General features: G+C 34.2%; 13 protein-coding genes across 13 annotated transcripts; all 13 read right to left on the bottom strand.

Moving 5' to 3' along the window:
• Positions 1–716: 716 nt before the first annotated feature.
• Positions 717–911, bottom strand: LOC101961903 (keratin-associated protein 20-2). Its single transcript, XM_005323606.3, has one exon. The coding sequence runs from the start codon at positions 909–911 to the stop codon at positions 717–719; it is 195 nt and encodes a 64-aa protein (XP_005323663.2).
• Positions 912–4,691: 3,780 nt separating this feature from the next.
• Positions 4,692–4,862, bottom strand: LOC144375760 (keratin-associated protein 20-2-like). The gene has a single exon (XM_078041198.1). The coding sequence runs from the start codon at positions 4,860–4,862 to the stop codon at positions 4,692–4,694; it is 171 nt and encodes a 56-aa protein (XP_077897324.1).
• A 3,544-nt stretch (positions 4,863–8,406) lies between these two features.
• Positions 8,407–10,735, bottom strand: LOC144375759 (keratin-associated protein 20-2-like). The gene is made up of 2 exons (XM_078041197.1): positions 10,593–10,735; positions 8,407–8,596 (listed from the first exon to the last, which is right to left on the bottom strand). The coding sequence occupies exons 1-2, from the start codon at positions 10,733–10,735 to the stop codon at positions 8,407–8,409; spliced, it is 333 nt and encodes a 110-aa protein (XP_077897323.1).
• A 15,594-nt stretch (positions 10,736–26,329) lies between these two features.
• LOC101962183 (keratin-associated protein 20-2) lies at positions 26,330–26,530 on the bottom strand. Its single transcript, XM_078041196.1, has one exon. The coding sequence runs from the start codon at positions 26,528–26,530 to the stop codon at positions 26,330–26,332; it is 201 nt and encodes a 66-aa protein (XP_077897322.1).
• Positions 26,531–30,070: 3,540 nt separating this feature from the next.
• LOC101962474 (uncharacterized) lies at positions 30,071–30,268 on the bottom strand. Its single transcript, XM_078041195.1, has one exon. The coding sequence runs from the start codon at positions 30,266–30,268 to the stop codon at positions 30,071–30,073; it is 198 nt and encodes a 65-aa protein (XP_077897321.1).
• A 3,430-nt stretch (positions 30,269–33,698) lies between these two features.
• Positions 33,699–33,875, bottom strand: LOC101962753 (keratin-associated protein 19-7). Its single transcript, XM_005323609.3, has one exon. The coding sequence runs from the start codon at positions 33,873–33,875 to the stop codon at positions 33,699–33,701; it is 177 nt and encodes a 58-aa protein (XP_005323666.1).
• Positions 33,876–37,292: 3,417 nt separating this feature from the next.
• Positions 37,293–37,526, bottom strand: LOC144375758 (keratin-associated protein 20-1-like). The gene is made up of 2 exons (XM_078041194.1): positions 37,412–37,526; positions 37,293–37,381 (listed from the first exon to the last, which is right to left on the bottom strand). Exons 1-2 carry the CDS (start codon positions 37,524–37,526, stop codon positions 37,293–37,295), a joined length of 204 nt encoding a protein of 67 aa, XP_077897320.1.
• Positions 37,527–40,894: 3,368 nt separating this feature from the next.
• Positions 40,895–41,089, bottom strand: LOC101963321 (keratin-associated protein 19-5). Its single transcript, XM_005323611.1, has one exon. It carries the CDS (start codon positions 41,087–41,089, stop codon positions 40,895–40,897), a length of 195 nt encoding a protein of 64 aa, XP_005323668.1.
• Positions 41,090–44,825: 3,736 nt separating this feature from the next.
• LOC101963609 (keratin-associated protein 20-2) lies at positions 44,826–45,032 on the bottom strand. Its single transcript, XM_005323612.3, has one exon. It carries the CDS (start codon positions 45,030–45,032, stop codon positions 44,826–44,828), a length of 207 nt encoding a protein of 68 aa, XP_005323669.1.
• Positions 45,033–48,706: 3,674 nt separating this feature from the next.
• LOC101963900 (uncharacterized) lies at positions 48,707–48,895 on the bottom strand. Its single transcript, XM_005323613.3, has one exon. The coding sequence runs from the start codon at positions 48,893–48,895 to the stop codon at positions 48,707–48,709; it is 189 nt and encodes a 62-aa protein (XP_005323670.1).
• A 3,324-nt stretch (positions 48,896–52,219) lies between these two features.
• Positions 52,220–52,402, bottom strand: LOC101964181 (keratin-associated protein 20-2). Its single transcript, XM_005323614.3, has one exon. The coding sequence runs from the start codon at positions 52,400–52,402 to the stop codon at positions 52,220–52,222; it is 183 nt and encodes a 60-aa protein (XP_005323671.2).
• Positions 52,403–56,226: 3,824 nt separating this feature from the next.
• Positions 56,227–56,391, bottom strand: LOC101964461 (keratin-associated protein 20-2). The gene has a single exon (XM_005323615.3). It carries the CDS (start codon positions 56,389–56,391, stop codon positions 56,227–56,229), a length of 165 nt encoding a protein of 54 aa, XP_005323672.1.
• A 7,723-nt stretch (positions 56,392–64,114) lies between these two features.
• On the bottom strand, positions 64,115–64,309 carry LOC101964749 (keratin-associated protein 19-7). Its single transcript, XM_005323616.3, has one exon. It carries the CDS (start codon positions 64,307–64,309, stop codon positions 64,115–64,117), a length of 195 nt encoding a protein of 64 aa, XP_005323673.2.
• Positions 64,310–71,665: the final 7,356 nt, after the last annotated feature.

The following is a 71,665-nucleotide window of genomic DNA, read 5'->3' as shown; positions in this document are numbered from 1 at the left end:
GAAGCAGATCTGCAGCTGATATCATCTGACTCCTCAGAATGTAAACAATACAAAGCATACAAATATAGAGAATTTTAAATAATCTGATAAAATACTAACTTATTTGTAGAAAATACCTATTTTAAAAACATATAAGCAAAAAGTGAGTATATAAAAGATGAAAAAAACATAGAAAAACAGATTTTGTATGATATGAGAAAGAATTTATGATTTTACCCTATTAATTTTAAGACCCTGTTGGCCATAGAAAACCTCTGATCTGCTTGCTTTGTCTTCCATGGGCACACACACTCTCTCTCCCCAACTTGGGTAAACAAAAACACACACATGACTAATCACATGCAAATACACAATTATACCTGCTATATTGATGGAGACAATTTAGAAGAAATGTAGCAAAGCCATGATTTCAGTGAATAACAATTTATTTAGTATATGTACCTTTTTATACAGTAGTTGTGAATCAAATTCAATCAGATTTTACATAGTGTTTTAAGGATAATTATCAAAGGAAAATATTTTCTCCAAACTATCACAATCCAAGAGGTAATAATGAACCAACACAGGCATGCTGATTTCATTTGCTTTTCTTAGATAGTTGAGTATATAGTTGATGTTGTTGAAGACATTCAAACATTTTCATTTGAAGAAAGTTGGAGATGTTTCCAGAGAGTCAGGAGGTTAGAGCCAGTAAGCTCAACAGCTAAGGATATTTCTCAGTAGAAGCCATAGGACCAGCATCTTCTGTAGCAGAGTGGGCGGCAGCATCCATAACCATAGCCACCATAGCCACCATAGCCACAGCCATAGCCACCATAGCCACAGCCACCATAGCCACAGCCATAGCCACAGCCTAGGCCACCATAGCCATAGCCCAGCCCACCATAGTAGTTTCCATAGTAGCAGCTCATGCTGTCAGGAGTGGAGTGTTCAGTTCAGGATCAGGATGAAGGTGTCTTGAGTCTGGATGTCACTGTCTGCCACCTGCCTTTTATATACCATGGGTGCTGGGTGGGGAAAACCACAGGCAGGCACAGTCAGATGATCTCACTCATGTGCATCAAACAACATCATGAACATCTTGAATTACAGTAAAAACAAGCCTCATAACTGAGATAATTTTGTTCTTTGTCAGTTTCCATGATCAATTTATGTGCCTTTAAAATGAAATTCAGGTTGTATATTAAATGCTGTGTCTCATTCTATATTAATCGAACAAATTATTCTACAGTTAATTGAACTAATATATCTGATGACATAATATAATGTAAATAATAAAACAGGCATTTCATTTGTATTTTTGTTTTGTGTTCTTTCCATTATTCCCTAGAAAGTTCCTTCCTTCCTTCCTTCCTTCCTTCCTTCCTTCCTTCCTTCCCTCCCTCCCTCTCTTCTTCCTTCCTTCCTTCCTTCCTTCCTTCCTTCCTTTCTTTCTTTCTTTCTTTTTTTCTTTCTTTCTTTCTTTCTTTCTTCCTTCCTTCCTTCCTTTCTTTCTTTCTTTCTTTCTTTCTTTCTTTCTTTCTTTCTTTCTTTCTTTCTTTCTTTCTTTCTTTCTCTCTCTCTCTTTCTCCTTCCTTCCTTCCTTCCTTCCTTCCTTCCTTCCTTCCTTCCTTCCTTCCTTCCTTCCTCTGCTTTCTTCTTTGATTCTTTCTCTTTTCTTCTTATGAAATAATCTTATCTATATTTCAGACTTTTCAGAAAATATATGAATCATTAACAGTTAGAAACTATATTTGCTCCATGGTTCCCTCACCATCCCAAATGAAGATTCTAGATGTGAATGTCAAACACTCTAAGGTAAGATTTTGTGCTTCATCTTGGGCTCATGGCTTTTTTAACAGGTGTCACATTTTATCTTACAAATGCCTTGCAGTTTCAGGGACGACATGTCTCTTAAACAGTGTGTGGAAGGTACAAACTATCCAGAGTAACCAACTATCCAGGAATCAGTTATTTGCTTCCACAGTGTTTAGCTCATCCATGAGGCAATGATGGGAACAAAGATACTCATACTCAGTCATGGAAAGATTTTATTTTTTTTGGTTAATATATTACTGATTATATTATATAATTATATATTATATTAATATATATAATATATTAACAGAATAATATATTCTGTTAAAACATAATTTACACAGTAAATTTGACCTATTCTAAGAGGATAGCTGAATGAGTTACAGTCAAGCAGAGAGGTAAATCTAAATTTTGTTCCACCACATCAACATAGGCATTGGAGGGATTGGTAAGGAAGAAAGGAGCTTCCACTCTTCATTTTACAATAGCTGAATCTAAATGTCCTCTGATTCACAAATCCTATCACTTGTGCTCCTCGCTGTCACTGAACACTGAAGGTAGTCATAAGTGCATAGATGTGAAAAAGTCCAAGTCATTGGAGAATTCCGAGAGAATTCACATATGTCGGCTAGCCTCTTTCAACTATCAATTGGCATTTATTTTTATAAACATGTGTCAATCATTTTTTATAAACACGTGTCAATCATGTTTAAAGCATTGTATTGCCTGAAATTTATGATTATCTCTGTGTTTCTTCCTATTACAATGTTTATTGCTCATATCATGACATTTTAGAAGTGACAGAAGGGTATTGGAGAAGATTCTAGTGTGACAAAAAAAAAATAAAACCTTTTCTTTCTTTTGAAATGGGACAAAAATCATGTTTCTTGAGCAGGTATGATATATTGAGTATTATGCATATTACATTGTTTTTCTGAAGCCAATTCTTAAATTTTTACCACATTATTCATTTGTATTTTTAGAAAATATCCACACTTTATGTTAGATTCTTTGATACATTTCTCTAAAGTTAACACAAACTTCAATATGTGACTGATGTTTGAGTTAGCTTTTGTTTTCTATTGTTTCCTTTACATATTTCTATAGGTTTTCGTAAGCTCAACATTTTCTATTAAAATTTTACAAGACCCAGAACAACATCATATTTAACAATAGAGAGCTGTGTTGCCTATTAGAAAAGTCCTCATTGTCCAAATTCAAACGAGAACTATCATGAAATTAGGCTCTTGAACTTTGGTTAGAGTACATTTACATATTTTAGTATAGCCTATAGGTCATGAATTTTTGTGTTACCTATTACGGATGACTCTTCATAATTTAAAGGATTATTTTCTCATTAACCTTATATGAACACAATTTTCAATATCATATTCAAATGATTCTGCTTTGTGTCTCAAGAAATCGACTCTTTAACTCCTAAATTTCTAAAATAGCTCAGGGAGAAGCCTGGCTCTGTTAAACTCAGTTATCTCTCCACACATTCTTAAAAGGATTCTGTATCTTTTCATGTCTCCACCTATGTTTTTTCAATCAAAAAAAAATCAAAAGGATTTAGAACTCTGCTGAGTACTCTTGTCATACCAACCTCTCTCCTGGCTCCTACACTTGAGGACTGTAGAATTTCACCCCTATTTTTATTTATTTATTTATTTATTTTTATCACTTTGCCATCTTAAGAAATCAGTTTCCTTATTCCTTACTTCTCTATCAGCATTTCATTGTATTGAATGCTGTCAGTTTGTTTCCCAAGTGAAACATAATGACTTTAAGGGTGGCAACAATTTGATTTTTGAGAAAATTATCATTTGTAGGCATATACATTTGATAAAGATGAGACTTCTGGGTAAAAGAGAGCACCCAAATGTTAATATAACATAAAGAAAATATCTCCTACTTTTGATAAATTTCATCTTGCTATGCATAATACATGTATTTTTTTTAAAGAGAAGAATAAATTGATAAATATTTGAAATTCTATTTGATCACCATGATGGTAATCTAGAAGATGATCATTAGTGCTGACATTTTCTATATGATGAATCATGCAGTCATTGTTTTGGCAGGAGATAAACATCTATACATATCTATCTCTGTGCGTGCTCCTGCCTGTGCGTGCACACACACATTCACATATTTCTTTTAATTTGAGAAACATTTCACAGAGGTAGGGCTGTAGCCAATATCATCTGATCCCTTGGAATGTAAACAACACAAACTATACAAATATAGAGAATTTAAAATAATCTGATAAAAATACAAACTTATTTGTAAAATATACCTCATTTAAAAAATATAATCAAAGAGTAATTGTAGGAAAGCCAAAAAGACATACACAAACAGATTTTGTATTATGTTAGAAAGAATTTCTGATTTTACCTCATTGATTTTAAGACTCTTCTGACCATAGAAGACCTCAGACCTGCTTGCTCTGTCTCTCGAGCATTGCACACATTCTGTCTTTCTCCCCTTGGGTAAACGAGCAGACACACACATGATTAATCACATGCAAACACACAAATATACATGCTACACTGATGGAGACAAGTAAAAATAATTGCAACACGAAAATATATCTCATGAAATAAAGTTTATTCAATAATATGAACTTTTAATCAGAAGTTGACAGTCAAATTCAATCACAATTTTCATAGTGTTATAATTATTTAAAAAAGACATTTCTTTAAAACTATCACACCATGGAAGAAATAAGGTGCATCAAAACTGGTAGCTAAATCTCATTCATTTTTCTTAGAGAATTTGGAATCAAGTTGTTATTGCTGAAGACATTCAAATATTTCTCATGTAACAAAGTTGGAGATGATTCCAGCAAGACAGGAGGTTAAACCTCTATGCTCAGCAGGTGAGGATACTCCTCAGTAGAATCCATAGGACCAGCATCTTCTATAGCAGAGTGGGCGGCAGCATCCATAACCATAGCCACCATAGCCACAGCCATAGCCACCATAGCCACAGCCATAGCCACAGCCTAGGCCACCATAGCCGTAGCCCAGCCCACCATAGTAGTTGCCATAGTAGCAGCTCATGCTGTCAGGAGTGGAGTGTTCAGTTCAGGATCAGGATGTAGGTGTCTTGAGTCTGGATGTCACTGTCTACCACCTCCCTTTTATATGCCATGGGTGCTGGGTGGGGAAAACCACAGACAGTGCATGGTCACATTATCTCACTCATGTGCCTCAGATAACGTCATGGGTATCTTGATTTATTGCAAAAAACAAGCCTCATAACTGAGATAATTTTGTTCCTATGTCAGGATTCCATGATATATTCACGGACTTTTTAAGATGAAATTCCTGTTCTATTTTGAATGCCAAGTATTGTTCTACATATAGTTAATTGAATACTTATGATATGATTATATAGGACAATGTAAGTTATGAAAACAGGTATTTCAATTGATTTTTATTTTGTTTTGTTTCCATTCTTAAATAAAAGATGAGATTTTCCTTCCTTCCTTCCTCCCTGCCTACCTTCCTTTCTTCCTTCCTTAGCTTCCTCTCTCTACTTTTCTCTTCTTCTTTGGAATTATCCTTAATTTATATTTCAAGCTTTCCAGAAAACAAACATGTTAATTTTCCAGTTATAAACCACATTTGCTCCATGGTTCTCTTTTTCGTCCCAAATGATGATAATAGATACAAGAGTAAAGCACTGAAAAGTAAAATTTGGTGCTCCACCCTCAACTCTTAGTGTTTTGTAATAAGTGTCACATTCATTCTTTGAAATACCATGGAGGTACAGGATTGGCATGTCTTTTAAAAAGTGCATGGATAGGGCTGGAGTTGTGGCTCAGTGGTAGAGAGCTTGCCTAGCATGTTTGATGCACTGGGTTTGATTCTCAGCACCACATATAAATAAATTAATAAAATGAAAGTCCATTGAGAATCTAAAAAATATCTTTAAAATAAAGTGCATGGACAAAACACAGGGAACCAATGAGCCATGCACTCCTTATTTGCTTCCTCAATTTTGAGCTTATGATGAAGTACTGGTGGAAACAGGATACCCAATTTTGTAAAGATGCTTTTGCTTGAATATCAATAGTTAATTATTCTATAAAGTTCGATTTACATAAAATAAATTAGACCTGTTATAAGAGAATAGATCAACATCTGAGACACAGAAAAATCTAAATTATGTTCCATCATTCTTACTGCAGACATTGGAAGGAAGGAAGGGCTTCCACTCTGATTTTATATTTGCTGAATTCAAAAGACCTTTGACTCACAAATTCTCCCAGTTCTGCTCCTTACTGTCACTGCACCCTGAAAATACTCACAGGTGCATAGATATATCAAAAACTTGCTTTCCATCACCCTTAGGTTCTCATTCAAATCATTTGTGACTTCTGAGAGAAATTCATAGGTCTGCTGGCTTCTTTCAGCTACCCATTGACGTTTATTTTTCATTGACAATGTGCCAATAATACTTTCAGTATTATTTTTTATTGTGTGTTACAAAAAACAAGACAAGACTGCAAGTTTTCTTCCTTTTAAAATTGGACTATAAATCATGTTTCTTCAGCAGGTTTAGTATATTTAGTATTAGTTACATTACATGGCATCTCTGAAGGTAAATTTGTGAAATAATTTACTGTTTCATTCATTTGCCTTTTTAAAAGCAAACTAGAATTTTAATTTAATTCTTGGTTCATTTCTACAAGTTTAGTACAAGCTTCAATATGTGGTTTTTGTTATCTGTTGTTTTTTTGTGCATATTTCCATGGGAGTCCATGAGTTCAAACTTGTCTATTAAAATCCTAGAAGATTCAGAACAATATTATACTTCACCTTAGAGAATTGTATTGTTGCCACTGTTCTTGAGCTGTTAGAAAATGTCTGAGTGACCCAATTAAAACAAGGATTAATGCAAAATTAAGCTCTGAATATTGGTTAGGGTCCATTTACCTCTTTTGGTCTAGACTGCAGTGGATGTTCTTTTGTCTCCTCTGATAAAGATGGTTCTTCTTAATTCTAGTGATGATTTTCTCATCACCTTGATAGGAACACCGTTTTTTAATTGTTTTTTAATCTCATTTGAAATGATTCTGCTTTGTGTCTTAGGAAATGGTCCCCTGTGACTTCCAATTTCTACAATATCGCAAGGACAAACCTGGCTCTGTTAAGTTCAGTATTCTCCAAGCACAACTTGTCAGACTGTGTCTTTGTATGTTTCCAACTATGGTTTGTCAGTCTTGAAAAATTAATGGACTCAAAATTGTGCTGGTCACTCTGTGTCACCACACCATCCTGCCTGGCTCCTAGAATGGCCAGTTTCACCCCTTCACTTATTTTCTCCATCTTCAGAATGTTCTCCCCTTATTCCTTATTTTCCCCACTAGTATTTCCTTGCACTTAATTTGTTTGTTAAGTTTGTTTCCCAAATGAAACATAATGGCTTTAAGTGTGCAAAAATTTGATTCTGAGAAAATTAGCATATGGAGTCATGTTCATTTGATGAAGACTCACTCAACTTTGGAATAAAAATGAAAATAAACTACTGCCAATTTGATACTGAGAAAACAGCTCATGGTTTGATAAATTTATCTTAGTATTCATGGTACCCAATTTTTCCTAAAGAGAAGAAATTATTATTTATTTTGAAATTATTTATTTTGAAATACTATCGAGTTGCCATGATGATAATACATTATGTCATTTTATTATACACATTTTCAGTATGATAAAGTCTGCAGTTATTTTTTAGGGAGGAGCTGTAATTACAGATACAGATACAGATATCAAGATATCAAAAGAGATAGATGTTTATATATACTAATGTATACATGTGTACATACACATATCTGTACATAAAATATACCCATCTAAACATCTATGTTTCATTGTATACACACATTTAATTTGAGATTCTTTCACTGAGGCTGAGCTATAGATGATATAATCTCACCACTGATGGTGCAAATGACACCAATCTGTAAATACAAAGATTTTTAAATGATCTCATATTGTATAAAAACATTATTGTATATTATACCCATTTTAAAAGCTTACAATGAAAGGGTAATTTTAGAGGATATGAAAAGACAAAAATAAAACATAATTTTTATGATTCATGAAAGACTGAATATTTGTATATTAATTTAAATTCCTAATGATCACAAAGTAACTCTAACATTCTCTTTTAGTCTCTGTCTCTCTCTCTCTAGCATTTCTATGAACAACACATAAGACTAATCACAAGCACATGTACCAATACACACTCACACACACAAATGGACACATTTCAATAGAATTGTAAGACAGCAATGTTTCCAGTGAAATACAATTTATTTTATAATATGTATTGTTTACATATTGAGAGTGAAATTTGATCAGAATTTACATAGAGTTATAAAGATAATTATTAAATGAAAACGTTTCTCTAATATACAATCAAAGAGTTAAGGATGAATTAAAATAGGCGTGCTGATTTCATTCATTTTTCTAAGACACTTTGGTGTATAGTTGGTATTTTTGAAGACATTTAACATTTTTCATGTGAAGAAAGTTAGAGATGATTCCTGTAAGACAGGACGTGACAGCCAGTAGGCTCAGCAGCTGAGGAAATGCCTCAGTAGAAGCCATAGGAATAGTATCTTCTGCAGCAAAGTGGGCGGCAGCATCCATAACCATAGCCACCATAGCCATAGAGGCCACCATAGCCATAGCCACCATAGCCACAGCCATAGCCACAGCCACAGCCTAGGCCACCATAGCTATAGCCCAGCCCACCATAGTAGTTGCCATAGTAGCAGCTCATGCTGTCAGGAGTGGAGTGTTCAGTTCAGGATCAGGATGTAGGTGTCTTGAGTCTGTATGTCACTGTCTGCCACCTGCCTTTTATATGCCATGGGGTGCTGGGTGGGGAAAACCACAGACAGTGCATTGTCACATTATCTCACTCATGTGCCTCAGACAACATCATGAATATGTTGACTTATTGCAAAAGAAGCCTCATAACTGAGATAATTTTTGCTCCTACATCAGGATTCTGCAATTCATTTATGGGCCTTTAAAATGAAATTCTTGTTCTACTTTGAATGCCTTGTCTCTTTTTGTTTATAGTTAATTGAGTACTTATGATATGATTATGTAGTACTGTGTAAATTATGAAAGTAGGTATTTCACTTAGATTATTGTTTTGTTTCATACATTCTTAATAGAAGAATTTCCTTCCTTCCTTCCCACACTCTTTTCATTTTTTTCTTAATTTATATTTACTTATTCTTAATTTATATTTCCAATTTTCAAAAAACACATGTCCATGTTTTAGTTAGAAACCACATTTTTCTCCATGATTCCCTTTTTCACCCACCAGGAATGTTACAAATGCTAAAGCACCCTAAGGTAAGTTGCATGCTATATTCTCAATTCTTTATGTTTTATAATAGCTGTCACATTTACTCTTTAAAATGCCATGCAGATGCAGGAATGTCAGTTTCTGTAATAGTGCATGGATAGTACAGAGGGACCAAATGAGACAGGAGCTCCTTCTTTTAGAGGAGCTTCCTTATATTTTGTCTTATGTTTAAATATTGGTGTAAACAAGGAAAATCAGTCATGGATCAATTTTTTTTGTTTCCTCATAAATAATTTTTAAATTTATTAAAATTTAATTAATAACAATAAACTGAACCTATTATAAGAAGATCGATCAACACCTTAGGTAGTCAGAGACAAATCTAAATTGTGTTCCACCACTCTTAATGCAGACATTAGAGGAATTGGTTAGAAAAGAAGGAGACTCCAGTCAGATTTTATTTTTACCGAACCCAAAAGTCCTCTGACCTCACAACTCTTACCAGTTGTTCTCCTTGCTGTCACTGAGCACTGAAAAGAGTCACAGGAACATACACATGATGAAAACCTGCTTTTTCCAAGGTTCTCGGGCAGATCATTTGAGACTTTTGAGAGAAATTCACGTAGATCTGCTTGTGTCTTTCACCTACTAATTGATATTTATTTTTCATAAACCATATGCCAATGAATTTTAAGTCATTGTATTGTGTGTTGCCAAAAAAAAAGATAGCAAATATTTTATTTTTTAAAACTGACCACTAAATCAAGTTTCTTAAGCAGGATTGATACATTTAGTAATAGGCATATTACATTCATTTTCTAAAGGAAAATTTGTTAAATAATTTACTATATTATTAATTTTCTTTTTAGAAAAAGAACTACAGTTTTAATTTGATGATTGGTTCATTTTTCCAGTTTTGGTACAAGTTCCAGTTGTGGCTGATGTTATTTCTTCGGTCTTTTGCATATTTCCAGAGTCCATAAATTAAACATTTTCTATGAAAATTTTAGAGGATCCAGAGCGATACTATATTTTACTTTTTAAACTAGTGTTGCTGTTACTGGTATTGCTCTTGGACTATTAGAAAATGTGTGACTGGCCCAATTCAAACAAGGACTGATGTAAAATTAGGCTCTGAATTTTGGTTAGGGTCCACTTACTTCTTTTGGTCTTGTCTATAAATGATGCCTTTTGTATCCTTCTGTTAAACATTTTAATCTTCTGTTAATCTTCTAGTGATGATTTTATCATTGTCTTGATACAAACACAGTTTTTATTATATTCCAATCTCATTTGAAATGATTCGGTTTTGTGTCTTAGGAAATGGAGCCCTGTGACTTCCAATTTCTAAAATATCTCAAGGAGAAACCTGGCTCTAGTCAGTATTTTCCCAGCAATTCTGTCAGATTGTGTCTTTGTATGTCTCAAAATATGGTTTGCCGGGCTTGAAAAATTACAAGTGGACTTTGATTCTGCTACTCTCTGTCACGGCACCATCTTGCCTGGCTCCTAGGCCTGCCAACTTCTCACCTTCACCAAATTTCTCTGTCCTCAGAATATTCACCCCATTATTTCTTACTTTCCCCATCAGCCGTTCCATTTAACGCTGTCAGTTTGTTTCCCGAGTGAAACATAAACACTTTAAGAGTGCAAAGAATTCAATTACAAAGTAAATTAGCCTACGTAGGTGCATGCATTGGAAAAGACCGGATTTTGAGATTAAAAATAAAATACCCTATTGCTAATTTTATACTTGGAAAGTAGCTCATGGTTTTGATAAATTATCTTGCTATACGTACTTGCTAATTTTTCCTAAATACAAAAATAAGTTTACATGTTTTGAAATACTATTTAGTTGTCATAATGATAGTCCATAATGCCATTATTAGTGCACATATTTTCAATATGATAAAGTTTTCAGTCATCTTTTAGGGAGGAGATATAGATACAGATACAAACATAGATATCAATATCAATATAGAGATAGATATAGATGTCTACATATGTACATAAGCATATCTATTTAGAGATTTATGTATTCCTATACATATTTATCTCCTAATGCAAACACATAAACAATTAATTTGAGATACTTTCACAGAGTCAGAGGTATAGATGATATATTATAACCACTGGTGGTACAAGTGAAATGAAACATCAAACAGAAAGATGTTAAAATGATCTCATGTTGTGTACATACACTATTGTATAGAAAAAGGCCGTTCATAAAACTTTACAAGAAGGGTAATTTTAGGAGTGATAAAAATACATATATAAAAAGAGATTTTGTATGATCTCTTAGAAAAGACTTATTTATACCATTAATTTTGGGATTTCTAATGACCACAGAAGAGTTCAGGCATACTCTTTCTCTCCAATTTTTATAAAACCCCCACACATGTTTAATCACATCCAAATATACAAATGGACATGCTTTATTGATGGGGACAAATGAAAACAATTGTAACAATATTTCCAATGAGATACAGTTTATTTAATAATATGGGTGTTTACAAAGAAGTTGACAGTTAAATTCAACCGCATTTTATGCAGTGTTTTAATTATAAAAAAAAACAATAAAACATTTCTCCAAACTATCATTCAATCCAAGAGATAAGAATGAATCAAAACAGGTAGCTGATTTCATTCATTTTTATCAGACACTTTGGTGGACAGTTCGTATGTTGAAGGCATTTAACATTTTCCATGTGAAGAAAGTTGGAGATGATTCCATAAGACAGAACATGACAGCCAATAGGCTCAGCAGCTGAGGAAATGCCTCAGTAGAAGCCATAGGAATAGTATCTTCTGTAGCAGAGTGGGCGGCAGCATCCATAACCATAGCCACCATAGCCACCATAGCCATAGCCTAGGCCACCATAGCCATAGCCTAGGCCACCATAGCCATAGCCACCATAGCCACAGCCATAGCCACAGCCTAGGCCACCATAGCCATAGCCCAGCCCACCACAGTAGTTGCCATAGTAGCAGCTCATGTTGCCAGGAGTGGAGTGTTCAGTTCAGGATCAGGATGTAGGTATCTTGAGTCTGGATGTTACTGTCTGCCACCTGCCTTTTATACCTCCCTGGTGTTGGGTGGGGGAAACCACAGGCAGTGCATGGTCATATTATTTATCTGATGTGCCCCAGGCAATGTTACGAATGTCTTGAATTATTGCAAAACATAGCACTCATAACTGAGATAATTTTGCTCCTATGTCAGGATTCAATGATCCATTTATGAGCTTTTGAAATTAAATTTTTATTCTATTTAGAATGACGAGTATCACTCTACACTTAGTCAATTGAGTACTTATGATCTGATTGCATATCCCATGTGAGTTATGACAGCAGGTATTTCATTTTTGTTTTGTTTCCATTCTTCAAAAGAAAGAAAGGTTTTCTTCCCCCCACCCTTATTTTCTTTCTTCCTTTCTTCTTTTCTTCCTGTTATAATGTGGGTGTCAGGTGTCCCCTCACAGCTCATGTGTGACACAATGCAAGAAGGCTTAGGGATGAAATGACTGGGTTATGAGAGCCTTAGCCCAACCAACTTAATCCCTTGATAGAAATTAATGGAGTGGTAACTCAAGGCAGGTACAATGTGGCTGGGGGAGGTGGGTCATTGGCTGCGTGCGGTTGAGTTATATATTTTGTGAGCTCAGTGCATTCTCTCTCTCTGCTTCGTGATTATCATATGAACTGCTTTCCTCCACTCTACTCTCTTGCCATGATGTTCTCTGCCTCACCTCAAATATTGAGGAATGGAGCCAACTTTTATAGACTGAAACCCCCAAATAAACTCTTTCTCCTCTAAAATTTTTCTTGTTATCTTTTACTCATGGTAGCAAAAAAGCTGACTAAAACACTTCTTTCCTTCCTTCTTGAGAGATTGGTCTTACCTTATGTTTCAAACTTACCAGAAAATTAATTACTTTTTTATAATTAGAAACTATATTTGTTCCATGGTTCACTTTCTCATCCCAAGTGAAATTTTTTGGTGCAAGTGTAAAATACTGTAAGGTAAAGTTGAGTGCTCCATCCTCAATTTCTTTTCTTTTTTATTTTTTTTATAGCTGTCACTTTTCCTCCTATAAATGCCATGCAGTTTCAGGAATGACATGCCTATGGATCCATCCGAGGGACTATATGAGTCATGCACCTCTTCTTTGCTTCCTCTGTTTTGGTTGCTGATGAAGTAGTGGTAGGAACAAAGATACTCATCATGAAAAGAATTTTTTTTTGTTTTGCTAACAATATATACTGACACTTATTAAAATACAATTTACCTAATGTAAATTAGACCTATTATAAAAAAAGCTGCTCAATGAGTTAGACAGCCAAACAGAGATAGATCTAAATTATTTTCTTCCACTTTAAATGTAGATATTGTATGTTTTCACAAAAAAAGAAGGAAATTCCACTCTGATTTTACATTTGCCAGACCCAAATGACTCCAGCTTCACAATATACCAGTTCTACTCTTTGCTACACTGAAGCTAGTCATAGGTACAGAGACATGATGAAAATCCTGTTTTTCCCTATGGGTCTAATTTATTTCATTTGAGACTTCTGAAAGAAATTCACATAGGTCTGCTTGTCTCTTTCAATTGATATATATATATAGTTATAAACATGTGTCAATCATTTTTAAGACATTGTATTGTGTGATATTTATCGCTATCTCTTGATCTCTTCTTATTACTATGTCTCTTGTCCATACCAGGATATGATCCAAGTGACAAATGGACATTGGAGAAAGTTCTAGTTGGAAAAGAAAAAAAAAATAAAACAAGTTTTTTTTCTTTTGAAATTGGAAAATACAATGTATTTCTTGAGTAGGTATACTATGTTTCATTTCATACATATTACATATTTGTCCAAATAATTAAGAGATTTTTTTCAAGTGTCCAGAAAATGTTTGGTGCCTATATTAGACATCAGCATTTCATTAATGTGTTGGTGTAAAATGCTGTGATGGCTAAACAAGGTTTGGTAAAAATGCTCAGCCCATTGAAGCTGGATGTGTAGAGCTGGTGAGCTTAGATCCTGGGAGATTTTAATATCAGACATTAGGTAGCCAGCAGCCACAGGACAGGAGATACTATCTGTATTGTGCCTGTGATCTGATGACACAAAGTATGCAGATAGAATCATGTGAGGTGTTCAGAGCAAATCATCTCTTTTGAGGCACAACACTAAGCCTAAATTTAGGGAGTCAATAAATAAACAAAGGCAGAATTGTTATATGTAGTGATAGAAAGGGGCTGTTTTGCCTAACAGAAATGTCATTTAAATATTTGATATATGAATGTTAATTGATAGTCTGTTCCCAGGGAAGCTGATTACATAAGTAAATATACCTTAGATAAAAACAACTCATATTCAGATCCTTGGATGTTTAGATATGTCAAAATATCAGGAAACATTTAAAGACAATATTGTTCTTTAGTATCTGTCTCTATCTTTCTGTGTATGTTTCTCTATCACTCTTCCTCACTGCACACATACATACATATATAAGTAAAACAAAATGAATGGAGCAAAATTAATATAAATATATTTAAACACAGTTTGTAGGACTTCACATTTTCTTAAAATATGAACTTCATTTCTCAGGTGAAATACATGAAATAAATATAAGGTCAGCCCTCTGACTCTGGATTCCTTGTCTCTAGATTCTATTGTCAAAATTATTTGGAAAAATAATGCATCTATACTTAACAAGTTCAGACATTATTTTTCTTGTGATTACTCCCTAAAGAATATAGTATATTGACAATTTAAAAAGAATTTACTTTATGTCAGGTATTAGGATTTATCTAGAGACCATTTAAATTACACAGAAGGTTATACATAGTTTTTATTTAAAACCTTCATTCTTTTAAATAAAAGAATTGAATGTACATGGATTCTGGTATCCTCAAGAGTTCTGAAACCAATCATCTGCAGAAACTAAGTGATGACATTACATGAAGTAGAAGAGGCTAATATCAAATAACATGTACAACTTTTGCACAAATTACAAGACATCCCTTTGACTTTGGTTAATCAAAATCCCGGATCTGAATTTATTTAGTAGTCCAGAAAGATGATGGCATTTCTGATAAGAGTATGGAGGTGGAATTGGAAATACACGTGGAGGAGTCCTGCAGGTTAAGGTGCTCAGGTAGACCATAATGGAACCCATAGCACTGTGGACCAGTGCAGCCCACGCTCAAGAACCAGGCATTACAGAGGTTGCCATTATAGCCTGTGATGTCAGAAATTGAGATGCTCAGTCGAGGAGAAAGAATCAGCTTTTTCTGATGGGATGTCAATACCTGTGCAGAGCAAGCACTTTTAGTACTCCACTGCAGGCTGCAGATGCCATAAACACTGCTGTTCTCACATTCTAGACTATCAATAGAGTGAAATGTCATGGCTGACAGATGGGTGAATTATTGCACTTCTTTTTTTTTTCTAATACCCTTACTTTATTTATTTATCTATTTTATGTGGTGCTGAGGATTGGACCCAGGGCCTTGCACGTGCTAGGCATGCGCTCTATCGCTGAGCCACCACCCCAGCCCTTGAATTACTGCACTTCTTAATGTAATATAGGAAGATATTTTTCACTTTTGTTAAGAAGTAATTATGATTTGCTTAATTTGTTTTAGTTCTGCTCACATCCTTTTCAGTTATTATATTGACCAAACAAAGTGATCATTATCTACATCATACTTTCATAGTTGTAGGAGGATGGAGGGATAAAAAAGAACTGTCAGACCCTAACTCTCCACTGCTCATGAAGGTAGACTTCCTAAAGTAGCAGCAGCATACACAATGCTGTCATTTGGACAATGAGATAATGGGAATGTGTCTGTGTATTCAGGTGCGAAGCTCTGATTTCATTCATGCTCCTAATCAAATTAATGAAATTCATTCAAGTGGTATAATTTTATAGGATTCATCATTTAAGCAAATGGCATTCAATTATTTAGGAATTGTTCATTGAGGGTCTACTATGTGCCAATCATAATAATATTACTTTAATATTATTAGCGTGCATATGCTTTCCAGTGTGACATTTTCTAATTCATAGCCTTATGTGCTCTAAGATGTAGAAATGTCAAAAAGTTTTTGAAAATATTGATGTTTCCCCACACCAGAGTACTCTACTAAACTGAATTATTTTAATTGGATATTGTAAACGCAAAATGACGGATGTAGACCTCAACAAATTCAGGGAACTTGTTTATTGTTCTTTGTGGACTCAGGCACCTTGGGGGAATCATTTTCTGGATGCAAAAATGGCCAGCTATCGGGCTGGGGTTGTGGCTCAGCGGTAGAGCGCTTGCCTAGCATGTGTGAGGTGCTGGGTTTGATCCTCGGCACCACATATAAATAAGCATATAAAATAAAGTTATTGTGTCAACTACAACTATATTTATTTATTTATTTATTTAAATGGCCATCTATTACAGAATAATAACTTTGGTTTTATAGGGTACAATTAGAGTGGTTTCATCATTGGAACTTGTGGGTGTGCTGTTTGGATAGTCAAGGGCTGGTTATGTAGATTAAAACTTTTAACGCAGGAGGGCAATTGTAAAATTATTGCAACTCATTGTTACTCGGGAGAGATAGGAGTCCAGATTGTGAGGGATGGGTATTTCTTTTTTTGGAATTTATTGTCTCCCAATAAATTTTAATATTCACCTCTTTTTCTTCAGGGTCTTTTGTTCAGTAAGTACTGTGTCCTTTTAGGACTAATTTGCAATGGGGGAAGGTCAAAGTCCAAAGTGTAATATTCAATATTCACCTCCTTCCTGTTGTTATCTGGAAAGGAATTACTGGAAGGTTAGTGCTTGGCTAATTTCTCCTCTCTAATCCTGAGCTGCATTGTCTCTCCACTTTTCTTTGGGGGATTTTTTTGTAGAATTATTGTTTTCCATATCTCTTCAGGTATCTCTAATGATAAGATGATGCTTGTACACTTTTAAACTATTTCATTAGGATAATGTGGTTTTATGACCCATAACAAATAAAAAAGGAAGTATCTGATAATAAAGTAGTTTCATTTTATAAAAGATGTTTGAGACTTACACGAAGAAAAAGAGTTCATAAAAAGATAAACCCCATGCAAAGCAGAAAGTCTAAGACCTATTCAAATATTTACAATAAAACTAAAAAGAATAGGAATGGAATGAATGGGTTTTATACAGAAATAGAGATACACACAAAATTAGACTAGTCTAAATTAATTCCCAGGAATATCAATATTGAGATAACTGAAAAAAAAAATAAAAAATAAAATTTCACCGATTTATGAACCTCACAGAGCCAATTCTGATTGTAAATTGAATTGAGTTTGGTTGTGGGGTAGAGACACTGTTTCAATGCTTGATTTTCTGGAATTATCTTCTATTTTACAGTTGCCCTGCAGTGACATGTCTGTTCAAAGTGTTTGATAGAAAGGCCCAAGTAATGCTTGGACTGATCTTGATCTTTCTCAGCTTCTATCTGAGAAGTCTATGCTTTGTGAAAGCAAATCTTGACTTCGTGAGACTCTGCTCCAGAGTTGTGCTTAAGATGAATTTTTGAGCATTCAGATATTGATATAATGGAGATAACCTTTTCTGATCCTTTCTGGGTCCAGTGTCAAAAGCTATATACATGGTGTGAACAAAAAGAGCCCAACAAACTGTTTGAGTGAAGTTTGCTTCAGATGAACAGTTGAAGAAACACAATATAATGGCATAGAGAAATATACTCTTGAGGTATTGATGTATTTTAACATTATTAACTGCATTTTTTTCTATTTTATTTAACCTTTTTAAGGATAGTTTATATTGGTTGTATTGACTCATCATAGAGGCCAAAATAGCTCTCAAATATATATAAATAAAATCCATTCACTAATATTATCTACTACAATCTAGTAATATTTTAGAGCTATTCATGAGATTCAATTATCTTCATAGGATTTAATTGTTGAAATTGTTGAGGAAAGAGTTTTAGAAAGATAATCCTAAGGTAACTTCATGGTACAATATAAAATATAAGTATTTTAATGTATATTGAGTTAAAATGACTTATATTACCTGGCTTTATAAATATTGCAGTTTCCTAAGAATAATTTATGTGAATTTGCTTTCAGCATGGCCACAGGTTGTTCTTTTACAATACCTTTGGTAATTTTGACATTTCAAATATGAATAGATGTGTAGAGATGGTGACGAGGATTCTTTGCATGTTTATACACAATTAGCAAAACTACAGAGTCAGCAACCAGTAGGTTTGACAGAATTTTCCTTCCCATTTTGAACTGTAGAGCAGCCGTCCTAAGAATGTGAGGTGGAAGGGACCAAATGCAATCCCACAGGAGCATGGTGCAAAGAAACTGCCAAGGGTATGTATAAATGGAAATGGTGCATTTTTGTAGACAATGCATTAGTTAAAAGCTTACCATCTGGAAATAAGAACATATCTGGTTTAGATGGAGATAATAAGAGAGACAGTCACATGGAAGCATTTTATACAAGCTTTTTAGAAAATAACTAGGGAACAGATATCAATCTTTGTTGATTATTTGAAATATTTGATATAATTTATATTGTGATATTTCAATGAGAACTGATTAAGAGCAGCACAAAGAATTTCTATGACCTTTTTACTAAGATCCCTCCAACTATTAACATTTAAGTACATCTACAGTTTACTATAATGCTGTAAATGTCACTGTCCCTGATGTAGGCATTGTAGAAGCATCATGCTGACTTTCCAATTCTAGGACTGAGCTCCTTCGAGCACACTGCAGCTTCATTCTCAGGGTTCCCTTCTGTCTTATGGTTGTCCAGGGATTGCTGTAGATGCTTTCTAACAGCATCAGACAGCATGGGGCCACTCTTCATCTTCCTCTCCTTTCAGTGAAGAATGAGGGTGTTTTGTGTAGACACAGTGATGTTTGTACCTGTGGACAATCTAAACCAAAAAATGTAGAAAGCTTGGCTTGATATTTTCTTTAAAATCAACTACAACATTTTATGTAGCATTTGTGGCTTAGCTTAGAGTCAGTGGAAGCAGGAAGTTGTGTTGTTAGGAAGCAAATAATACAATGAGAAGCTGCATTGAGCAAACCCTAGCTATGAAGGGTGTGTGCAGAAAATTCTTCAAATAATCTGTTTTCACCTGTACATTGCTGAGTTGCTGTTAGTATGTTTAGCTTGTACTCAGGGTAATTTTATTTATCAATGGACAACTGGAGGAGGCTTGGCCAGATACAATGATCCATATAAATCAAACATCCTCATTTTTCTTAGAATGATTGAATAAGAAACAGAATGTGTCTGTCTACCCTGCTGCTAAGTCAACACCATTACCTGATACACAGTTTAAACACTGTTGTTTTCTAACCATCCAGAACCTCTAGATGTATATATGGAAAATCTCCTGTTATTACCCATGAACAATCATAGAAGAAAATGAAATATATATAGACAACAGAGCATGCACATAAAATGACAAAGTAAAATGAATATATGTGCAAAGCATTTTTCAAGAAAGGGCAACATTTTTTGGAAAAGCAACAAAGTTTTCACATTGATGCTGTTAAGTTACAGTGAATGGTAAAGTAATAACATATCAGATGTAATCATTTTTATAAAAGGTAAGGGTTACATGTAACTTTGGTCGATCAAGTTGAAACATGGTGCATCTAAAGGAGTCAATCTGAAGGTGAAATACTGTTGATAAACATTTCATTGTTGAGAAAGGGAAAAATAAATTACTATAGGGGGAATTGTGGGAGAATTGTGGGAAATATAGAAGGAAGACTTCTCCTGGCTGAGTGGGTCCAGAAGTTCTTACTGGAATCCATTGGACCAGTATCTGACACAGAAAGAAGGACAAAGAAAATATTTCACACTCACTGGAATATTATTCAGCTTTAAGACAGAAGAAAATGCTTCTGACAACATGGATAAATCTGGAAGATATTATATATTAAATGAAATAAGTGAGATAAATACAAATACAAAAATCATAAGAATTTCTGTAAACAAACACAGAACATGCTATAAAAACACAGGAATTCCTCGTGGTTGAAAAAGTAGTCCTAATGGAAAAAAATATTTGAAGTGGACCAATATAGGGTGACACAAAGGCAAATCAATACTTGGTTCAATTCAAATGTGTAGTCCGGATAGTCGAAGAACAGAGATACCAAAATAGCATCATGGAAAATGAGGCTTACATTGTGGAATCTGTTATAAAGTAATTAAGGTAATTATTAGTTACAGTTTCAGTTTATGAAGATAAGGTTCTTGTATGAAGGTGTTGATGAGGCACTTGTTATAGGTGTATGTGAATGCACAGTTGTATATTAACGTCTCGATTGGGAGGCAAATCGGGCAGTGTCTTCAGTTCTGATCACTCAGAACTCAAAGATATCTAGTGAATGAAAGCAAAATAAAAGTAACAATGATGATGCTGTTTTAAAATAGTGTTTACATTTCTGCCCTTGAATCCTGTCAAATTAAACTACATGAATAATTGAAATGGAGTATAATTTAATAAAAATGTTCTGTAAATCACAACCTATTTCAAACAATTTTAATCAACTAATGTAAAATATGAAAAATTCAAATTTTCTACAGCCCCCACCTACCCACTGCTCCTGTCAGCTGATACCAGGTTGGCTGTAATTTGATGAAAAAATAAAAAATAATTAGGATTTGAAAAGAATCCTGGAAACAGAGCCAAGCCAGTGAATTACAGAGAAGGAATCAAATAATCCAAGCTATATTCCTCAATACTCCATAAGACTCTATAGTAGTCCATATTGTCACAGCAATAGACCCAGATCAAGTCCTACCCAGCCATAGTCCAGCCCACCATAGCCATAATTCAGATCACCACAATGATTTCTATTAAAAAAAATATGGAACATGCTGTAGAAACACAGGAGAGGATGATTCAGATGAGAAACAGGGAAATAATGCCCCAAAGTGTCTGTAGCCTTCTGCACAATTCCTCTATTAAAACACTTAATAGGGGATGGAAGAAGTCCAGGGTACAATTCACCACATAGTCAAACTTGACTTGAATAATATGATGAAACAAAATCTTTGTAAACAAGATTACTTTGCTACAAATGTCTGGATCCCTGAAGTCATAGTATGGGACTTTAATATAAGGTGTTTCTACAAAAATAAGGAAACCAATAATCCAATAAATAACTCAATTGAAAATGAGCAAAAGATCTAAAGAAATACACCATCAGAGGAGATATCTAAATGGTAAGAAGCATATTAAAAATGCTCCATATCATATGTCATTAAGGAATTGAAAATTTAAGCTACAAGATACTGCTACATTCCTATTAGGATAATATCCAAAATACTGAGAACACCAAACACAAACAAAGATATGGCACAGCATGAACTGTCATTCATTGCTGGGAGTCCAAACTGATATAACCACTTTGGAAAACAACATGTTGGTTTCTCATTAAATTGAAAATGCTTTTACTTTACAATTCCATAGTAGCCTTCCTTAACCAAAAGAAATTTAAATATTATGTCCACATATAAACTTTCATGTGTATGTGTGTGGCAATAATATACATAATTGCCACAATTTGGACCTGAGCAAGATATTCTCTAGTAGGTTTCTGGATAAATAAATCATAGTACCTCTAAATAATGAAAATTTATTCAGCACTAAAAATAAATGAATTATCAAGTGGTGAGAAGACATGGAGGAAATCTAATGTCTATTGTTGATTTAAAGAAGCCCATCTGCAAAAGACACAAGCCACGTGATCCCAAGTAAGGCAGAACTATGCAACCAGTGAAATGATTATTGATTGCCAAGCATGTAGGGGTCAGGATAGAGGAACAAATAAGCTCAGTAGGAAATATTTTCAGGACAACAAAACTATTAACTATGAGGCTTTTATACCATGGATACATGTCACAATACAGTTGTCAAAACCTATACAATTTAGAGCATAATGTAAACTATGGATTTCAATTAACAATAACGTATCAATATTGGATCATCAAATGGAACAAATGATGAAATTTCAAAGAGAAAATACTTCTTTAATTAGATTTTCAAAGATAACAAAGTATCCCAGATGACAATCTCCCAAATGAACCCCTTTTCATTCAGCATCAGCTTTACATATTAACATCTCCTACTTTTTGAAACCATGGGTTTATTTTGCTATTTTTTTTACCTTATACAAATGGATTTGCATGAATCAGATATTTTCATTTGGTTTCTTTTGCAACACATTTTTAATGATATTCACAAAATTTTATTTCTGTTAATACTTAACTGCCATAGAAAATATCAATGTACAAATATACTGCAATTTATTCTTCCTATTATTGAAAGTGATTTATATTTCCATTTTTGAGTATTAAAAATATGCTACTATGAACTTATGCTACTTTTACATTTTTCTTGCTATTCTTACGCTTGTATCTAAGACAGTTCTTGCCAGAATAAATTTGCACCTATAAAAGAAACTTCAGTTTCATATAAAATTAGCATATGCCTTACATATATGGTTGTGAGTCAGCATGGGATTTGCCTAATATTATTTGGGTTTAGCTCAAGTGTCAGGATGACTTCAAACTTTTTTCATGAGCTTCTTATCTTCCTTGTTCAGTATGTCCTGGGGCATCTTCTAGGTAAAAACGGAAAGAGGGTAACCAGAAAACCAGAGGTTCATGCACAAACCTATATTTAAGACATACCTATAAATATTTTACCAATGAAAATAACATTCCTGAACTCAAAGACAAAGGCAAAGATGTCCCCTGTACAAAGTAAGGAAAGAACAAATGACATTTTGACAATCATACTCCAAAGGGAAAGGATGTGTACTACTCTCCTAAAAATGGGTGAAAAAGAAAAATTTCCATTGAATAATGTTCTAACCCAGGGGTACACAAATTCTTCCTCAAGGCTCTTTTGGCAAATAAAATTTTACTGGAAAACATTCTTATTTATTCCTTTATATATGGTCTGTGCTCCTTTCACGGTGCAATGGTAGAGCTGAGCAATGGAGATGCAGATAAGAAAAGTCCTTAAAATATTAACTATGTAGCTATTTACAGAAAAAGTTTGCTTTCTCAGACTGATCTATCAAAACAGGAATGTTGGTTGGGTATATACCTAGAAGCAAACAAGTTCAGAGTTTCTCTTTCACAACTCACTAAACTTCTGTATTTTCTGACTTTTCCAAATCCATTGACTCATTACAGTAGATTACAATATATATTACTGTTACTCTGTCCTAATAAGCCAATTGTGCATATCTAATCCCTAAAAGAAATAGTCAGTTTTTGTGTATGATTAATATTTATCTGTATTTTTTCAATTAATTTATTTATTGAATTCCCATGCTTTTAACCAGACCAATTTCCTTCTGCCCCCAAACTGAATTTTTTTTCTTATAATTCATTCTCATTAGAATCAATTTTCTCACTATAGTATGGAAACATTTATTTTAATTTTATTTGTCAAAAAATCATGTTTTATTAATATTTCTTTATTTCATTTTGTTATCTGTACATTTTCAACTGTGATATTCTAGATTGATAGTTATATATAATACATTGTTAAAATGTCATTGTAGTTTACTTTAGCATTGTTTGCTTCAGTGGAGGAGGTTACAGTCAGCTTTATTGCTTTTCTTTGTAGATGATCTGTTTCTTTACTCCAGTTTAGGGTCTTGGCTTTGCATTTAATTTTCTGCTATTGAGTTATGCTGACATGTGATTTTAATTGGAATTATCCCTCTTGACAGAGCATAGCACTTAGAATTGGTAGGTTGATGCTGTTCAACAATTTGAGAAAGTGATACTGTTTTCTCCAACTAAATGTCTCATACTTTACTCTTTCCTCTGCAGAATTTCAGTTGCATGGATGTTTCACCAGTTCATGAAGCATGATAAATATTTTGTAATCTTCAAAATTCACCTTTCTATATTTCTGTCTTTAAGTCAGTAGAATTGTTTTTACAAACCTGGGTTTAAGTTTAATGATTGAGATTATTTTTTTCCTGAAGAAAAATTTATTAAATGAGTACATTATTCATTTACTCTTTTTAAGAACTGGAATTTGAATTTAGTTATATTTCTACTATTTTAATGCTCATTTTATATGTTCTTTGATGTTTCTTGTGTTTTTCAATCATGTTTAGTTTAAAATGTCTTTTGTCTTCAAGCTCCAACATGTGGCTTATGGTGCGGTAGCTTTTGTTATTGGTTGTTTCTTTTGCACAATTCCATACGCTTCCACAGGCTAAAGAGAAGATACAGAACAATATTATAGTATACCTTTAAATTTTCAAGGTGTTTTTATTGCTCTTGGGCTGTTAGAAATGATCTGAAGGTCTTAATTCAGATACAAACTAACATAAAACTCGGTTGCTGGAATTTTAGGTAGGGACTGTTTACCTCTTTTTGTGGAGCCTACAGAGGTTATGTTTTATTTCTCTTTCAGTTAAGGAGACTTCTTGAGATCTAGTGACTGTTATCTCACCACCTTGGTAAGGACAAAATTTCCATCTAATTTTTAAAAAACTTCTGCTTGATGTCTTAGAAAATGGAGCCATGCCACTTCAGAGTTTCTAAAACACTTCTATGAAGCTCAGTGTCTTTTCAGAATATTTTTAGCAGCTTGGGATCTCCTGTGTCTCCAACTACGGTTTGCTAGCCCTATTAAAAAAAAAAAAGAAAAAAGAAAGAGAAAAGAAAATAAAAGAAAAATAGACCCAGAATACTGCTGGCTACTTTTTATCACAGTAGCCTCTTGCCTGGGTCTAAGAACTGCTAATTTCAGCTGTTCACCATCTTTTTCCAGAGTATTGGTACCTTTATTCTTTACTTTCCCCATCAGCATTTCATTGCACCTAATGCTGTCAGTTTGAGTTTCCCAAAAGAAAATACATAACTACTTTAAGAGTGGAAAGAATTTGATTCTGGAGAAAATTAGCATATGCAGGCAACTACATTCCATAATGACAAGACTTCAAGGTGAAAAAGAAAATAAACTAAAACTAGTTTGATTCTGAGAAAATAATTCATGGTTTTCGTGAATTTATCTTGCTATGCATAATACATGAATTTTTCTAAATTGCAGATTAAACATATATTTTGAAATGCAGTTTGGTTGCCATGATGGTAATCCAAAATGCCATGATTAGTGCAGACGTATTCAATATGCTAAAGCCTGAAGTCATTGTTTAGGGAGAGAGATAGATACGGACACAGATAAAGATATAGATCTATTCTATATCTATCAGTATCTATAGATCTCTCTACACACACAACACACATACATATTTAATTTGAGAAACATTTCATAGAGGAAGAGGTAGAGCTGATATGATCTAAATCACTGGTGATTTAAATGACACAAAGTATAAAATACAAAGATTTTTTAAAATGATCTGATGTGAAATACAAACACTATTGTAGAAAAGTGCCATTAGAAACATACAAGGAAAGGGAAATTTTAAGACAGATAAAGGGACAAATAAATAAATGGATTTTGGATTGAGTTGTGGCTCAGAAGTAGAGTGCACATCTACGATGCATGAGGCACTAAGTTTGATCCTTCAGCACCACATAAAAATAAAATAAAAATATTGTGTTCACCTATAACTAAAAAATAGTTAAAAAAAAGAATGTATTTTGTCTGACCTTTTGGAAAGAATTTGTATTTTTACCTCTTTAATTTTGACAACATTAATTATCACAAAAGAGCTCTAGTTTGTACTTTTTCACTAGTATATTGCTATAAACAGACAATGGATAAACACATGCAAATGCACAAGTAGACAAGGCACATAAATGGAAGGAAATTGATAGAATCATAACAGAGCACTTTTTCCAGTGAAAGTGTTTATTTAATACTATGAATTTTTTACAAGTTGAGAGTCAAAATTCACCACATTTTACATAGTGTTTTAAAGATAATTATCAAAGGAAATATTGTCTCCAAATTATCACACAATCCAAGAGATAAGGATGAATCAAAATAGGCATGCTGATTTTATTCATTTTTCTCAGATTGGTATATAGTTGGTATTGTTGAAGATATTAAAAAATTTCGAATGTGAAGAAAGTTGGAGATGATTCCAATGAGATAGAGGGTGACAGCCAATAGGCTCAGCAGCTAAAGAAATTCTTCAGTAGAAGCCATAGGACCAGTATCTTCTGTAGCAGAGTGGGCGGCAGCATCCATAACCATAGCCACCATAGCCACCATAGCCACAGCCATAGCCACCATAGCCACAGCCACAGCCACCATAGCCACAGCCATAGCCACAGCCTAGGCCACCATAGCCATAGCCCAGCCCACCATAGTAGTTGCCATAGTAGCAGCTCATGCTGTCAGGAGTGGAGTGTTCAGTTCAGGATCAGGATGTAGGTGTCTTGAGACTGGATGTCACTGTCTACCACCTGCCTTTTATATGCCATGGGTGCTGGGTGGGGAAAACCACAGGCAGTGCATGGTCACATTATCTCACTCATGTGCCTCAGACAACGTCATGGGTATCTTGATTTATTGCAAAAACAAACCTCATAACTGAGATAATTTTGTTCCTATGTCAGGATTCTATGATCTATTCATGGACTTTTTAAGATGAAATTCCTGTTCTATTTTGAATGCCAAGTATTGTTCTACGTATAGTTAATTGAATACTTATGATATGATTATATAGGACCATGTAAGTTATGAAAACAGGTATTTCAATTTGATTTTTGTTTTGTCTTGTTTCCATTCTTAAATAAAAGATGAGATTTTCCTTCCTTCCTTCCTTCCTCCCTGCCTACCTTCCTTTCTTCCTTCCTTCGCTTCCTCTCTCTACTTTTCTCTTCTTCTTTGGAATTATCCTTAATTTATATTTCAAGCTTTTCAGAAAACACATGTTAATTTTCCAGTTATAAACCACATTTGCTCCATGGTTCCCTTTTTCATCCCAAATGATGATAATAGATACAAGAGTAAAGCACTGAAAAGTAAAATTTGGTGCTCCACCCTCAACTCTTAGTGTTTTGTAATAAGTGTCACATTCATTCTTTGAAATACCATGGAGGTACAGGATTGGCATGTCTTTTAAAAAGTGCATGGATAGGGCTGGAGTTGTGGCTCAGTGGTAGAGAGCTTGCCTAGCATGTTTGATGCACTGGGTTCGATTCTCAGCACCACATATAGATAATTTAATAAAATGAAAGTCCATCGACAATCTAAAAAATATCTTTAAAATAAAGTTCATGGACAGAACACAGGGACCCAATGCACCATGCACTCATTATTTGCTTCCTCAATTTTGAGCTTATGATGAAGTATTGGTGGAAACAGGATACTCACTTTTTTTAAACATGTTTTTGCTTGAATATCAATAGTTAATTATTCTATAAAGTTCAATTTACATAAAATAAATTAGACCTGTTATAAGAGAATAGATCAACATCTGAGACATAGAAAAATCTAAATTATGTTCCATCATTCTTACTGCAGACATTGGAAGGAAGGAAGGGCTTCCACTCTGATTTTATATTTGCTGAATTCAAAAGTCCTTTGACTCACAAATTCTGCCAGTTCTGCTCCTTACTGTCACTGCACCCTGAAATTATTCACAGGTGCATAGATATGTCAAAAATTTGCTTTCCATCACCCTTAGGTTCTCATTCAAATCACTTGTGACTTCTGAGAGAAATTCATAGGTCTGCTGGCTTCTTTCAGCTACCCATTGACATTTATTTTTCATTGACAATTTGCCAATAATACTTTCAGTATTATTTTTTATTGTGTGTTACAAAAAACAAGACAAGACTGCAAGTTTTCTTCCTTTTAAAATTGGACTATAAATCATGTTTTTTCAGCAGGTTTAGTATATTTAGTGTTAGTTATATTATATTGCTTCACTGAAGCTAAATTTGTGAAATAATTTACTGTTTCATTCATTTGCCTTTTTAAAAGAAAACTAGAATTTTAATTTAATTCTTGGTTCATTTCTACAAGTTTAGTACAAGCTTCAATATGTGGTTTTTGTTATCTGTTGTTTTTTTGTGCATATTTCCATGGGAGTCCATGAGTTCAATTTTGTCTATTAAAATCCTAGAAGATTCAGAACAATATTATACTTCACCTTAGAGAATTGTATTGTTGCCACTGTTCTTGAGCTGTTAGAAAATGTCTGAGTGACCCAATTAAAACAAGGATTAATGCAAAATTAAGCTCTGGATATTGGTTAGGGTCCATTTACCTCTTTTGGTCTAGACTGCAGTGGATGTTCTTTTGTCTCCTCTGATAAAGATGGTTCTTCTTAATTCTAGTGATGATTTTCTCATCACCTTGATAGGAACACCATTTTTTATTATTTTTTAATCTCATTTGAAATGATTCTGCTTTGTGTCTTAGGAAATGGCCCCCTGTGACTTCCAATTTCTACTATATCACAAGGACAAACCTGGCTCTGTTAAGTTCAGTATTCTCCAAGCACATTCTTGTCAGACGGTGTCTTTGTATGTTTCCAACTATGGTTTGTCAGTCCTGAAAAATTAATGGACTCAAAATTGTGCTGGTCACTCTGTGTCACCACACCATCCTGCCTGGCTCCTAGAATGGCCAATTTTACCCCTTCACTCATATTCTCCATCTTCAGAATGTTCTCCCCTTATTCCTTATTTTCCCCACTAGCATTTCCTTGCACTTAATGCCTTCAGTTTGTTTCCCAAGTGAAACATAATGGCTTTAAGTGTGCAAAGAATTTGATTCTGAGAAAATTAGCATATGGAGTCATGTTCATTTGATGAAGACTCACTCAACTTTGGAATAAAAATGAAAATAAACTACTGCCAATTTGATACTGAGAAAACAGCTCATGGTTTGATAAATTTATCTTAGTATTCATGGTACCCAATTTTTCCTAAAGAGAAGAAATTATTATTTATTTTGAAATTATTTATTTTGAAATACTATTGAGTTGCCATGATGATAATACATTATGACATTTTATTATACACATTTTCAATATGATAAAGTCTGCAGTTATGTTTTAGGGAGGAGCTGTAATTACAGATACAGATATCAAGATATCAAAAGAGATAGATTTTTATATATACTAATGTATACATGTGTACATACACATATCTATACATATAAATACACACATCTAAACATCTATGTGTCATTGTATACCCACATTTAATTTGAGATTCTTTCACGAAGGCTGAGCTATAGATGATATCATCTCACCACTGATGGTGCAAATGACACCAATCTGTAAATACAAAGATTTTTAAATGATCTCATGTTGTATAAAAACATTATTGTATATTATACCCATTTTAAAAAGCTTACAATGAAAGGGTAATTTTAGAGGATATGAAAAGACAAAAATAAAACATAATTTTTATGATTCATGAAAGACTGAATATTTGTATATTAATTTAAATTCCTAATGATCACAAAGTAACTCTAACATTCTCTTTTAGTCTCTGTCTCTCTCTCTCTAGCATTTCTATGAACAACACATAAGACTAATCACAAGCACATGTACCAATACACACTCACACACACAAATGGACACATTTCAATAGAATTGTAAGACAGCAATGTTTCCAGTGAAATACAATTTATTTTATAATATGTATTGTTTACATATTGAGAGTGAAATTTGATCAGAATTTACATAGAGTTATAAAGATAATTATTAAATGAAAACGTTTCTCTAATACACAATCAAAGAGTTAAGGATGAATTAAAATAGGCGTGCTGATTTCATTCATTTTTCTAAGACACTTTGGTGTATAGTTGGTATTTCTGAAGACATTTAACATTTTTCATGTGAAGAAAGTTAGAGATGATTCCTGTAAGACAGGACGTGACAGCCAGTAGGCTCAGCAGCTGAGGAAATGCCTCAGTAGAAGCCATAGGAATAGTATCTTCTGCAGCAAAGTGGGCGGCAGCATCCATAACCATAGCCACCATAGCCACCATAGCCATAGAGGCCACCATAGCCATAGCCACCATAGCCACAGCCATAGCCACAGCCACAGCCTAGGCCACCATAGCCATAGCCCAGCCCACCATAGTAGTTGCCATAGTAGCAGCTCATGCTGTCAGGAGTGGAGTGTTTAGTTCAGGATCAGGATGTAGGTGTCTTGAGTCTGGATGTCACTGTCTGCCACCTGCCTTTTATATGCCATGGGGTGCTGGGTGGGGAAAACCACAGACAGTGCATGGTCACATTATCTCACTCATGTGCCTCAGACAACGTCATGGGTATCTTAACTTATTGCAAAAACAAGCTTATAACTAAGATAATTTTGTTCCTACATAAGGATTCTGTGATCTGTTTATGGACCTTTAAAATGACATTCTTGCTCTATTTTTAGTACCATATACCATTCTAAATTTAGTGAATTGAATACCCACACTATGATTATATAGTACCATGTAAATTATGGAAGTAGGCATTTCCTTTTTATTTTTGTTTTGGATTGTTTCTATTCGTCAATGGAAGAAAAAGGTTTTCCTTTCTTCCTTCCTTTCTTCCTTCCTCCCTCCGTTCCTCTTTTCCTCCTATATTTTTCCCTCCCTCCCACGCTCTCTGTCTTCCTCCTTTCTTCCTTCCTCATTTCTTCTTTCTTATTTTTCTATTCTTTTCTTATTGTGAAATTTGTGTTAACATATTTCAAACTGTCCAGCAAATAAATTACCATTTTCCGCTTAGAAATATTATTTACTCCATGATTTTCTTTATCATTCCAAATAAATATCATGGATCAAGTGTAAAATGCTCTAAGTTAAAGTTGGGTCTTCTACCCTACATTTTTTTTAACAGGTATTTCATTTTACAAGTGTTGAGCAGTACAGGAATGACATGTCTCAAAAGTGTATGGATAGGTCATATAGACAAAATGAGGCATGTGGTTTTCTTTGCTTCCTCAATTTTTAGCAGCTGATGAAGTATGAGTGGGAACAAGGGTACTCAATCATGGAAAGATGTTTTTTGTTTGATATTAATGTTCAATGAAATTAAATTTACTAAAAGACATTAGAACTATTTTAAGAGAACAGATCAACACCTAAGACAGTCAGAGACAAACATAAACTATGTTCCACCACTCTAAAAGTAGGCATTGGAGGAACTGGTAAGGAAGACTGAAGCTTCACTCTGATTTTAAAGTTACTGTAAAATATCCTCTGACTCACAAATCCTGCCAGTTCTGCTACTTACTGTCACTAAACACTGAAAATATTCACAGGTGCATAGACATGATGAAAACCTGCTTTTGCCCATGGTCCTCATTCAGATGATTTGATATTTCTGATAGAGATTCACATGGGTCTGCGAACCTCTTTCCCTTACCAATTGACATTTGTCATAAACTTTGTGCCAGTAATTTAATAATCATTGTATTATGGGACATTTATGTTTGTCTCTGTGTTTTTTTTCTGATTACTAGGGTTTTTGTTTTTTTTTTTTTGTCCGTATCATGACATGCTACAAGTGGCAAGAAGACCATGGAGAAAATGTAAGTGTTGCAAAAGAAAACAAAGTTTCTTCCTTTTGAAATTGGACAATATATCATATTTTTGGTCAGATATACTAAATTTAGTATTATGCATATATTTGTTTCTGAAGGTAAATGTATTTAATTTTTTAACACATTATTTATTTGCTTATTGAAGACAACTAGAATTTAAATTTGATTGTTTGGTTCATTCCTCCAATTTTAGTACAAGCTCCAATATGTGGCTCTAATATGCTTGCTTTTGTTATCTGTTGTCTCTTTTGCATATTTCCACAGGAGTCCATAAGCTCAACCTTTTGTATTAAAATTTTAGAAGGTCCAGAACAATATTTGTTTCACCTTAGAGAGTTTTGTTGTTGTTGCTCTTGGACTGTTAGAAAATATATGGTTGATTGCATTAAATAGATCCTAACCAAAATTAGAGTCTAAATTTTGGTTAGGATCTATTTACCTCTTTTCCCTATAGGAAAGAGGAATTGCTCTTTTTTCTCCTTCTTTTAAGGATATTTTTTCCCCTTAATTCCAGCAATGATTTTCTCCTCACCTTGATATGAACACTTTTTTAAAAAAAAAAAATATCCCTTTGAAGTGATTCTGCTTCATGTCTTAGGAAATAGACCCCTGTGACTTCAAAATTTCCAAATATCTCAAGGAGAAAGCTGGATCTTTTGAAGTCAGCATTCTCCCAGCACATGCTTGTCAAATTGTATCTTTTTTCATCTTCAACTATGATTGCCAGCCCTAATATGTTGAAAATAGACTCAGATTTCTGTTGGTTATGCTGTGTCAACAAAGCCTCTTCCCTGGCTCCAAGAATGGAGAATGGTAGAATTTCACCCAACATTTCAAAACATTTTCCATCTTGAAAATATTGGTTTCCACATTCCTTACTTTTCCCATCAGCACTTCATTGCATTTAATGTTGTCAGTTTGAGTTTTCCATGTGAAAAGTAACTACTTTAATAAGAGTGGAAATAATTTGATTATGTAGAAGATTAGCATATGTAGATATTTACACTGGATGAAGACCAGACTGTGGGGTGAAAAGAAAAACAAATTAATGCTATTTTGATGCTGAGAAAATAGCTCATGTTTTTGATAAACTTATCTTGCTATCCCTAATGCATGTATTTTTTCTAAAGACAAGAGTAAACTGTTATGTGTTCAAATTCTATTTGGTCTCCATCATGATAATGCAGAACACAATTATTACTGGAGACATTATGCATATGAAAAAGCCTGTAGTCATTATTTAGGGAGAAGATATAGTGCTGTACACTACACACACATAGATACTTTGAGATTCTTTTTCACAGAGGCAGAGCTATAGATGATCTAATCTGATCACTGAGGGTACTAAAAACATAGGCATATATATAAATAAAGACATGGTTAAAATAGGCTGGTGTGAAATAAAAAAAATGTAGAATATAAAAATTTCAAAAATGTACAAAGGGTAATTTTAGGAGACATGAAAAGACATATAAAAACAGATGTTGTCTGATCTCTGAGAAAGAATTAATATTTTACATCATTAAATTTTAGAACTCTAATGACCGCAAAAGTGTTCTGGCATTTTTATATTGCCCTCCCCCTCCATCTCTAACAAAACACACCACACATATGACTACACACGCAATTACAGAAATACACCTGTCATACCAATTGAGATAATTTAATAGAATTGTAACATACCCATATTTACAGTGAAATATAGTTTATTTCATAATATGTTTTTTACACAAAAACAAGAGTCCAGTTTGATCACATTTATGTAGTGTTATAATAATATAATCAAAGGAAAAATATTTCTCCAAACTATCTTCAATCTAAGAGGTAATGATGAATTAAAACAGTCATGCTGATTTCATTCAATTATCTCAGATAGTTTGGCATAGAGTTGGTATTGTTGAAGACATTCAAACATTCCTCATATGAAGAAACGTGGAATTGATTCTAGTGAGACAGGAGGTTAGAGCCAATAGGCTCAGTAGCTATGGAAATATTTCAGTAGAAGCCATAGGACCAGCATCTTCTATAGCAGAGTGGATGGCAGCATCCATAACCATAACCACCATAGCCACCATAGCCACCGTAGCCACAGCCATAGCCACCATAGCCACAGCCTAGGCCACCATAGCCATAGCCCAGCCCATCATAGTAGTTGCCATAGTAGCAGCTCATGCTGTCAGGTGTGGAATGTTCAATTCAGGATCAGGATGTAGGTGTCTTGTGTCTGGATGTCACCGTCTGCCACCTGTCTTTTATACACTTTGATGTTGGATGGCGAAAACCACAGGCATTGCATGGTCATATTATCTCACTATTATGCTTCAAACAATGTCAGGAATATTTTGACTTATTGCAAAACAAGCCTCATAACTGAGATAATTTTGATCTTACGTAAGGATTCTGTGATCCATATATATATTTAAATGAAATACTTTTTCTATTTTGAATGCAATGTTTCCCTTTCTATTTAATTAATAGAATTTGAATTATTTGATTATATTTGATATAAATCATGAAAATAAGTATTTAATTTTTATTATATTTTGTGTTGTTCTCATGATTCAAAAGAAGGAAAGCTTTTCTTTCCTTCCTTCTTTCTTTCTTTCTCTCTCCATTTCTTTCTTTTCTATTCTTCTCTTCTTGTGAAATTAATCTTGACATACATTTCAAACATTCCAGAAAATAAATGACCATTTGACAGTTGGAAATTAAGTTTGTTCAATTTTCCTCTTCCTTATCCCAAATAAAGTTCATAGATGCAAGTGTAAATCACCCCAAAGTATAGTTGGGTCCTCAATCTTTGACTCTTATTTGCGGTGGGGTACTAAGTAATGAAATGAGGAGTGCTTAACCACTGAGCAACTTCCCTAGTCATTTTTATTTTTTACATTGTGACAGGGTCTTTCTATGGTGCTTAGGGCCTCTCTAAGTTGCTGCCACTGATTTTGAACTTGGAATCCCCCTACCACAGAATCCTGAGCCCCAGAGGCAATGTACAAGGCTTTATTATTTTTAATAGCTGTCACATTTGGTCTTACAAGTATCTAGCAAATGAACAAATGTCATGTCACTTAATAGGTGTACGGATAAGGCAGAGGGACCAAATAAATGATGTGATCCTTCTTTGTTTTCTCAGTTTTTCCTGATGATGAGGTATTGGTGGAAACAAGGTTACTCAATCATAGAAAGATGTTTTTTGTTTGACAGTAATATTCAATAAAATTTATTAAAATATAATTTTCATATTATAAATTATACCTACTATAACCGGACAACTCTATGAGTTAGAGTCCAAAATAAATCTAAATTATGTTTCAACCCTCAAAATGTAGACATTGGAAGAATTGGTCAGGAACGAGGAACTTCTACCCCTGTTTTACAGTTGTTGAACCCAAATGTCCTCTGATGTCTCAAGTCCTGTCAGTTCTGCTCATTGATGTCACCAAACACTGAAAATAATCATAGATGCCTAGTCATAACAAAAACCTGCTTTTCCACATGCGTCTCATTCAGTTGAGACTTCTGAGGGAGTTTCACATAGTTCTGCCAGCCTCTTCCAGCTGCCAATTGACATTCGTTTGTTGTAGAACATGTGCCAATAATTTTTAAGTCGTCGTATTGTGTGTTGTAAAAGAAAAGAAAAGCAAGTTTCTTTCTTTTGAAATTGGACAATAAATATGTTTCTTGAGCAGATATCATTTATTTGCATTTTTAAAAAGTAAACTTGTATATTAATTTGATTCTAGATTCATTTCCCCAATTCAATTACAAATTCTGATATGTGGATGATGTCATCTTTTGCCTGTTTTGCATATTTCCAAGGGAGTCCATAAGTTCAACCTTGTCTATTCAAATCCTAGAAGGTTCAGAACAATATTATGTTTCACTGTAGAGACTAGCACTGTTGGTGCTGCTAGCGGACTATTAGAAAATGTCTGACTGACCCAATTCAAATGAGAATTAATGAAAAAATAGACTCTGAATTTTGGTTAAGGTCCATTTACCTCTCTTGGTCTAGTCTGTAGTAGATGCTCATTTGTCTTTTCTGTTAAGGATAGTTCTTAATTGTGATGATTTTCTCATCACCTAGACATGAGCACAGTTGTATTATATTTTTTACCTCATTTGAAATGATTCTGTTTGTGTCTTAGGAAATGGACCCCTGTGATTTTCAATTTCTAAAATATCTCCAGGAGAAACCTGGCTCTGTTAAAGTCAGTACTCTCCAAGCACATTCTTGTCAGATTGTGTCTTTGTATATCTCCAACTATGGTTTGCTACTCCTGAAAAATTAAAAGTGGACTCAAAACTCTGCTGGTTACTCTGTGTGACAGCATCATCCTGCCTGGCTCCTAGACCTGCCAATTTCACCCCTTCACCCATTTTCTCCTTCTTTAGAATGTTTTCTCCTTATTCTTTATTTTCCCCATTAGCATTTCCTTGCACTTACTGCTGTCAGTTTGTTTTCTAAGTGAAACATAACCAATTGTGCAAAGAATTTGAATAGAGGGAAAATTACCCTATGTAGGCAACTACATTTGATGATCACCAGAATTTAGGATGAAAAAGAAAATAATTTACTGCTAATTTGATACTTAAAATGAAACTCGTTGTTTTGATAAGTTTATCTTGCTATGAAAAGGACTTATTTTTTAAATAGAAAATAAATACATAAATTTTGAAATACTATTTAGTTGCCATGATGACAATCAATAATGCAATTTCAGTGCCCAAATTTTCCATATGATAAAGTCTGAGTCATTTTGTGGGGAGAAGATATAGATACATATACAGATATAAATTAATACAGATAGATATAGATGGGTTTGCATATATATATATATATATATATATATATATATATATATACAATTTTATCCATTACTGAAAAAGCACAAAAAAATTACTTTGAGACACTTTCACAGAGGGTGAACTATAGATGATATAATACAACCACTGGTAGGACAAACAACACAAAACTTTAAATAGACAAATTTTAAAGTGATTTCATGTTATATACAAACATTATTGTATATAAGAAATCTGAACAACAATTACAAAGGGTAATTTTAGTAGATATGAAAAGATATATATAAAAACAGGTTGTGTGTGATCTTTCAGAATTAATACTCATACAACATTAAGTTTTGGATCCCTACTGACCACAGGAAAAATCTGCCATACTCCTTCTCTCTCTCATATTTCCATTAAAAGCCTTGCACATGATTAATCACCTCAAAATACATAAATGGACATGCTTCACTGATGGAGACAAATAAAAACAATTGTATTGAAGTAATATTTCCTATGCAATACTTTATTTAATATGAGGAAATTTTATTCAGAACTTGACAAATATGATCACATTACATGTACTGTAAAATTATCAAGAGTAAACATTTCTACAATCACAAAATTCAAGAGATAAGGATGAATCAGGTAGTTGATTTCATTTCATTTTTCTCAGATACTTTGGTGTATAATTGGTATTGTTGAAGGCATTTAACATTTTTCATGTGAAGAACATTGGAGATGATTCCTGTAAGAAAAGACTTGACAGCCAGTAGGCTCAGGAGCTGAGGAAATGCCTCAGTAGAAGCCATAGGAATAGTATCTTCTGTAGCAGAGTGGGCGGCAGCATCCATAACCATAGCCACCATAGCCACCATAACCACAGCCTAGGCCACTGTAGCCACAGCCATAGCCACCATAGCCACAGTCATAGCCACAGCCTAGGCCACCATAGCCACAGCCATAGCCACAGCCTAGGCCACCATAGCCATAGCCCAGCCCACCACAGTAGTTGCCATAGTAGCAGCTCATGCTGTCAGGAGTGGAGTGTTCAGTTCAGGATCAGGACGTGGATGTCTTGAATCTGAATGTCACTGTCTGCTACCTGCCTTTTATATACCAGGGGTGCTGGTGGGGAAAACCACAAACAGTGCCCCATCATATTATCTCAATCATGTGCTTCAGACAATGTCATGGGTATTTTGACTTATTTCAAAAACAAGCCTCATAACTGAGATAATTTTGTTCCTATGTCAGGATTCTGTAATCTGTTTATGGGCCTTTAAAATGAAATTCTAACTCTATTTTGAAGACCATGTATTGTTCTACATTTAGTGAGTTTAATGCCTACAATATGATTATATAGTTCCAGGTAAATTATGGAAGTAGGTATTTCCTTTTTATTTTGGGTTGTTTCAATTCTTCAATGGAAGAAAAAGATTTTCCTTTCTTCCTTCCTTTCTTCCTCCCTTTCTCCCTCACATCCTCTCTCCCTCCCATCTTTTCTCCCTCCCTCCCACTCTGTTTTCCTCCTTCCTTCCTTTCTTCCTTCCTTCCTTCCTTCCTTTCATGTCGCATTTTATTCTTCTTGTGAAATTTGTGTTAATGTATTTCAAACAATCCAGCAAATAAATTAACATTTTCCACTTAGAAATATTTTTTACTCCATGATTTCCTTCATCATTCCAAATAAACATCATGGATCAAGTGTAAAATGCTCTAAATTAAAGTTGGGTGTCCTACCCTACACTTTTTTAAAAAAAAATAGGTACTTCATTTTATAAGTGCCATGCAGTTACAGAAAGGACATGTCTCAAAAGTGTATGGATAGGTCAGATGGACAAAATGAGGCATGTACTTTTTCTTTGCTTCCTCAATTTTTAGCTGCTGATGAAGTATGAGTGTAAACAAGGATACTCAATCATGGAAAGATGGTTTTTTTTGTTTGATATTAATGTTCAATGATATTCTATCTACCTAAAAGACATTAGAACTATTTTAAGAGAATAGCTCAACACCTTAGACTGTCAGAGACAATATAAACTATGCTCCACAACACTAAATGTAGGCATTAGAGGAACTGGTAAGGAAGACCGAAGCTTCACTCTGATTTTAGTTACTGTAAAACATCCTCTGATCACAAATCCTGCCAGTTCTGCTACTTACTGTCACTAAACACTGAAAATATTCACAGGTACATAGACATGATAAAAACCTGCTTTTGCCCAAGGTCCTCATACAAATGATTTGATATTTCTGATAGAGATTCACATGGATATGCCAGCCTCTTTCCCTTACCAACTGACATTTGTCATAAACTTTGTGCCAGTAATTTAATAATCATTTTATTGTGGGACATTTATGATCGTCTCTGTGTTTTTTTTTCTGATTACTAGGGGGTTTTGTCCATATCATGACATGCTACAAGTGGCAAGAGGACCATGGAGAAAATGCAAGTGTTGCAAAAGAAAACAAAGTCTCTTCCTTTTGAAACTGGACAATAAATCATATTTTTGGTCAGATATACTAAATTTAGTATTACACATATATTTGTTTCTGAAGGTAAATGTATTTAACTCTTTAACATTATTTATTTGCTTATTGAAAAGAACTAATATTTAAATTTGATTGTTTGGTTCATTCCTCCAATTTTAGTACAAGCTCCAATATGTGGCTCTAATATGCTTGCTTTTGTTACCAGTTGCCTCTTTTGCATATCTCCACAGGAGTCCATAGCTCAACATTTTGTATTAAAATTTTAGAAGGTCCAGAACAATATTTATTTCACCTTAGAGAGTTTTGTTGTTGTTGCTCTTGGACTGTTAGAAAATATATGGTTGATCTCATTCAAACAAGACCTAACACACAATTATGCTCTAAATTTTGGTTTGGGTCTGTTTACCTCTTTTCCCTATAGAAAAGAGGATTTGCTCTTTTTTCTCTTTCTTTTAAGGATATTTTCCCCTTAATTCCAACAATGGTTTTCTCATCACCTTGATATGAACACTATTTTTTTAAAAAGTTTCCTTTTGAAGTGATTCTGCTTCATGTTTTAGGAAATGGACCCCTATGACTTCAAAATTTCCAAATATCTCAAGGAGAAAGCTGGATCTTTTGAAGTCAGCATTCTCCTAGCACATGCTTGTCAAATTGTGTCTTTTTTCATCTCCAACTATGATTGCCAGCTCTAAAAAGTTGAAAATGGACTCAGATTTCTGTTGATTATGCTTTGTCAGAGAAGCCTCTTTCCTGGCTCCAAGAATGGAGAATGGTAGAATTTTACCCAACTTAAAAATGTTTTTAAAACATTTTTCATCTTCAAAATATTGGTTTCCATATTCCTTACTTTTCCCATCAGCACTTTTATTGCATTTAATGTTGTCAGTTTGAGTTTCTCAAATGAAAAGTAACCACTTTAATAAGAGTGGAAAGAATTTGATTCTGGAGAAAATTAGCTTATGTATTCAGTGTAGCATACACTGAATAAAGAGCACACTGTGGGGTGAAAAGGAAAACAAATTAATGCTATTTAGATACTAAGAAAATGGCTTATATTTTTATTAAATGTACCTTTCTATGCCTAATGCATGTAGTTTTTAAAGACAAGAGTAAATTGATATATGTTCAAATGCTATTTGGTTGCACTCATGGTAATACAGAACACAATTATTACTGCAGACATTATCAATATGAATAAGCCTGTGGTCATTATTTAGCGAGGAGATATGTTGCTGTACACTACACACACATAAAGATATTTTGAGATTCTTTTCACAGAGGCAGAGCTATAGATGATCTAATCTGATCACTGATGGTACTAACAACATAAAGCATATAAATCCAGATATGGTTAAAATAGGTTGGTGTGAAATTAAAAAAAAATTTTGTAGAAGATAGCAATTTCAAAAAAGTACAAAGGGTAATTTTAGGAGATATGACAAGATATATAAAAACAGATGTTGTCTGATCTCTAAAAAGAATTAATATTTTTACATCATTAAATTTTATACTCCTATTGAACACATGCAATTACAGAAATACACATATTACACCAATGGAGACAATTTAAGAGAATTGTAACACACCCATATTTCCAGTGAAATATAGTTTATTTCATAAAATGTTTTTTTTACAGAAAAATCAAGAGTCCAATTTGATCACATTTACAAAGTGTTTTAATGATATTATTAAAGGAAAAATATTTCTCCAAACTATCTTCAATCTAAGAGGTAATGATGAATTAAAACAGTCATGCTGATTTCATTCAATTATCTCAGATAGTTTGGCATGGAGTTGGTATTGTTGAAGACATTCAAACATTCCTCATATGAAGAAACGTGGAATTGATTCTAGTGAGACAGGAGATTAGAGCCAATTGGCTCAGTAGCTGAGGAAATATCTCAGTAGAAGCCATTGGACCAGCATCTTCTGTAGCAGAGTGGGCGGCAGCATCTATAACCATAGCCACCATAGCCACTATAGCCACCATAGCCACCATAGCCACCATAGCCACAGCCATAGCCACCATAGCCACAGCCTAGGCCACCATAGCCATAGCCCAGCCCACCATAGTAGTTGCCATAGTAGCAGCTCATGCTGTTTTTCAGGAGTGGAAAGTTCAGTACAGGATAAGGATATAGGTATCTTGAGTCTAGATGTCACTGTCATTTATATACCACCTGCCATTTATATACCATGGGTGCCAGGTGGGGAAAACCACAGGCAGGACATAATCATATTATCTCACTATTGTGCTTCAAACAATGTCATATGTATCTTTACTTATTGCAAAAACAAGCCTCATAACTGAGATGATTTTGCTCTTATGTAAGGTATCGATTCATTTATTTATTTTAATGAAATTCTTATTGTATTTTGAATGCAGTGTCTCTTTTATATTTAATTAATAGAATATGTATGATTTGATTGCATGATGTAAATCATAAAAATAAGTATTTCAGGTTTTTTTTGTGTTGTTGCCGTGTTTCAAAAGAAGGAAAGCCTTTTTCCCTTCCTTCCTTTTTTCTTTCTCTCTCCATTTCTTTCTTTCCTATTCTTCTCTTCTCGTGAAATTAATCTTGACATGCATTTCAAACATTCCAGAAAATAAATGACCATTTGACAGTTGGAAATTATATTTGTTCAATTTTCCACTTCCTTATCCCAAATAAAGTTTATAGCTGCAAGTGTAAATCACCCCAAGGTAAAGTTGGGTCCCCAATCTTTGACTCTTATTTGGGATGGGGTACTGAGTAAAGAAATGAGGAGTGCTTAGCCACAGAGCCACATCCCTAGTCATTTTTATTTTTTACTTTGTGACAGGGTCCTTCCATGTTGCTTAGAGCCTCTCTAAGATGCTGCAACTGGCTTTGAACTTGGGATCCCCCTACCACAGACTGCTGAGCCCCAGGGATTGCAGACCTGTGCCAATGTGTAAGGCTTTTTTTTTTTTTTTAATTTAAGAGAGAGAGAGAGAGAGAGAATTTTTTTTAATATTTATTTTTTTAGTTTTTGGTGAACACAACATCTTTGTTTGTATGTGGTGCTGAGGATTGAACCCTGGGTCACATGCATGCCAGGAGAGCACACTACTGCTTGAGCCACATCCCTAGCCCCAAAGGCTTTAATTTTTTAATTGCTGTCACATTTGCTCTTATAAGTATCTTGGACATGAAAGAATGACATGGCACTTAAAATGTGTATGGATAGGTCAGAGGGCCCAAATAATCCATGCAATCCTTCTTTGTTTCCTCAGTTTTTCCTGATGATGAGTATTGGTAGAAACAGGTTACTCAATCATTGAAAGATTTTTTTTTGATAGAAATATTAAATAAAATTTATTAAAAACTAATTTTCATATAATGAATTATACCCACTATAACAGGACAACTCTATGAGTTAGAGTTTAAAATAGATCTAAATTATGTTCCACCCCTCAAAATGTAGACATTGGAAGAATTGGTCAGGAAGGAGGAACGCCTTCTCCTGTTTTACAGTTGTTGAACCCAAATGTCCTCTGATGTCTCAAGTCCTGTCAGTTCTGCTCATTGATATCACCAAACACTGAAAGTAATCATAGATTCATTGTCATGACAAAACCTGCCTTTCCACATGCTTCTCATTCAATTGAGACTTCTGAGGGAGTTTCACACAGTTCTGCCAGCCTCTTCCAGCTGCCAATTGAAATTCATTTGTTGTAGAACATGTGCCAAAAACTTTTAAGTCATTGTATTGTATGTTGTAAAAGAAAAGAAAAGCAGGTTTTCTTTCTTTTGAAATTGAACAATAAATATGTTTTTTGAGCAGATTTAATACATTTAGTATTAGGGAAATTACATTACTTCTGTGAAGCTGAATTTGTTAAATAATTTACCATGTCATTCATTTGCTTCTTTTAAAAGTAAACTTGTATATTAATTTGATTCTAGATTCATTTCCCCAATTCAATTACAAATTCTGATATGTGGATGATGTCATCTTTTGCCTGTTTTGCATATTTCCAAGGGAGTCCATAAGTTCAACCTTGTCTATTCAAACTGTAGAAGGTTCAGAACAATATTATGTTTCACTGTAGAGACTAGTGCTGTTGGTGCTGCTAGTGGACTATTAGAAAATGTCTGACTGACCCAATTCAAACGAGAATTAATGAAAAAAATAGGCTCTAAATTTTGGTCAGGGTCTATTTACCTCTTTTGGTCTAGTCTGTAGTAGATGCTCATTTGTCTTTTCTGTTAAGGATAGTTCTTCATTGTGATGATTTTCTCATCACCTAGACATGAGCACAGTTGTATTATATTTTTTACCTCATTTGAAATGATTCTGTTTGTGTCTTAGGAAATGGACCCCTGTGATTTTCAATTTTTAAAATATCTCCAGAAGAAACCTGGCTCTGTTAAAGTCAGAACTCTCCAAGCACATTCTTGTCAGATTCTGTCTTTGTGTATCTTTGACTATGGTTTGCCAGCCAGGAAAAATTAAAAGTGGACTCAAAACTCTGCTGGTTACTCTGTGTGACAGCATCATCCTGCCTGGCTCCTAGAACTGCCAATTTCACCCCTTCACCCATTTTCTCCTTCGTCAGAATGTTCTCCTCTTATTCCTTATTTCTCTCACTAGCATTTCCTTGCACTTAATACTGTCAATTTGTTTTCCAAGTGAAACATAACCAATTTAAGAGTGCAAAGAATTTAAATACAGGGAAAATTAGCCTATGTAGGCTTGTACATTTAATGAGGACTAGAGTTTGGGATGATAAAGAAAATAACCTCCTGCTAATTTGATACTTAAATGTGACTCATGGTTTTGATTAGTTTATCTTTCTATGAATAAAACCAGTTTTTTAAAAATAGAAAATAAATTCATATATTTTGAAATACTATTTAGTTGCCATGATGACAATCAATAATATGATTTCAATGCATACATTTTCAATAGCATGAAGTCTGAGTCATTTTGAGGGAAGAAGATAAAAATACAGATACATATATAGATATTGCTATAGATATAGATACACATAGATAGGTATACATACATGTGTACATACATATATCTATGCATATCTATATCTATATATAGACTTACATATAGATAGATATATAGATATAGATACACTTTTATTCACCACTGTAAAAAGTGCAAACAATTACTTTGAGACACTTTCACAGAGGCAGAGCTATAGATGATATAATGTAACCACTGGCAAGATAAACAACACAAAACTTTAAAAGAAAGATTTTAAAATGATCTCATATACTCACATTATTGTATATAAAAAAACCATCTAAAAAACTTACAAAGGGTGATTTTAGAAGATATGAAGAGACACATATATATATAAACAGATTGTGTATGATCTTTTAGAAGTAATACCCATGCAATATTAATTTTTGGATCCCTACTGACCACAGAAAAGATATGTCATACTTTTTTTCCTCTCTCATATTTTCATTAAACCCCTGCACCTGATTAATCACATCCAAATGCACAAATAGACATGTTTCACTGAGGGAGACAAATAAAAATAATTGTATCAATGTAATATTTCCAATGCAACACTTTATTTAATATAAGGACATTTAACATAGAAGTTGAAAAATTTCATCAAATTACACACACTGTGTAATTATCAAGAATAAACATTTCTCCAATCACACAAATCAAGAGATAAGGATGAATCAGGTAGTTGATTTCATTTCATTCATTTTTCTCAGATGCTTTGGAGTATAATAGGTATGTTGAAAGCATTTAACATTTTTCACATGAAGAAAGTTGGAGATGATTTCTGTATGAAAGGATGTGACACCCAATAGGCTCAGGAGCTGAGGAAATGCCTCAGTAGAAGCCATAGGAATAGTATCTTCTGTAGCAGAGTGGGCGGCAGCATCCATAACCATAGCCACCATAGCCACCATAGCCACCATAGCCATAGCCACAGCCATAGCCACAGCCATAGCCACCATAGCCACAGCCATATCCACAGCCTAGGCCACCATAGCCATAGCCCAGCCCACCATAGTAGTTGCCATAGTAGCAGCTCATGCTGTCAGGAGTGGAGTGTTCAGTTCAGGATCAGGATGTAGGTGTCTTGAGTCTGGATGTCACTGTCTGCCACCTGCCTTTTATATGCCATGGGTGCTCGTGGGGAAGACCACAGACAGTGCATGGTCACATTATCTCACTCATGTGCCTCAGACAACGTCATGGGTATCTTGATTTATTGCAAAAACAAACCTCATAACTGAAATAATTTTGTTCCTATGTCAAGATTCCATGATCTATTCATGGACTTTTTAAGATGAAATTCCTGTTCTATTTTGAATTCCAAATGTTGTTCTATATATAGTTAATTGAATACCTATGATATGATTATAGAGGACCATGTAAGTTATGAAAACAGGTATTTCAATTTGATTTTTGTTTTGTTTCCATTCTTGAATAGAAGATGAGGTTTTCCTTCCTTCCTTCCTCCCTGCCTACCTTCCTTCCTTCCTTCCTTCCTTTGATTCCTCTCTTCTCTTTCTTTTCTCTTCTTCTTTGAAATTTTTTAAATTTATATCTCAAGCTTTCTAGAAAACACATGTTAATATTCCAGTTATAAACCACATTTGCTCCATGGTTCCCTTTTTCATCCCAAATGATGATAACAGATATAAGAGTAAAGCACTGAAAAGTAAAATTTGGTGCTCCACCCTCAACTCTTAGTGTTTTGTCACATTCATTCTTTGAAATACCATGGAGGAACAGGATTGGCATGTCTTTTAAAAAGTGCATGGATAGGGCTGGAGATGTGACTCCGTGGTAGAGAGCTTGCTTAGCATGTTTGATGCACTGGGTTTGATTCTCAGCATCACATATAAATAAATTAATAAAATGAAAGTCCATCTACAATCTAAAAATATCTTTAAAAAAGTACATGGACAGAACAGAGGGCCCCAATGAGCCATGTACTCCGTATTTGCTTCCTCAGTTTTTAGTTTATGATGAAGTATTGGTGGAAACAAGATACTCACTCTTGTAAAGATGTTTTTGCTTGAATATCAATAGTTAATTATTCTATAAAGTTCAATTTACATAAAATAAATTAGACCTGTTATAAGAGGATAGCTCAACATCTGAGACATAGAAACGTCTAAATCATGTTCCATCATTCTTGGAAGTTACAGGGGGCCATTTCCTAAGACACAAAGCAGAATCCTTTCAAATGAGATTAAAAAATAATAAAAATGGTGTTCCTATCAAGGTGATGAGAAAATCATCACTAGAATTAAGAAGAACCATCTTTATCAGTTGGAGAATTGGTAAGAAGGAAGGAGCTTCCACTCTGATTTTATATTTGCTGAACCCAAAAGTCCTCTGACTCACAAATTCCACTAGTTCTGCTCCTTGCTATCACTGCACCCTGAAAATTTGCACAGGTGCATAGATATGACAAAAACTTGCTTTCCCTCATCCTCAGGTTCTCATTCAAATCACTTGTGACTTCTGAGAGAAATTCATAGGTCTGCTGGCTTCTTTCAGCTACCCATTGACGTTTATTTTTCATTGACAATGTGCCAATAATACTTTCAGTATTATTTTGTATTGTGTGTTACAAAAAACAAGACAAGAATTCAAGTTTTCTTCCTTTTAAAATTGGACTATAAATCATGTTTATTCAGCAGGTTTAGTATATTTAGTATTAGTTATATTATATTGCTTCACTGAAGCTAAATTTGTGAAATAATTTACTGTTTCATTCATTTGCCTTTTTAAAAGCAAACTAGAATTTTAATTTAATTCCTGGTACATTTATACAAGTTTATTACAAGTTCCAATATGTGGCTTTTATTATCTGTTGCTTTTGTGCATATTTCCATGGGAGTCCATGAGTTCAAACTTGTCTATTAAAATCCTAGAAGATTCAGAACAATATTATATTTCACCTTAGAGAATTGTATTGTTGCCACTGTTCTTGAACTGTTAGAAAATGTCTGAGTGATCCAATTAAAACAAGGATTAATGCAAAATTAAGCTCTGGATATTGGTTAGGGTCCATTTACCTCTTTTGGTCTAGACTGCAGTGGATGCTCTTTTGTCTCCTCCGATAAAAATGGTTCTTCTTAATTAGTGATGATTTTCTCATCACCTTGATAGGAACACGGTTTTTATTGTTTTTTAATCTCATTTGAAATGACTCTGCTTTGTGTCTTAGGAAATGGCCCCTCGTGACTTCCAATTTCTACAATATCGCAAGGACAAACCTGGCTCTGTTAAGGTCAGTATTCTTCAAGCACATTCTTGTTAGACTCCGTCTTTGTATGTTTCCAACTATGGTTTGTCAGTCCTGAAAAATTAATGGACTCAAAATTGTGCTGGTCACTCTGTATCACCACACCATCCTGTCTGGCTCCTAGAATGGCCAGTTTCACCCCTTCACTCATATTCTCCATCCTTAGAATGTTCTCCCCTTATTCCTTGTTTCCCCACTAGCATTTCCTTGCACTTAATTCTGTCAGTTTGTTTCCCAAGTGAAACATAATGGCTTTAAGTGTGCAAAGAATTTGATTCTGAGAAAATTAGCATATGGAGTCATGTTCATTTGATGAAGACTCACTCATTGTGGAATAAAAATGAAAATAAACTACTGCTAATTTGATACTGAGGAAACAGCTCATGGTTTGATTACTTTATCTTACTATTCATGGTACCCAATTTTTCCTAAAGAGAAGAAATTATTATTTATTTTGAAATTATTTATTTTGAAATACTATCGAGTTGCCATGATGATAATACATTATGTCATTTTATTATACACATTTTCAATATGATAAAGTCTGCAGTTATTTTTTAGGGAGGAGCTGTAGTTACAGATACAGATACAGATATCAAGATATCAAAAGAGATAGATGTTCATATATACTAATGTATACATGTGTACATACACATATCTATACATATAAATACACCCATCTAAACATCTATGTGCCATTGTATACACACATTTAATTTGAGATACTTTCACTGAGGCTGAGCTATAGATGATATATTCTCACCACTGATGTGCAAATGACACCAATCTGTAAATACAAAGATTTTTAAATGATCTCATGTTGTATAAAAACTATCATATATTATATCCATTTTAAAAAGCTTACAATCAAAGGGTAATTTTAGAAGACATGAAAAGATAAATAAAATAGAATTTGTATGATTCCTGAAAGACTTATTATTTGTACATTAATTTAAACTCCTAATGACCACAAAGTAACTCTAAGATTCTCCTTCACTCTTTGTCTCTCTCTCTCTCTCTCTCTGTCTCTCTCTCTACCATTTCTATGAACAACACATAAGACTACTCACAAGCACATGTACCAATACACACACACACACACACACATAAATGGACACATTTCAATAGAATTGTAAGACAGCAATGTTTCCAGTGAAATACAATTTATTTTATAATATGTATTGTTTACATATTGAGATTCAAATCTGATCACAATTTTCATAGTGTTATAAAGGTAATTATTAAATGAAAACGTTTCTTTAACAATTACACAATCAAAAGTTAAGGATGAATTAAAACAGGTGTGCTGATTTCATTCATTTTTCTGAGAGTTTGGAGTTGGTATTTTTGAAGACATTTAATATTTTTCATGTGAAGAAAGTTGGAGATGATTCCAGTAAGACAGGATGTGACAGCCAGTAGGCTCAGCAGCTGAGGAAATGCCTCAGTAGAAGCCATAGGACCAGCATCTTCTGTCGCAGAGTGGGCGGCAGCATCCATAACCATAGCCACCATAACCACCATAGCCACCATAGCCATAGCCTAGGCCACCATAGCCACAGCCATAGCCACAGCCTAGGCCACCATAGCCACAGCCCAGTCCACCATAGTAGTTGCCATAGTAGCAGCTCATGTTGTTAGGAGTGGAGTGTTCAGTTCAGGATCAGGATGTAGGTGTCTTGATTCTGGATATCACTGTCTGCCACCTGCCTTTTATATGCCATGGGTGCTGGGTGGGGAAAACCACAGGCAGTGCATGGTCACATTATCTCACTCATTTGCCTCAGACAACATCATGAATATCTTTACTTATTGCAAAACAAGCCTCATAACTGAGATAATTTTGCTCCTACGTCAGGATTCTGCAATTCATTTATGGGCCTTTAAAATGAAATTCTTAGTCTATTTTGAATACTTGTCTCTTTTTGTGTATTGTTAATTGTGTACCTATGATATTATTATGTAATACTGTGTAAATTATGAAAGTAGGTATTTCACTCGGATTATTGTTTTGTTTCATCCATTCTTAATAGAAGAATTTCCTTCCTTCCTTCCTTCCTTCCTTCCTTCCTTCCTTCCTTCCTTCCTTCCTTCCTTCCTACTTTCTTTTCATTTTTTTCTTGTGAACTTATTCTTAATTTATATTTCCAACTTTCAAAAAACACATGTTCATGTTTTATTTAGAAACCACATTTTCTCCATGATTCCCTTTTTCATCCACCACGAATGTTACAAATGCTAAAGCACCCTAAGGTAAGTTGGATGCTATAATCTCAATTCTTCATATTTTATAATAGTTGTCACATTTACTCTTTAAAATGCCATGCAGATGTGGGAATGTCATGTTTCTGTAAAAGTGCATGGATAGAACAGAGGAACCAAATGAACCATGAGCTCTTTCTTTGCTTCCTCAAATTTTAGCTGATGGTTAAATATTGGTATAAACAAGGATAATCAGTCATGGAACAATTTTTTTTTGTTTCGTTATCAGTAATTTACAAATTTATTAAAATTCAATTAATAACAAATAAACTAAACCTATTATAAGAAGATAGATCAACACCTTAGCTAGTCAGAGACAAATCTAAATTATGTTCCACCAGTCTTAATGCAGACATTGAAGGAACTGGTAAGGAGACTTCAGTCTGATTTTAATTTTTTTGATCTCAAAGTCCTCTGACTCACAACTCTCACCAGTTGTTCTCCTTGCTGTCACTGAGCACTGAAAAGAGTCACAGGAACATACACATGATGAAAACCTGCTTTTTCCAAGCTTCTCGTGTAGATCCTTGAGACTTCTGAGAGAAATTCACATAGATCTGCTTGTGTCTTTCACCTACCAATTGATATTTATTTTTCATAAACCATATGCCAATAAATTTTAAGTCATTGTATTGTGTGTTGCCAAAAAAAGATAGCAAATATTTTATTTTTTGAAACTGACCACTAAATCAAGTTTCTTAAGCAGGATTGATGCATTTAGTAATAGGCATATTACAATCTTTTTCTAAAGGAAATTTTGTTATATAAATTACTATATTATTAATTTGCTTTTTAGAAAAAGAACTTCAATTTTAATTTGATGATTGGTTCATTTTTCCAGTTTTGGTACAAGTTCCAGTTATGGCTGATGTTATCTCTTGCCTCTTTTGCACATTTCCAACAGAGTCCATAAGTTCAACATTTTCTATGAAAATTTTAGAGGATCCAGAGCGATACTATATTTTACTTTATAAACTAGTGTTGCTGTTACTGGTATTGCTCTTGGACTATTAGAAAATGTGTGACTGGCCCAATTCAAACAAGGACTGATGTAAAATTAGGCTCTGAATTTTGGTTAGGGTCCACTTACTTCTTTTGGTCTTGTCTATAAATGATGCCTTTTGTATCCTTCTGTTAAACATTTTAATCTTCTGTTAATCTTCTAGTGATGATATTATCATTGTCTTGGTACAAACACAGTTTTTATTATCTTTCAATCTCATTTGAAATGATTCAGTTTTGTGTCTTAGGAAATGGAGCCCTGTGACTTCCAATTTCTAAAATATCTCAAGGAGAAACCTGGCTCTAGTCAGTATTTTTCCAGCACATTCTGTCAGATTGTGTCTTTGTATGTCTGAAAATATGGTTTACCAGGCTTGAAAAATTACGAGTGGACTTTGATTCTGCTACTCTCTGTCACGGCACCATCTTACCTGGCTCCTAGGCCTGCCAACTTCTCATTTTCACCAAATTTCTCTCTCCTCAGAATATTCACCCCATTATTTCTTACTTTACCCACCCACCAGCCGTTCCATTTAATGCTGTCAGTCTGTTTCCCAAGTGAAACATAACCAAAGAATTTGATTATAAAGTAAATTAGCCTATGTAGCTGTGTACATTGGATAAGACCACATTTTGAGATGAAAAATAAAATACCCTAAAGCTGTTTTGATACTTGGAAAGTAGCTCATGGTTTTGATAAATTATCTTGCTATACGTACTTGCTAATTTTTCCTAAATACAAAAATAAGTTTATATGTTTTGAAGTACAATTTAGTTGTCATGGTGATAATCCATAATGCCATTATTAGTGCACATATTTTCAATATGATAAAGTTTTCAGTCATCTTTTAGGGAGGAGATATAGATACAGATACAAACATAGATATCAATATCAATACAGAGATAGATATAGATGTCTACATATGTACATATACATATCTATATAGAGAAATTTATATATCTCATACATATTTATCTCTCAATGCAAACACATAAACAATTAATTTGAGATACTTTCACAAAGACAGATGTATAGATGATATATTACAACCACTGGTGGTACAAGTGAAATGAAACATCAAACAGAAAGATGTTAAAATGATCTCATGTTGTGTACATACACTATTGTATAGAAAAAGGCCGTTCAGAAAACTTTACAAAGAAGGGTAATTTTAGGAGTGATAAAAAGACATATATAAAAAGAAATTCTGTATGATCTCTTAGAAAAGACTTATTTATACTATTAATTTTGGGATTCATAATGACCACAGAAGAGTTCAGGCATACTCTTTCTCTCCCATTTCTATAAAACCCCCACACATGATTAATCACATCCAAATATACAAATGGACATGCTTCACTGATGGGGACAAATGAAAACAATTGTAACAATATTTCCAATGAAATACAGTTTATTTAATAATATGGATGTTTGCATAGAAGTTGACAATCAAATTCAACCACATTTTTTGCAGTGTTATAATTATTAAAAAAAATTTCTCCAAACTATCATTCAGTCCAAGAGATAAGAATGAATCAAAACAGGTAGCTGATTTCATTCATTTTTATCAGACAGTTTGGTGGACAGTTGGTATGTTGAAGACATTTAACATTTTTCATGTGAAGAAAGTTGGAGATGATTCAAGTAAGACAGGATGTGACAGCCAATAGGCTCAGGAGCTGAGGAAAAGCCTCAGTAGAAGCCATAGGAATAGTATCTTCTGTAGCAGAGTGGGCGGCAGCATCCATAACCATAGCCACCATAGCCACCATAGCCACCATAGCCATAGCTACCATAGCCACAGCCATAGCCACAGCCTAGGCCACCATAGCCATAGCCCAGCCCACTATAGTAGTTGCCATAGTAGCAGCTCATGTTGTCAGAAGTGGAACTTTTAGTTCAGGATCAGGATGCAGGTGTCTTGAGTCTGGATGTCACTGTCTGCCACCTGCCTTTTATATACCGTGGGTGCTGCGTGGGGAAAACCACAGGCAGTGCATGGTCATATTATCTCACTCATGTGCCTCTACAAGGTCATGAATATCTATTTATTGCAAAACAAGCCTCATAACTGAGATGATTTTGTTCCTATGTCAGGATTCCCTGAAGCGTTCATGGATCTTTAAGATGAGATTCCTGTTCTGTTTTGAATGCCAAATATCATTCTACATATTGTAAATTGAACACCCATGATATGATTACATAGGACATGTAAGCTATGAAAATACGTATTTCACTTTAATTTTTGTTGTGTATTGTTTCCATTCTTAAGTATAAGAAAGTCTTCCTTCCTTCACTCTTTCTTTTCCTCTCTTCTCTTTCTTTTCAATTTTGGAATTATCCTTAACTTATATTTTAAACTTTCCATAAAAAACATGTTCATTTTCCAGTTATAAAACACGTTTGCTCCATGGTTCCCTTTTTCATCCCAAATGAATTTTATAGACGCAAATGAAAACAGTGTAAGATAAAGTTGAGTGTTCCACCCTCAGCTCTTACTTTTTTATAGTAACTATCACATTCACTCTTTCCAATGCCTTGCAGGTGCAGGAACGGCATTGTTCAGGGCTGGGGTTGTGGTTCAGTGGTGGAGTGACCTTAATTCAATCCCTGGTACCCCACTCCTCAAAAATGTGCGTGGATCGATCAGAGGGACCAAATGAGCCATGCACTCCTTCTTTGCTTTCTCAATTTTGATTTGATGATATAGAATTGGTGGAAACAAGTATATTCAGACTTGCAAAGTTATTTTTTGTTGTTTGGTTATTAATAGTTAATTAAACTCATTAAAATTTCATTCACATAAAATCAACAAGACCTATTAGAAGAGGATAACTCAACACCTGAGACAGAGATAAATCTAATTTTTGTCCCAATATACTTTATGCACTAATTGGAGGAATTGGTAAAGAAGGAAGGAGCTTCCATTTGATTCTATAGTAGCTGATCCCAAATGTATGCTGACTGGAGATATCCTGCCATTTCTGCTCCTTACTGTTAGTGAATACTAAAATAGTCACAGGTACCTAGGCATGATGAAAGCCTGCTTTTGTCCAGGATTCTTGTTCAGAACATATGTAACTTTGGAGAGAAATGCATGGGTGTCTGGTAGCCTTTTTTAGCTACCTATTGACATTCTTTTGTCATAGACCATGTGCTGAAAATTTTTAAGCCATTATGTTGTGTGTTGCAAATACAAATAAACAACAACAACAACAGAAAGATAGAAAGTATCTTGACTTTTTTGGGGGGATTCTATAATAAGTTTAACTTGTTAAGCAGGATTAATGTATTTATTATTACATTGCTTTTCTGAAGCTAAATTGTTTAATAATTTTTCATATCATTTATTTTTTTTTTAAAAAGAGAACTAGAAATTTAATTTGATTCTTGGATTCATTTCTCCTATTTTACTACAAATTTTGATATGTGGTTGATGTTATCTGTTGCCTTTTTTGAATATTCCTGAGGGAGTCCATAAGTTCAACCTGTAGTCATTCCCCTTGGACTATTAGAAATGGTCAGGGCTGGGGATGTGGCTCAAGCGCTAGCACGGTCTCCTGGCATGCGTGGGGTGCTGGGTTCAATCCTCAGCACCATATACAAATAAAAATCCTGTGTATGCCGAAAACTAAAAAGTAAATATTAAAAAATTTTCTCTCTCTCTATCTCTCAAAAAAAAAAGAAAAAGATAAAGAAAGGAGGGGTAAGACAAGATAATACAAGTGGAAGAAATGATTTATGGTAGAGGGAGTAGAGAGAGAAAAGGGGAGGGGAGGGGAGGGGAGGAGGGATAGTAGAGAATAGGACTGACAGCAGAATACATCAGTCACTAGAATGGCAATATGTCAATCAATGGAAGGGTAACTGATGTGATACAGCAATCTGTATAAGGGGTAAAATTGGGAGTTCATAACCCACTTGAATCAAACTGTGAAATATGATATATTAAGAACTATGTAATGTTTTGAATGACCAATAAAAAAAAGAGAAAAAAAAAGAAATGGTCTGACTGGCCCAATTTAAACAAGGATTAATGCAAAAAGTAAGGCTCTAAATTTTAAGATCCACTTACCTCAATTGGTCTAGTCTGTGGTGAATGCTCATTTGTCTCCTCTGTTAAGGATATTCTTTTTTAATTCTAGTGATGATTTTCTCATCATGTTGTTATGAATACAGTTCTCTATATTTTTTAGATCTCATTTGAAATGATTTTGCTTAGGAAAGGGACCCCTGTGACTTATAGTTTCTAAAATATGTCAAGGAGAAACCTGGCTCTATTTTAGTCAGTATTCTCCCACTGCATTCTTGTCAGATTGTGTCTTTGTATGTCTCCAACTATGGTTTACGAGCCCTGAAATATTAAAAGTAGACTCAGAATTTAGCTGGTTAAGCTTTGTCCCAGTACCACCTCGACTGGTTTCTAGAACTTTCATTTTCATCCCATTTTCTCCATTTTCAGAATATTCACCCCTTTTTTTTTTTATTACTTCTTCCATCAGCGTTTTCTTGTACTTAATGCTGTCAGTCTGTTTTCCAAGTGAAGCATAACTAACTTAAGAAGTAAAAAGGATTTGATTCTGGAGAATAATTATACTGTGAAGTCATATATATTTGATGAAGACCAGATTTTGGGGTGAAAAAGAAAATAACCTAATGCTAATTTGATACTTAGAAAATAGCTCCTGTTTTTGATAAATTTATCTTGATATACAGTAGCTAATATCTTATAAAGAGAATAGATTTATATGTGTTGAAAAACTATCTAGTTGCCATAATGATAATCCATAATATCTCTATTAATGTACACATTTTGAAAATGATTCCTTAGTCATTGTTTAGAGAGGACATGGAGATACAGTTAAAGATATGGGTATAGAAATAAATACAGAGATAAATATTGATAGAGATATTTATATAGACTTATTTACATACATATATCTATCCTTAACTGTACTCACAAGCACACACACACACACACACACAGACACACACACGATTAATTTGAGGTACTTTTCACAAAGGCAGAGCTGTAGATGATAAAATCCAACCAGTAGTGCAAATGACTCAAAACATTAAATGCAAAAAGTTTCAAATGATCTTATGTTATACACATCCATCATTGTATTAAATACCATTTAAAAAACTTATAAACAAAGGATTATTTTAGGAGAAATGAAAGACATGTATAAAAACAGATTTTTATGATCACTTAGACATAATTATTTTTGTACTGTTAATTATTGGACCACATACAACTCCAAAATAATTATGGCATACTCCTTCTTTCTCTCCCATTTCTATAAAAACACCACTCACATCACAAATCACATCCAAATACACAAATTGCATTTTATAATGATGGGGAAATAAAAACAGTTGCAACAGAGTCACATTTCTTATGAAATAGTTTATTTAATAATATGGACTTTCTAAATAGAATATGACATTCAAATTTCATCACATTTTACATAGTGTTATAATGATCAAAGAAAAAAAACATTTCTTCAAACTACTACACCATGAAGAAATAAGGTGAACTGAAACTGGTTGCTAATCTCAGTCATTTATTTCAGATAATTTGGTATATAGTTTGTAGTGTTGAAGATATTCAAGCATTTCTCATGTGAAGAAAATTGGAGATGATTCCAGTGAGACAGGATGTGACAGCCAATAGGCTCAGCAGCCAAGGAAATGCCTCAGTAGAAGCCATAGGAATAGTATCTTCTGTAGCAGAGTGGGCGGCAGCATCCATAACCATAGCCACCATAGCCATAGCCACCATAGCCACAGCCATAGCCACAGCCTAGGCCACCATAGCCATAGCCCAGCCCATCATAGTAGTTGCCATAGTAGCAGCTCATGCTGTCAGGAGTGGAGTGTTCAGTTCAGGATCAGGATGTAGGTGTCTTCAGTCTGGATGTCACTGCCAGCAGCCTTTTATAAACCCTTGGTGTTGGGTGGGGAAAACCACAGGCATTGCATAGTCATATTATCTCACTAATACACCACAGACAATGTCATAAATATCTTGAATTATTGCAAAAACAAGCCTCATAACTGAGATGATTTTCTTCCTGTGTCAGGATTCCATGATCTGTTTATGGGCCTTTACAATGAAATTCTTGCTGCATTTTTAATGCCATGTATCATTCTACATATAATTAATTGAATACTTATGATATGATTATATAGTACCATATAAATTATGAAAGTAGGTATTTCATTTTTATATATTTTTTGTTGTTTCCATCCTTTAATGGAAGATGAGATTTTCCTTTCTTCATTCCTGTCTTCCTTCCTTTTCTCATTTTTCTTCTAATTAAATTGTTGTTTATAGTTCAACATTTGTTTCATAGTTTTTTTTCATCCATAACGAAGGTTATAATGACAGGTGTAAAGCCCCCTAAGGTAAGTTGGGTGCTCTATCCTCACCCCTTACTATTAAAGCTATCACATTCTTGCTTTCAAAAGAAGAACAAATCAACACCCAAAGCAGTAGAAGACAGGAAACAAATTAAAACTAGAGATGAAATCAGTGAAAATAAAACAAAAGAAATAATCCAAAAATTGACAAAATAAAAGTTTGTTCTTTGAATCATAAATAGAATTGATAAACCCTTAGCAAAACTAATGAAGAGAATGACAGAGAAAACTCAAATTTCAAAAGTTCACAGTGAAAAAGTAAATAGCACAATGGACACTACTGAAATGTAGTTGATAATCATAAACTATTTTGCAAATTTATATGCTAATAAAATAGCAAATTTTGATGACATCAACAAATTTCTAGAGACAAAAGACCTGCCCAAACTGAATCAGGAAGATATAGAAAAATTAATTAGATCAATTTCAAGCAATGAAATTTAATATGACATCAAAAGTCTACCAAGAAAAAAAAGCCCAGGACCAGATAGATTTTCAGCCAGGTTATACCAGACCTACAAAGAAGAACCAAAAAAAAAAAAACCCAATATTTATCAAATTATTGCATGAAATAGAAAAGGAGGACATGCTTCCAAAATCATCTTATGAAGCTGGAATCACACCAATGCCAAAACTGGAGAAAGATACATCATAAAATAAAGTTTCAAACCAATATCCCTAATGATCATAGGTGAAGGATTCTTAATAAAATACTTACAAACTGCATACAGAAACATATTAAAAAGATAGTGTTTCATGATCAAGTGCGGTTCATTACAGGGAAGCAAGGTTGGTTAAATATATGGGTATCAATAAACATAATTCATGTCATCAATAGACTTAAAGACATATATCACATGTTTATCACAGTAGATGGAGAAGAAACATTTGACAAAATATAGCATCCATTCATGTTCAAAACATTAGAAAAACTATTGGGGATATTGGGGACATACTTCAACATTGTAAAAGCAATATATACTAAACCCAAGGCAAACATTATTCTAAATGGAAAAAAATTGAAAGCATTCCTTCCAAAACCAGGAACAAGACAGGGATGCCCTCTTTCACCACTTCTATTCAACATAGTCCTGGAAACACTAGCCAGAACAATTAAATGGAAGAAAGAAATTAAAGGGATACAAATAAAAAAGAAAACTGCAACAATGTCTATTTACTGATGACACGACTCTGTATTTATAAGACCCAAAATGCTCCACTAGAAAATCTCTAGAACTCAGCAAATTAGCAGGATATAAAATTAATATCAATAAATCAGTTGTGTTCATATACATCAGTGATGAATCAACTGAAAGAGAAATTAGAAAACCTATGCTATTCACTATAGCTTCAAAATATGAAATATTTGGGAATCAATCTAACATAAGCTGTGAAAGACTTCTATAATAAAAACTAAAGAACTCTAAAGACAGAAATTTAAGAAGACCTTAGAAGATAGACAGATCTTCCATGTTCTTGGATATGCAGCATTAATATTGTTGAAATGGCTGTGCTACCAAAAATGCTATACATTTTTAATGTAATTCCTATTAAGATTCTGATGACATTTTTCATACAAATTGAAAAAGCAGTATGAAATTCATTTGGAAAAATAAGAGACCTAAAATAGCCAAAAGCAATCCTTTGCAAGAAAAATGAAGCAGGAGGCATCACAATACTAGACCTTAAATTAAACTACAGAGAAATAGTAACAAAAATGGCATAGTATTGGCACCAAAATAGACATGAAAACCAATGGTATAGAAGAGAAGACACAGAGATGAATCCACATAAATACATGCTATCTCATACTAGACAATGGTGCCATAAACATACTTTGGAGAAAAGATAGCCTCTGTAGCAAATGGTGCTGGGAAAATTGGAAATACATACGTAATAAATTGAAATCATACCCTCTCTCTCACCTTGCACAAAATTCAATGCAAAGTGGATCAAGGACCTGGGTATCCACTAGAATTAAAAGTGGGTCCGCATCTCCATCATATTGGCTTAAGAACCATTCCTAAACAAGACTCCAAAAGTGCAAGAAGTAAAATCAAGAATCAATAAATAGAATGATACCAAACTAAAAAAACTTCTTCATTGCAAAGAAAACAAGAATGTTAAAGAAGAGCTTACTGAATGGGAGAAAAATCTTTATTGCATGAACCTCAGATAAAGCATTAATCTCTAGGATATGTAAAGAATTCAAAAATCTTAACACCAAAATAACCAAATTACACAATCAATATATAGTCTAAGGAACTGTACAATTTCTTTTCATTCTTTTCACAGAAGAAAAAGTACGATTGACAACTATATGAAAAAGTGTTCAACATCTCTAGCAATTAGAGAAATGCAAATCAGAACCTTAAATCTTAAGGTTTCATCTCACTCCAGTCAGAAAGGCAATTATCAAGAACATAAGCAACAATAAATGTTGGCAAGGATGTAGGGGGAAAAGTACACTCATACATTGCTGGTGGGACTACAAATTGGTGCAACAATTATAGAAAGTAGTATGGAGATTTCTCAAAAACTTCTGAATGGAACCGCATTTGAGGTAGCTCTTTCTCTCCTCAGTTTATACCCAAAGGACTTAAAAACATCATACTGCAGTGACACAGCCACATCATTGATTATAGCAGCTCAGTTCACAAGGGCTAAGCTATGGAACCAACCTAGCTGATTTCAACAAATAAATGGATGAAGAAAATGTGCTACAGTTATACAATGGAAGATTACTCAGCCATAAGTAAAAATGAAATGATGTCATTTGCCTGTACATGGATGGAACTGGACAATATCATGCTAAGTGAAATAAGCCAACCCCCCCACTCAAAAAAAAAAAAACCCAAAACAAAACAAAAAACCAAAGGTAGAATGTTCCCTCTGATATGTGGATGATAATTCAAAATAAGGTAGGGGATGCTAGAAAAGAATACTTATTTTGAATTAGGTAGAGGTGAGGAAAGGGAGAGGAGTGGGTATGGAGGTAAAAAGGACAGTAGAATGAATTGAACATTATTATCCTACGTGCATTATATAACTACAAAACTGGTGCAATTCTATATCATGTACAACCAAAAGAATGAGACGTTACACTTCATTTATGTATGATATATCAAAGTACATTCTACTGTCATATATAACTAATTAGAACAAAAAAATTTAAAAGAATACAAACAACAGTAAATGTTGGGGAAGATGTAGGGGAAAAGGTCCTCTCATACATCACTGGTTGGACTGGAAATTGGCGCAACCACTCTGGAAAGCAGTATGGAGATTCCTCAGAAAACTTTGAATGGAACCGCCATTTGACCCAGGCCAAATGTTCTCTCTGATAAGTGGAGGCTGATCCACAATGGGGCAGGGTGCAGTTGTGGGAAGAATGGGGGAATGGGGGCAAAGGGGAGGGAGAAAAGGGGAGGGGACATGGGGGCAGGAGCGATGGTAGAATGAGATGAACATCATTGCCCTAGGTACATGTATGACTGCATGTGTGGTGTGACTCTACATTGTGTACAGAAAGAGGAATGAAAAGTGGTGTTCCGTTTGTTTACAATAAATCAAAATGCATTCTGCTATCATGGAGAACTAAATAGAACAAATAAAAATACACTCTACTGTCATATATAATTAAAAAGAATAAATTTTTAAAAATACCAAAAAAAAATAGCATTCACTCTTTCAAATGCCTTGCCACTGTAGGAATGACCTGTATCTTCAAAGTGCATGGATAGATCAGAAGGACCAAATGAGCCATGCACTCCCTTTTACTTTCTCAAATTTTAGCTGCTGATGAAGTATTGGTGGAAACAAGGATACTTAGACATGGAAAGATATGTTTTTGTTTGGTTATTAATAGTTAATTTAATTTTTTAAAATTCAATTCACATAAAATCAATGAAACATTATTATTATTATTATTATTATTATTATTATTATTATTATTATTACTATAGAACAGCTTGACACCTGAGAGAGAGATAAATCTAAATTATGTCCCACCACTCTTAATGTAGGCATTAGAGGAATTGCTAAAGAAGCAAGGAGCTTCCACTTCTGGTTGCTGAGCCTAAAGGTCCTCTGGCTCACAAATCCTACCAGTTCTGCTCCTTGCTGTCACTGCACACTGAAAATAGTCACAGGTACATCAATGTTTCAGAAACTTGCTTTTCCCCAAGGTTCTCATTCAGATCATTTAAGACTTCTGAGATTCACAGAGATCTGCTAGCCTGTTTCAGCTACCAATGGATATTTATTTGTCATAGTCCATGTGCCAATTATTGTCTCTGAACTTCTTCTTATTCAGAGCCTCTTGTTCATATCATGACATGCTAGAAGTGGCAAAAAGACATTGTATTAAATGTGTGCTTTAAAAAAAAAAGTGAACAAGTTTTCTTACTTTTTAAATTGGGCAACAAATTGTTTCTTGATCAGGCATAATATATTTAGTATTATGCCTATTACACTTATTTTCTGAAACTAAATTTGTTAAATTATTGACCACATGGATCATTTGTTTTTTAAAAAATAGAACTAGAATTTTAGTTTGATTCTTTTGTACATTTCTCCAGTTTTAGTGCAATATCCAGTATGTGAAGGAAGATTTGGTTTCTTTTTTTAAAATTTGTTCTAATTATTTATTCATAACAGTAGAACACATTTTGACACTTTTTGATAACTGTTGCCTCTTTTTCATATCTCCATAGGAGTCCATAAACTCAGTATTTTCTATTAAAGTTTTAGAAGATCCAGAACATATTATATTTCACATTAGATGCTTGTGTTTTGTCACTGCTTTCCCATTGGGTTATTAGAAAAGATCAGATTGGTCAAATTCAAATAAGGATAATCATGATGTTATGCTCTGAATTTTGGTTAGGGTGCCTTTATATGTTTGGTCTAGCCTATGGGGAATGATCTTTAGTCTCTTTCTATTCTAGATGATTCTTCTGAATTCTAGTGACTATTTTCTTTTCACCTTGATATGAACACAATGATATTTTTTCATCTCATTTTTAAATGATTATGTTTTATATCAGGAAACCGATCTTTACAACTTTTATGAATTTCTAAAATGTCTCATGGAGAAACCTGGCTCATTTAAAGTCATTATTCTCTGAATGCTTTCTTATCAGATTGTGTCTTTTTTATGTTTCCAAATGTGGTGTCATAATGTCCCCCAAAAGCTCATGTGGGAGACAGTGCAAGAAGGTGCTGAAGCTGGCCTCAAACTTGTGATCCTCTTGCTTCAGCCTCCCATGTTGCTGGGATTACAGGTGTGGGCCACAGTGTCTGAAGGGCTATGAGAGTTTTAACCTAATCAGTGCGTTAATCCCCTAATAGAGATTAACGGGGTGGTAACTGTAAGTAGTGGAGTGCAATTGGAGGAGTAGGATCTTTGGGTTACATGCCTTGGGGTATATATTTGGTTTTTGGTGAGTAGATCTGTCCTTCTGTCTCTGATTTATGGTGGCCATGTCCTTGTCACATTTTTTAAAGCACTCTCTTCCACCATAATGTCCTGCCCCCCTCGTGCTCAGAGCAATGAAGTCAGCTGAAGTCAATGAATGAGATCAATGAAACCATGATCCTTAAATAAACTTTTCAACCTCTAAAATAATTCTTGTCAAGTCTTTGGGGGCCAGCAATGAAAAATTTCACTAAAATACCAAGTATGTTTTCCTAGCCCTGAAGAATTGGTAATGGACTCAGAATTCTGCTGATTACTCTGTCATATGAGCCTCTTGCCTGATTCCTAGAATGGAGAACTTTAAAATTTTACCCCACGATTAAACATTTTTTACATCTTAAGAGTATCAGTTTTCTTATTCTTACTTCTCCATCAGCATTTCATTGCATTCAGTGCTGTCAGTTTGTTTCCCAAATGAAACATAGCTACTTTAAGAGTGGAAACAATTTGATTCTGGAGAAAATTAGTTCATGTAGGCATATACCTTTGATAAACATCAGACTTTGAGATGAAAAAGAAGATAAACTAATGCTAATTCAATACTGGAGAAAATAACTCATGGTTTTGATAAACTTATCTTACAATGCATAATACATGTACTATTTCTAAGTGGAAGAATGAATTGATACATTTTGAAACACTATTTGGTTGCCATGAAGGTAATCCAGAACATGATTATTAGTGCAGACATTTTCAATATGATGCTTCCTGAACTCATTGTTTAGAAAAAATGCTTTTTTTTTTTAACAAAAATTGAGAAACATTTTACAGAGGTATGTCTGTAGCTGAGATAATGTAAACCATTTTGTGCAAGTAACACAAAGAAAACAAATATATAAAATTTTAAATGGTCTGATACAAAATAAAATTGTCATTGTAGAAAACAGCCATTTAAAGAACTTGAATGGGAGCCATTAGCAAGTTAAAAAGGTAAAAGATAGTCAAACATAAATGTAAAACACACTTTGCATGATCTGTTACAAAGAAATATTATTTTCCCCTTTTCATTAATGAGCAGAAAAGAACAGTGAAGAGTGTGTTTCTGATGAAATACAAACATGTTTGCATAAAATAGATATTTTAAAAACTTATAAGCAATGAATAATTGTAGAAAAGGTGAAAAGACAAACAAAACAGTTTTTTTATGATGTTAGAAAGAATTTATGATTTTATCCCATTGATTTTAAAACCCTTGTTGGCCACAGAAGACCTCTGATCTGCTTTCTTTGTCTCTCTTGCATGTGTACAAACACTCTCCCTCCCCCACTTGGGTAAACATAAGCACACACACAAAACTAATCACTTGTAAACACATAAATATACATGTTACACTGATGGAGACAATTTAGAACAACTCTAGCAAAGCCATTGTTGCAGTGAAAAACAATTTATTTAAGATATGTATCTTTTTATACAGCCATTGTGAATCAGATTCAATCACATTTTACATAGTGTTATAAGGATAATTATCAAAGGAAAAACTTCTCCAACAATCACATAATTCAAGAGGTAATGAGGAATCAATAAAAGCATGCTGATTCCATTCATTTTTTTTTCAATTAGTTTGGTATATAGTTGGTATTTATGAAGATATTCAAACATTTCTCATGTGAAGAAAGTTGACAATGATTCCAGTGAGACAGGACCTGACAGCCAATAGGCTCAGCAGCTGAGGAAATGCCTCAGTAGAAGCCATAGGAATAGTATCTTCTGTAGCACAGTGGGCGGCAGCATCCATAACCATAGTCACCATAGCCACCATAGCCACAGCCTAGGCCACCATAGCCATAGCCACCATAGCCACAGCCATAGCCACAGCCTAGGCCACCATAGCCGTAGCCCAGCCCACCATAGTAGTTGCCATAGTAGCAGCTCATGCTGTCAGGAGTGGAGTGTTCAGTTCAGGATCAGGATGTAGATGTCTTGAGTCTGGATGCCACTGTCTGCCACCTGCCTTTTATACCTCCTCAGTGTGGGCAGGAGAAAACTACAGGCAGAGCCTGTCATATTATTTCACTCATGTGCCTCAGACAACGTCACCGGTACCTTGAATTATTTTAAAAACAAGCCTCATAACTGAGATAATATCTTTGTACATCAGCATTGCATGATCAATTTATGAGCCTTTAAAATGAAATTCTTGTCTTATTTTGCATGCTGTGTCTCATTCTATATTTAGTTAATTGAATACCTATGTCCTGATTACATGGTATAATGTAAATCATGAAACAAGTGCCCTGTGTGGTTTTTTGTTGTTGTTGTTGTTGTTTGTTGTTGGTTGGTTGGTTTTATTTTTTCCATTACTCCATGGCTGTTATTATTTTTTTTCATTTTGTTTTGTTTTAGTGAGATAATCTTACTAAAGATACATTGTGAGTTTTGCTCTTTAAGGATGAGATAGCTGTAGTTTCTGTTAATTAGTAATCTGGTGACAAGTTACTGACAAATGTAAATGTGCCTGGTATTTATTCTAAGCTGTTGCTTCAGAATATTTTTTTCTTTCTTCCAGAGAGTAAATGGTCATTTTTTTTAATAAGAAGCTACACATTTGCTAAGCTTCTCTTTCTCACCTAATATAAATATGTTATATATGTATCTATAAAACACTAAGATTAAGTTGGGTGCTCCGTCCTGTACCCTCATGGACTTATTCGTGTATTTAATTTTTACCAGGGTTCTTATATGCTATTTTGGAAGACTTTCAAGTACTTATGGGGGCATTTGTGTTAAAAGTAGTATGGATAGTAAGGTTCATAAATAATGCAATCCTTCACACTGAATGAAGTATTTGTGGGAGTGGATACAACCAATCATGGAAATACATCTGTTTTGTTTGGTTTAAAAATATTAATGAAATTTGTTAAAATACAATTTACAATCACAAATTGTATAAGAGCAAAACTCAGTGTGTTTGATGAACAGAGATCAATATAAATTATGTACCAGCCCTGTATATATATTGAAGATTTCATAAGGAAGGAAGAAGCTTCTACTCTAATTCTATTGATGCTGAACCCAAGCTTCCTCTGACCCTACAAATCCCACTAGCAAAATGATTTTTTATTTGTTGGTTGGTTGGTTTAAAATTAATATTAATTATCTCATGCCCAAATAATGCTTGCAATTTCTATTGGTCAGTCTGAATCCTATTATTAATGTTGACTTTTTAAATATGATGAAGAGCAGAGAACTTTTGGGTATGATGTAATTTCTTGAAAATCAAATTAAAAGTCAACTGATTCTTCTGCTGGAATGGTATATTGTGTAGCATTCTTTTGTCTCATTATTTCAAATGTCATGTGGATTTCTTTAGAAATAAATGGGAATAAGTGGGCATATTCGTTTGGAGAACTTCCAAGGAAAGGTATGGAATCATGAGATTCAAGGATAGTCAATGACTCAGGACACTGAAGACCATTGCTAATGTGTGCTGGTGTGTTAGTCAGCTTTCCATCACTATAGTGAAATAATTGAGACAATCAACTTATAAAGAGAACAGGTTTATTTTTGCTTATATTGTGTGTGCATTGATTCTAGGATCAATTGCCCCGTGCTTTGGGTCTGTGGTAAGGCATCACAATATGGTAGGAGCATTTGGTGGGGGCAAAAATTCTTATTTTGTGACAGGAAGAAAAAGAAAAAAAAAAGAAAAAGGAAAGGAAGGGACTGGGGTTAGATGATCCTTTTGGGGTTGTGACCTTATGACCTGAGGTTCTCCTACTGAGTTTCATCTCTCAAGGGATTCATCATTGACTAATAGTTCTACCATGAGGGTCAAATCTTAAATATGTCTTTTGAGGTATATTTTAGAGCTGAACTATATCATCTGATAAACAGCAAATTCTTTCTGGAGGATTTTAATGTAAAACTTTCAGAAGTTAGTGGCCACCAGACAAGGACTTCCAATGGTACTGTGCACGTCAGGTAATGATAAGTAGAAAGTTGACATAATCCTGGGAGGTATGAGGAGTAAGTTACCTCTCTTCAGAAGCACCATGATAAGGAATCTAAGATGTGGGAAATCTGAAAATAGACAAAGGCAAAAATTGTTATAGATGGTGGTAGGAAAAAGAACTATTTTAACAGGCAAAGGTGTCATTTAAAAATTTGAAATGTGAACATAATTAATAGTCTGATCATAAATAGGAATAATTTTTATCATGTAGAAGTTAGATTACAAATGACCTGAGGTAATAATAACTGATGTTCACTTCATTGAAATTTTAAGTACATCACAATCTCAGGAGATAACCAAAGAGAGTAATATTCCTTAGTATGTATCTCTACCTCTGTTTTTGTCTGTTTTTATTTTTCTAACAATATTCTTCTCCCTCACATATCATACACACAAACAGAAAAAGCAAAAATAATGTAGATAAATTAACATAAATATAATGAGGCACAATTTACAGGGGAAAATAAACACAGTTTATTAAAGATGAATTTTATTTTTCCATATTCAATATATGAAATGAACATATGTGAAGGAGAATAATGCTAATGCAAAATAAATGTAATACTTTTCTATAAATTGTAAGGCATTCTGCTTAGGTTTGTCAAAATGGGGAATGCTGGATCTGAATCTTTTCTCCAGTAGTCAGGGAAGATATTAGCATTTCTTTTTATTTTATTTTATTGGTTCTTTTTAGTTGGACACGACAGTATAATCCATATTGATATAATTATAAAAGCATGGAATGTAGCTTATTCTAAGATGTGAGCTTGAAGGTGGAGTTAAAAGACACGACTGGAGTCTTTCAGGAAGAAATAGAACTGTAATAGAACCCACTGGACCAGACACTGTCCTGCAAATGAGAAGCCCACAGTCAGGGACCTGGTGTCATAAAGTTTGGGGATCAGTTGTGGTGTCAGAAATTGAATATTCACTCAAGGAGCAGGAATCTGCTTCCTGCTTCCTCAAAGGAACATCAAGATGTGCACAGCGCAGGGGCTTTTAAATACTCTGTTGCTGGCTGCAGAAACTGTGAGCAGTGCTGTTCTCAAATTTTGACTAATCACTCAAATAAAATGCCAGCAGCTAACATACAGGTGAATTATGGCAGCTTTGCATGTAATGTATTAATGCATTTCCCACTTGTGTTTAAAAAGTAATTATCATTTATTTTATTTAAAGATATTTTTGCTCAGTCTGATCTTTTAAGTTTATCACACTGTCTGAATAAAGTGATCATTATCTACTTATTTATAATAGTTACAGAACAGTTGAGAGACAGAAAAGAACTTCCAAGCTCCCATTCCCCATCACTCATACATGCTGATCCCTTAAGGTAGTGCCATTACATACAATGTCATTGTTGAGACAGTGAAACTTTGCTGATAGGTATGTATATAGGGGTGCATAGCTCTTATTTCTCTCATGCTCCCCAATGAATTAATGAAATTCATTAAAATTACATAGTTTTTAATACTCCATCATTTAAATAAATGACATTCCCTCAGTTAGGTGAAATTTATTAAGGATAACTAGAGACATTTAAGACAATGGATTCTACTACTCATATTAGTGTGACTGTGTTTACCAAGATGATCTGTTTTCTCATTTATAACATTATGTCCTATAAGTTGTAGAAATGTTGCAAAACAATTTGAATAGATCCAGTTATTGCATGGAACCTATATTAAATTAAAATATTTTAATTGGAGACATCCAATGTTGAGATGATAAATAGGTACCTCCAAAATATTTGAATTAAGATAGCGAGGTTTTATATTCCCATAACAAATTAAATGTAAAGCGTGGTCAGAATCTCTAACTATAAATTGGTTATATTGTATGTGAAATATTTAAGTCTATAAATATTAATAGAGTAGTTTTATAAATTAAGAGATAAATAATGGTCTGAGCATGTAGGTCACTTGTAGAAAGTATGGCTAGCATACATGAAGCCCTGGGTTCAATCTCCAGTATCACCAATATATAAATAATAAACAAGAGAAGCCACATGTAAAATAGTAAACTCGCCAAGACCTGTTCAAGGACTCATGCAAAGAAAACTAAGAATGAAACAAGAGTTGTTTTTATAGGAAAGTAGAAGTATATGTGCAGTGGAGTAGTCTGAATCATTCTCAAGACACTGATCCTGGAGAATGTTAGCTAACACTCATCACTCTAAAGACAATACCTGACAAGGACAACTTGGAGGAAGAAAAGTTTATGTTATTTTGGGCTCATGGTTTCAGAGGTCTCAATCCATGGTCCATGGATGGCATACCTCCTGGTGCAGTGTGAGGCAGAGCATCATGGTAGAAGTCATGTGTAGGAAATCTGCTCCACCACTTAGCAGCAGGAAAGCAGGGAGTAAGGAAGGGGCCAAGGGCATGTAGAGTCCCAAGGGCACATCTATGACCCACCTCTCAGACATGCTGTACCTGCCAATCGTTACCAACCAGGAATCCATTCATGTTTATTTTATTTTTTTTTAAATTTACCTGGGGATTGATCCCAGGTGCATTTTATCACTGAGATACAGTCACAGTCTTTTCTTATTTATTCATTTTTAAAATTTTGAGATGGGGTCCTGCTAAATTGCCGAGATTAGCCTCAAGCTTTTGATTCTCCTGCCTTAGCCTCCTGGAGTCACTGGGATCATAGTTATGTGCTACCATGACTAACTTCAGTCCAGCTATCTACCAATGAATTAATCCAGCAAATAGATTAATCCACTGAGGAGGTCAGAGCCTTCATGATCCAATCATTGCCCAAAATTTCCACCTCTGAACCTTATATTTTGAAGATCTTGTTTTTAACACATGGGATTTTGGAGATTCATTCCCCATCCTTACCATAACAGGGTCATAATGAATTTGCCTATTATTTGGTGGGAAAACTGAGACGTTAGTAACTCATGAACCTCAAACTATATGCTCTTTTCTTTTAACTACATATATTTACAGCCAATTTTTGGACTGCAAATATGATTTAGTTTGATTGTGGGTATAGCCACTGCTCCTATGCTTGATTTTCTAAAATTATCTTCTATTTTACTGTTGTTCTGTTGGTCCCACAGAGACACGTCTGTTTAAAGTGTTTGACAGTCTGAGGGGCCCATGCAATGCTTGGACTGGTCTTGATCATTCTCAATGCTCATCTGAGAAGACTGGTCCTTTGTGAAGGTAAATCTTTACTTAGGTGAGACTATGCTCCATCTTTTCCTTAAGATGTGCATTTGATCTTTTCTGATCCTTTATGGATCTAGTGTCAAAGGCTAGACACTGTGTGAACAGAAAGCACAGCAAAGTTCTCTCCCACATCCTGCATGGGAGGTGGGATTGGGGGTCCCCTATTGGAATGGGCTGGCTGAGAAATAAAAGCTAAGAAAAATAGAACTATGAGAAAACCACAGAACACAGAAAGGAGTTTCAAAAGTCGGGACAGGACAGCCATACTCATCCAATGGATTGAGCTTCTGACAAAATGGAGCCCAGGCCTATCAGGAGACATCAAAGAGATTTTATAGAATGTTCTTTTCCAAAAAGGGTTAAAGGTGGACTGTTCATTTCCTAAGGGGTTATGTCCATCTCCAGTATCTCCAGTGCTACTGTGAGAGGGAAAAATCACGTGCAGGAAAGCATGGGAAGTTTCCCAATGCCAGGCCTATCTGTTCCTGGCTCTCATGCCCAGATAAGGTTCTCATGCATTTCATGAATGGCTTCCCACACTAAGTATTTCAGTTAAATTTGCTTCATCGTTAAAATATCATTCACAATGCATCTTTCAGTTGGTGCATTTCTATTGTGTTTTAAAATGCAATTTTGACCTATTCAAAGTTTATAATGATAGGGGCTGGAGATGTGGCTCAATAATAGAGTGTTTGCTTTGGATGCAGGAAGCCCTCGTTTCTATCCTCAACACCACACACATAAAAAGGGGGAGGGCAGGGGTGCTGAGGATGTAACTCAGTGGTAAATCCCCCTTGGGTTCAAACTCCAGCCCCCAAATAAAATAAAGTTTATAAAGATAGTTCATATCAGCTAAGTCTAATTTCCTTACCAGAGAACAAAAGAGTTCTTATTTAAATATACTTCATTCAATAAATATTTATTATCTATTACAAAGTAGTAATATTTTAGGGTCATGTATTATTGTCTTTTATTAACATTTTATATGAAATCAATGATTTTTCATAGATCAAAATTTTGGAAGGAGGATTTTTCAGAGTTACTTCTAAATGGATGAGGATAAAAGAGAATATTACAATATGTGTTAATGTAATAATATTAATATATTAAATTATTTATCATACTTTATGATTTTATATATGTAATATATATATTGCAAGTTTCTAAAGTTATTGATAAAAAAAAATTTCTTTTAATCTTGTCCACATGTATTGGACTTTTGCAAAACCTTTGATAATACTGACATTTCTACTATAAATATATGTAGATTAATTTTCTGTTCTGAGTAGTAAAACTTCTTACAAATAATCAAAAAAGAAACTATTCACTCAAAAGTAGACTTGCCAGACTACAATCTCTTCACAGAAAGTGTTTGTTCACTGTTGGAGTGAAGGCATTAATGAAAGTTTAAGTGAACTGAAAGGTTACTTTTTATGACTTCAAAGAATAACCTGGGATTACAAATTTTAAAAAACAGTACATTAAGTGGGAATTACATAATTCTTGATGTAAACAATTATTAATCTATTTTTTTTGCCTGGATTGTCATGATAATCACTAACTTTTCTTGGAAGACTTAGCTACACTAGAGTCTAAGGCAGATAAATCCTTTAAGCAGTCTGTGCACAGTGTTTACCAGATGAGAGTCTCTTTGCACTTGGTGGTGTTACATTGATAGCTTTAAATCAGAAATTGTGGGGGTATTTACAGTGAAGAATTCTGCACAAACCACAAGTCAGGACTTCCCCTCAACCACCCAAAAGTGGTTTACCCACATACCGAGACAGCACACTGAAATTAACATCCTTGTTGCTGACAGGAGAACTGCTAAATCAGAAATGTGAAAATGCAGGGTGAGGGGTCAACACTGTGCAGGTCAATGCAGAGCATTGACTGAAGAATCACAAAGAGAAAAAAAAAAACAAAAAAAACAAGGGTCTGATATCACACCCTTGTCTTTTTAAAGGACTGTGATCTCAGAATGCTACAAAACCTTTTCTTTCATATTTTCTTCTTCCCCATTGTACTTACCAGTTCACTAAAGCATACACACACATGCACACATACGATCATGCATACAAATAATGAGGATA

Source organism: Ictidomys tridecemlineatus, chromosome 3 (genome assembly GCF_052094955.1).
Source record: "Ictidomys tridecemlineatus isolate mIctTri1 chromosome 3, mIctTri1.hap1, whole genome shotgun sequence".
Classification (NCBI taxonomy): domain Eukaryota; kingdom Metazoa; phylum Chordata; class Mammalia; order Rodentia; family Sciuridae; genus Ictidomys; species Ictidomys tridecemlineatus.
Note: the sequence above shows the minus strand (reverse complement) of the source record. Positions and strands in the feature narration are given on the sequence as shown.

What these genes read in the sequence shown, in the direction of transcription:
- LOC101961903 (XM_005323606.3), bottom strand. Translation starts at nt 911, where the DNA reads ATGAGCTGCTACTATGGAAACTACTATGGTGGGCTGGGCTATGGCTAT.
- LOC144375760 (XM_078041198.1), bottom strand. Translation starts at nt 4,862, where the DNA reads ATGAGCTGCTACTATGGCAACTACTATGGTGGGCTGGGCTACGGCTAT.
- LOC144375759 (XM_078041197.1), bottom strand. Translation starts at nt 10,735, where the DNA reads ATGGAACGGCTGATGGGGAAAGTAAGAAATAATGGGGTGAATATTCTG. An exon ending in AGCAGAATCAAAGTCCACTT is followed by an intron (nt 8,597 to 10,592) that starts GTAATTTTTCAA and finishes CACTCCTGACAG; the next exon opens with CATGAGCTGCTACTATGGCA.
- LOC101962183 (XM_078041196.1), bottom strand. Translation starts at nt 26,530, where the DNA reads ATGAGCTGCTACTATGGCAACTACTATGGTGGGCTGGGCTATGGCTAT.
- LOC101962474 (XM_078041195.1), bottom strand. Translation starts at nt 30,268, where the DNA reads ATGAGCTGCTACTATGGCAACTACTATGGTGGGCTGGGCTATGGCTAT.
- LOC101962753 (XM_005323609.3), bottom strand. Translation starts at nt 33,875, where the DNA reads ATGAGCTGCTACTATGGCAACTACTATGATGGGCTGGGCTATGGCTAT.
- LOC144375758 (XM_078041194.1), bottom strand. Translation starts at nt 37,526, where the DNA reads ATGAGCTGCTACTATGGCAACTACTGTGGTGGGCTGGGCTATGGCTAT. An exon ending in TGGCTATGACTGTGGCTATG is followed by an intron (nt 37,382 to 37,411) that starts GTGGCTATGGCT and finishes ACAGTGGCCTAG; the next exon opens with GCTGTGGTTATGGTGGCTAT.
- LOC101963321 (XM_005323611.1), bottom strand. Translation starts at nt 41,089, where the DNA reads ATGAGCTGCTACTATGGCAACTACTATGGTGGGCTGGGCTATGGCTAT.
- LOC101963609 (XM_005323612.3), bottom strand. Translation starts at nt 45,032, where the DNA reads ATGAGCTGCTACTATGGCAACTACTATGGTGGGCTGGGCTATGGCTAT.
- LOC101963900 (XM_005323613.3), bottom strand. Translation starts at nt 48,895, where the DNA reads ATGAGCTGCTACTATGGCAACTACTATGGTGGACTGGGCTGTGGCTAT.
- LOC101964181 (XM_005323614.3), bottom strand. Translation starts at nt 52,402, where the DNA reads ATGAGCTGCTACTATGGCAACTACTATAGTGGGCTGGGCTATGGCTAT.
- LOC101964461 (XM_005323615.3), bottom strand. Translation starts at nt 56,391, where the DNA reads ATGAGCTGCTACTATGGCAACTACTATGATGGGCTGGGCTATGGCTAT.
- LOC101964749 (XM_005323616.3), bottom strand. Translation starts at nt 64,309, where the DNA reads ATGAGCTGCTACTATGGCAACTACTATGGTGGGCTGGGCTACGGCTAT.